Source organism: Amia ocellicauda, chromosome 17 (assembly GCF_036373705.1).
Source record: "Amia ocellicauda isolate fAmiCal2 chromosome 17, fAmiCal2.hap1, whole genome shotgun sequence".
NCBI lineage: Eukaryota > Metazoa > Chordata > Actinopteri > Amiiformes > Amiidae > Amia > Amia ocellicauda.
The window spans coordinates 13830687-13902775 of NC_089866.1; the positions used below are offsets into that span (position 1 = coordinate 13830687).

The following is a 72089-nucleotide window of genomic DNA, read 5'->3' on the forward strand; positions in this document are numbered from 1 at the left end:
ATTTAATTATTTTGTGTTGTCTCTCTCTCTCTATGTACACAATATAACGGATTCAAAAATATATTTTATTGATGGTACTGACAATTTTACATTCTTTATACTACTAGATCTAGAAGATTGTTTCTCCAGACCATTAATCTTGTGAGTTTCAGAAGCAGAGTAAGTATTATTGCTTTCAAATTAATACCATAATCTGTAACCTGTGAAGTGCATGGGTTTCTCTTTGTTTATTCACCTTGAAGAGTTCAGTGATTGGAGGTCATTCCTCAGCGATTTACAGCTCAGTTCCTCTTCAATTATATCCCCTATCCCTGTCCTCCAAGTGCTTCTTGCATCACATCTGTCAGTCCACTCCTCGGCCCTGTCTTTTGTTCTGCAGCTGCACAGTGGAGCGAGTGAAGAGAGCTACAGCTGAAACGCAGCACACAAAGCAACTCATCAACAGCCTGAGCCACACAAAATACAATCCTCAGTTTTCCCTATCTGCAGATCACAACAAAACTCATTGTTAGAAATAAAAAATAAAAACAGTCAATGCTTACGCATATTTTCCTTTATTTGTTCAACAACAATACCAAGGCCACACCAGTTTGAATTTATCCAGCTATCTGCCTTTACAGGTGACTCCTGTGAATTTGCATCAGGCAGACACTGCTCTTTCTGTGCCGAGTCGGCAGTGGACGGCCTGAACCCTTCCCGTACAGCATGAGTTCGCATCTGCTCCCCCTCCTTGTCTGGAGGGTTGTGCATTAGCATGCCAGACAGTGCATCCCCAGCTCAGAGACTGACGTCAGAAAGGAGAGAAACACATGAATGGGACACATTGGCTACAGCAGACCTGGCAGACATGCTTTTACATGATGGATCTTCCCTTCTCTCACACACCCATGAAAACACAGTAAAATATTGAGTCATGTTACAGCAGCTGGAGACATTTGGGGTCGTCCAGAACCCCGCTGCTCATTTGATTTCTTCCATCTGCAGGTCTGCAGTGTGAGAAAACTATCCCAGACAGACCGTGACATTTCAAGCACTGGCAAATTTTAGGGCTGTTGAACCTTTAATACCCTTCATTTAATTACCATAGTATCCCACCATTATCCATTTTGCTGCAGCATTCTTCTTGTGTATTCTTTATGAAAAAGTCCAAGAAAAATCATACATATAGATGCAGCAGGAAGGTATATGCCATTCTCTCTTCTGGAGAAATTGAGATTTTGTTTGCTCATTCCTTGTCTTGCAGTGATCGATATTTACGGTCTCTCACCCTTTGTTAAACTGCCTTTTCTCAAGACTTGGACACAAGATCACAGATGGTGGGGGATGATTAATGATTTCTTGCACGAAGATGCATCTGTCGGCAGCAGCACACATACACTACCCCCACCTCCATTGTGATCCCTTCCTCAGTCTTTCACTTTCCTAGTGCTCCTTGCAGGCCACCATACCTCAAAAATCAAGATTTAACGATCAAAAGAACATATTAAAAACATGGTAAATCACAATTAAGCAAATCTGTCTTCTAATCTGCATTTTCAAGAGAGTGAAAAGGAAACTAAAGTTTCTGTAAGACAATAAATATAAAGCTGCACAAATGTTATTTGTTACAAATTTATTTTAAACACAATTCTATTGAACAATGTATTAAAAGGCATTACTTATGGTTCCCATGTCTCAAATTACAGTTCTGTTCCACTCAAGGTTGTGTGCATATTCTACAGACTAGAGATGAGTGCATTTCATTGCTTCTCCAAAAAACTAAAAACTGAAAACCTGAAGAATCTTCAAAAACAACACTTTATTTACAAAACCCACGTGACATTTTGTAATTTAACAGTGGAACAGTAATGAGCCAACACACCCTGAAAAATTGTACTTAAAATCACATGCGTCTCTCAATTTAAAGTGTGCAAATGGTGTAGTTTTAAGGCAAATCCTAAAGAACGCTGCTCAGAGTCCTGTGTATGTGACATACCGGGACACTAATTTAGCACAGCAAGGAAGTATATATTAAATACACTAAAAGTAAACAATGCTGACTTTCAACCTCATCCCTGAAGAAACTCTGATGAGAAAGGTATCGCAAAGTCTTACTGGCAGAACTCTGGATTCTGATTGGGTACTGTATTATTAAAATGAAAAAACGACTGTAGAACACAAACCCTAAAACTAAGAACAGTGTGACTAGTTGCTAGAGAATTTGAATTGTTAACAGTTAATATTGAGTAAGTGATTTATCATTTGTTGGTAAAAAAGGGGACTGGAGATGGACTTCCAAAGCTTCCTAAGCTGGTAGCTACTTCCTGGCAACCCAACTTTCCCTGTGTTTGAGACTGAGATGCTACTTAAACTGCCTTTACTGGGAATGTGGTGTGGTAACTCATCTTTGTGAATATATTATTTTGTCATCTTATTTTAGAACTCCAGTGAGCACCATTCATTCTGAAAATGTTGTGGTTTTGGTACCATTTTTTGTTTCCTTCCTTTCATCCCTAATATCTGTGCTTTGGGCTGGTCAGCATTCACTGAAGGTGTATTTTGTGCTCTGTAAGATTGTAAAGAAAAGAAATGTAGACAATTTACTGGACTCAGCTGGGCTTTACAGGACAGACATCAGGGTGAACATTTTTGTTGTTCAAGCTCTGTGGGGAAAATAGTACAAAATAACACCACAGGGGTAAAGCACTTCTCCTTTGTTTTAAAGCAGACTTTTCTTGTAACAGTTTTGTACTTAATAAAACCTAAAACTTCAAAGGTCTGAATTCCAGCATTTAAATGGAGGTATTTAGATCCACTACTCAGAATCAAATCTAAAATTGTATTTGCCATCTCTTCATGCCCTGCCTAAGTGTGTAAAAATTTAAAATGTTGAGAATCAGTTGAAGATGGTTTTATTGCACTGTAACACAATGTTAGTTTCCACGTATGCTTTACAACTTATGTTAGCAGCATTATATGATTTTGACGTGCAAGCTCTTGATAAATGAAATAGGTTAAAAAAAGGTTTGTTGCGGTTTACGCATGTGTTTGGGGACAGAAATATTCTACCTTCATCAACACTGTAAGCAAAATAATAAAAGGCATGAAGGAAAACTAAACCCCCTGTCAAATATATATACTTTAGGTTTAAGATAATTAAAGTGTCATTCTAAAACTTCAACTGAAAAAACTGACTGGACCATGATTGCACCTCCTGGAAGCACACTTGATGTTTCCTAAAAAAAAAAAAAAAAGTAATATTTTTTTCTTCTTTCTCGTAAAAATGTTCATTAAATTCAAGCAGTGAGCGCTTTAAGGGAGGCTTTTTACTTAGGAAGTTTCCTGAAATGGTTGTTTTACATGTGAATTGTTAATAGCCAGGCCTGAGTTATTGAAAGCGTGTAGATTTTGTCTCTCTGCTTCTGGCAGGTTCACCATTTAAGCCATTTTGGTGCCAAAGTCAAGATGTCAAAATCATAAGCCAAAGGGGACAGAAAGAAACCAACAGAACATCTGATGAGATACACAACACAGTCCTCCCTTGATTTAAGTTCCAGTAATGTGGCCGCCCACATTCTTTGCAAGAATCATCTGTAACCTTAGAGGTTTTGAAGAACTAGCCTACACTTCCATTTTTTCATCCAGAGAAATGATCCATTGCAACCATACATTTTCACAATTTACCAAACCCAGCCCCCCCTTCATAAAAGAAAAAAACAGTACATTTGTCCTGAATTTTCTATGAGTGCCTTTCAAACTCTTCCTCCACTGGCATCCATACGGTGGCCACCCTGACAGAAGAGGCAGGACCCTGCTCTTGTTCCCTTGGCTTGACAAAGGCTGATTTCCAGCAACCTTTGGTGTGGAACAAGAGCCCAGATCTTTACAAAGGCCTGAAGAAGGGATGGTGGGGTCCATAGTGCATAGGCAAATTGAAATCCAAGTTTAAGTTTGGGAGCTCAAAGTTCACTGGAAGGTTTGGCAGTGGAGGGACGTAAGGAGCAGGAATGGGCTGGACGTGAATGGGCATGTTCATGGGCTGGTGGGGGAGGTGGGGTAACATCCGTCGGGGCAGCAATGGCGGTGCATGGAAAGGGGGGTGGGGGGGTGGCTCCAGGTGAACTTGGACTCCTGGTTCTACAGTGCGGGGCACCTTGGCTGGAGTCACCTCCACGGGAGGGCCCACTCGCTTTACTGTATTCTCTGTGGGAACATCAACAACAAGGGTGAGTCTGGCAGGGCTGTTACTCCGGTCAACATACATTGATGCAGTTATACATTTCTTCAAGCATACGGTAAAAGCCTGGGTTATCACTTTAGTTCAGAGGCACAATTTCAATATCTTTGATTTGCATGGGAAAGGGTGTTGATACCATCAATCAATTTAAACTTCCTGAGAGATGGCTCATCTTCCTGGTTGGCAGCATCCTGTGTATTCTGAATATACAACTCACAAACTCACAAATGTAAATTTTGTGATTTAGGTTTGATCGTTTGAGACTTACCCGTGTTCTTCTTCCTTAATTCCTCTTCTGCCTCCTTCTGAATATCCTGAATTATTCGTTCATCATCTTGCTGCACATAAAATCCACACAGTAGTCAAATAAATTTCAGTGTTGATTAAAATATTCTTCAAAATAACAATTATAATTACATTCCATTACATATGACACGAAGTTCAAAAGCATCATTAACAGATGGGGGAGGTCCATCCCCCCCCAAAAAAAAATCCAAGTGGATCCATGTGGATATTATTTATTTTTTATAATCTGTACCAAATTTGCTTAACTACTTGAGATTTGAGAGCTACATCTCTGTTCAATTGCTAATTGCTGCCTAACCGAACCAGCAGTTTGATCATCCTGTTGCAGATTACAGAACATATGTTAAACCAAGGGATGATGGGACACTAGCCAGTAAAACAAGCAAATAATAAACAAGGCAGTATGGCACAGCAGCATTAAATCATTTGCTCTCCAAACCTAGGACTTCAGTAAAGGTCTAGGTGCAAATCTGGCTCGGGCAGTGGAATGGGTTTGGTAGTCTCAGTATCCCTATTCCTATCAAAGTGAGTCACAGGCAACAGCAGGAGTTCCACAGGGAAAAAAGGCATTACGTTACTCAGTAAAGAAATGAGTTATGAGTCAGAATATAAGAAACATAGGAACATCAGCATGTGGCGTCCTCTTGGATTCCACTGTCTAAGGTACATTTAAAATAGTCTGTTTAAAATGTTCAGTGCAGATTTTAAATTAAAAAAATCAGAACCACACATTCAACATCAAGCACGTTGAAGACATGTAAAGACTTGCTCATTCCTCAAGGCAAAATTAATTGAGAATGATGAAAGAAATCCTACCACACTATTAATTTCTTAATTGGGAACTCTTTACAAAGGAGATCTGCAGTTGGAAGCCATTCATAGAACAATACTGGCTTTTGCAAACACTGCTGGCAAGTGGCCACATGAATAGTAATCCATCAAAATTTAATTACAGTTCTACAGGGCTGAGAAAGTTTTAGTAAGAACTTGAAATAATGTCCCAGCTGACATCATGAGTGGATTAAACAGGAGTGATACATCTGCTCAAGAATAACCAGGATGTGATGTTTATTAAAATCAATAGCAGCTGAGTTTTTCCTTAGTTATCCCTTAAATATCATTTTCCTGAATCTTGTAGCTACTGACATTTTCAGTAGATCAGTATATATGGGTGCTGGTTCAGATCAATTGCATCAGCAGTGCGATAATCTTTTACATCTTAAGCTCAACAGAATCCAGACTCTGTATGATGCACTGTAGCTGTAAGTGATCATCGCCTGTAGTGGACCACACTACTGCCAACAATATTCCTTGTGGGGATTGGATAATTCCGTGAGCACTAGCCTACATTGTGAAAGAAGCTATAAGGAAAGGTTTTAAAAAAATCTGAAGAGAATGAAAAATGTGGAATGCCACCTATACCCCATTTTTAAATTAACAGGATGTATGGACAAATGGATGTATGGACATATTTAGAACTTTCAGCCTTTATATTGTGAGGCATTTCTTCCACATATTTAAAAAACTATTGTTTTTGTAGATATTACATTATTATTCTAAATGTTCTCCTTTTTGCTTCCCCCCCATAACCAATTGCAATTACACTGAACAAGGCAAAGACAACTGCCATCATGACAAAGTTATCCCACAATAGCCTCTCCCACACTAGTGCATTGGCAGATTGGGTTTCACACACTAATGTTTTGCATTTGTTCCACAAGAAATTAAGTAGGAATTTCCCAGATGTATAACAGCAAGATACAACGACCGGATAGAGAACAGGACCCAGACCCGTGTTTGAGGAATGGGCTTTGGTAACAATCCCTTGTGAAACAGTAAATCAATTGGACCGTAAATAAGCCAATGCTAAAGTAATTCAACGGCAATATACAAAAGGTAAACTGATTTATATTCCTGTTGGCTTAAATTAACTTTAAAGCAATGCTGTTCTGCACAGAATCTAACAAAATCACCTCTGTAACTTGAACCCACTATCTTTCAATTCAGCTCAGTCCAAATGAAAGAGCTTTCTTAGACTGTACTAAATTATATCAAGGAGGTCTACCCACTGCTGCCTCCCTCAGGAATGAGAAATAAGTAAGTACCCAGCTTCTGGTGAAATATGAGGTTATATAAACATCTAGGCTAGTGCTTTTGGAGAGAAGCAGTCCTGGTGAACATGTCTAATTTATATATTTTTGAATTGTGAAGTCCTGCTCAGTGTGTTCACATTTCTGGACCTGAGCACCAGATCAGGGGTGATTGTTGTTCCACTTTTATCAGCTCAGACAATAAGTCATATTTGTATCTCCACTCACCGTGGGGTCTGTCCAGAGAGAGCACTTCTTGCAGTGGTGGCACTGCGCTCCTGGGGAGCGGGCATGCTGGCAGAAGTGGTTGTAGCCATTGATGGGCTCTCGGCAGAGGTAGCACATGTAGGCGCCGCAGCGACAGGACATTCGATTACAGCCTTCGGACTTCACCAAGCCAGTCGCACACTTGTGACATTTCCTCACACGGGCCGCTGTCATTTTCTCTTCACTAGCAGAACAAAACACAGACATGCAGCATTTACAGGATTGTCACAATTGTCATATTAAAAAACGTAATTGGGACACCAACCTTTTGTCATGTAAACACAAATGTAAATGTATTCTGAGAGTGGGTTTGTAAACTGACCTCAATATGTACTATGACTAGATGTACGCAAATTCCCTCGCCCTGTGTGCTATGAAAAAATCTGTGCATATGCAGTGCAAATGTCACAGGATTGCGTTAGTTTATGGAAAATGCAACATCATGTAAACGCATTAATAGACTTGGCATTGTTCTCTCTCATATGGTGGTACTTAAAGCTTTTGGAAAAACCCTTGAACAAAGCATCTGGAGTTCAAATTCAAGCATTTCATTTTCTGTTGATTCTCAAATTAACTTTTGGTTTAGTGCTTGAAGTTGCTTAACTTAAGCAGAATATAATGAATTGCATCTGCCTTTGAATGTTGTATCTACTGCCGGTTTGCCGATATTTGATAAATCTAGAGACTTTGCTTCTACTGCTCCTAGTTAAATTAGGACGTTTGAAGCTTTTCCTTTCTGGTTTGAAAAGGATGTACTGAAGGCACAGAGGACACAGTGGAAACAGGAAACGTGGTCTCCAGGCCAGCTGTATCCTGCCAAAGCACTGTCAAAGCTGCAGGAAGACAGAAAATGGGGCTATTTCCTATTCCGTTGTGTGTGAAAAATATCCAGTTAAAGTTTTGGCTGGTTTTGAGCCAATTCAGAGAACAATTCATCCATTTTAAAGGGAAAACAAATTTACAAAAAGCTATACCATTTTCTTGCTTCATATCTATATAATTTCTAAATTTCTTAAGAGAATTACCATATTTCATATTGAGTTGAGCAACTCAAAATGAACATATTTTAATAAACTGGATATCACTGTGCATCAATTTTATTTTTATTTTTTATTTATTTTTATTCTTAACACATCTGTGAAATACAATAAGAGCTCCACATCTGTATGGTTGAGAGCAGGTGTGAAAATGGCTCAGGAACAAACTCCCAAGGCAACAAAGGGTATACGCACTTTAGGTTTACGATCAAACAGTCAATTACATGAGAACTAAATAATGCATGTGCCTATAATACAAATGGCTTCCCCAGCCAAAGGAAGCACTCAAAATCAACAAAAAAGGACAACACACTTACAAAGCCACCCTGAGGCGAATCTCATCCCTCTCAACCACCTGCTCACACGACATGTCTGCATGATCCTTCCACAGTACCTGGCACTTCCGACAGGTTTCCTTCAGCAAGAAAGACCAAAAATGAAAAGTTCAAAATTAAACTCTTACATACATTTAATCTTCATTTGTCAATCTTGATTTATATGTGCATGCTCCATGATCCATCTGCCAGCAGTGGAAAGACACTTATGATACCCACAGGCAAACTGCTAATGGATCTCATCTGCTTTACTTAAGTGTACACAGAGTTCAGTTACAAGACTCCCAAATCAAGCTATTTAAATAAAATAAAGGGTGGCACCAAAATAAAGCTTTTTTGCAAAATACACAACCTGAAAAACAATGCAACTGCCCCAAACCACTGATTGTGAAGGTCTTAACTTCAAATTTAAATAAACTTGTGAAGTCTTAACTGAGTAGTAGTGGTTTTGCATAATACAACAACATTCATATGACCAAGGTTAAATGCTTAATTCAAAAACACTACGACCTTGGGAAAAGATTTTAGTGGGCTAATAGCCATGTCAAAACTGAAATTATTATGAACGGAGAATGAAACTATACCCAAGTGATTAAAATTAGGAAAAGGGCAACATACACAAGAAACGCCAACGTGTTTTGCATCATGTGCTCAGTTACCCGAAGATATACATTAAAAGATCCGGCTACTTCTTCATTATACATCAACAGCTGCCCCGTTGCCAGGAGACGCCGTTCCTTTTGTATTGTGTTTCAGTCCTATCAGCCTGAGATTTTCGGTTTCCCTTTATAAGACTGTTGTGGACATTTGTGCTCATTACATTCTTGGCTACCAGGTAAAATTGTGTGGTCTGAATCACCCGCTATCATTTCATGAAGCCGTGCGCACAACAAGAAAACATCACCCATCTCACATGCGCAGCCCTGCTTTGTCTACCAAATGACAATCCCCCAGAGAGAACATGGGTGCTCACAGTGTTCACTCAAAGCCAGGTTAAATCTGTAAATGTGTGTTGCCTAGTAACAACCTTGCACAATGGCGAGTAGAGAAGAATTTGAAATAATTCTTCTGAATATTCATAGCATTGACATACAACAGGCAAGAAGTAAGTATTGTAGATCTTTTGTCAAACACGAGCTGAAATACATTCTGACATTAGCTGGGATTCTACATCCACTTAAAGGTTCTCTGGTTGCAATGAAATGTATAACTTAAATGTATCCAAGTGTTTAATACATATACAACTTTGCAATTTGTACCTGTTACATAGTAGTTTTCAGTCATAGGAAAGAGATCTATAGTTCAAATTGATTAAAGATACAATAACATATGCGATTAACACAAATAAATCCCAGGATGACTACAGTTTGAAAGAGCATGTGTTAAGTTACTGTTAGAAAAAGTAGAGTCTAGGAAATAGGCTACCAGCAAGGCAAAGGCCTGTCCTGAACAGCCCTGGGGTGCTGGAGGAACAGTGAATACTGGATGCACGTGCTTTGATCAAAGCTTGTATACATGAGAATGCCAACTATATAGATTTGGACACAAACATTCGTACTTACATATACAACGCATAAAATATGCAATCGAAAATATATAGGGTGTGTAGTGTAAACTGGTATGTAAAGCGTGGCATGCATTCGTGAAAGCTGGAGCATGTTAACAAAAAAGGGATAAACAAAATCGGAAAACAGTGAAAGAGCAGCCCCTAGTGGAGAGAAAATAAAGTACAAGTAGCTACACAAATTATGACACTAAACCATGTTAGACTATGAAAGTAGCAGATTATAAAAATAATTCTTAAATTTATTGTAGAACACAAAAAACATACCTTTTGCCATGAGAATAAGGGTCCTATAAAAGACGCACAATATGTTTGGGAATTACTGCAACACGGTAACAGATTGACAGTTGTTGCATCTAATGGTGAATCATATCCTGTTGGCCATGTGACACGACTTCGCAAGCAGCATGCCTGAGGCACAGTGTGACATTCACAGCATAGCAAATAATTGTATTTTATGAAATGATTGCATTTTCAATAAATATAAGTGTCTGTCTTTGTTGGTTCCGGTAGGTGACCTTGGGAACACATGACCGACCGTGTGTGAACATTAAGTATTCCTCAGCTTATTTAGACTGGGCACTGCTCCCTAGTATAAATCTCAAGGATCCTCTTGTCTGCATCAATAAATAAGAGCTGAAGGAGCTTCTTAGCTGCTGGGGACACACTCTTTAGAGGCCAAAGAGTAAGGTGTGTATTCATCACTGAAGTACAGCACTCTGTGGATTGGTGCATGGCAGTCATTTCACACAAGCACCTCACTACGCAGCAGGTAATGAAGAAATGAACATCTAAAGCAATTTCATGAGGGGGTTGATAATCAGTTACACTGATAAACCTCTAACAGTAAACTTTCACCACACTGGGACATCCACGTCTGCAGCATGACTTTATCAGCGGGTCTCTCATCTAACTAGGCAGAAATGCTCATCATTCACCTCTCCACTGGCATTCATAGTTTAAAAAACATTTCCATGTCTTGATGGATTGCTGCTTCTAGGTCTTTCACACACTGGAGTTATCCAGTTACATTAAATCACTCACTGCCCATCCTATTTTACCTGGCATTTCATTCTCACGCTTTACCTGATGAGCACGCAGTGAGTCAGTTTCCTGAAGAGCTTATTTAAACAATGGATAAAAAACACTAGTGGATTAATTACACTAAAAGAGGTGTAAACTTTGTAAACTACAACTCAGTAGATTGGTTTTACTTTATTTTTAAATCTTCAGTGCTCTAACATGGCTTCTACAATATTTTGTTTATAAGTAACATTCATTTAAAAGTCTTTAGGCTGACCTATTACAATATTACCATCATCCAGTTCTGGTCCTACTGTGTTTTGTTCATCCTGAGCTCATGATCACTAATGCCCATCCAAACTATATTATTATAAATAACTATTAAAACGGGCATTACAGTTCCTTTATGCTCAATTGCATGCCTTTAAAGATCATGTGCATCTGCTCCACAGCATTCAAAGATCATGGTTATTTGGATAAGCACACAAATAACCAAGAAAAAACACAACACAAAACATTATAAATTGTATTGTACCTTACAGAATTCCTCCGATTCAAGTGAGCGATGTCAATGACCAGGTAATGGAGCCCATGAGGAAACTTCCTCATATGGGAGTTTCCAATGCAACCAAATAACCACCTGAATCTGTGCTTTATTACTAGGTAATCTTTAGAGTTATCATCGACAGGTTTCAGAGTGCAGACTTTTACAAGTTGAGGACAGACTGAACTCAATTCGCTTTGCTCAATGTCTTGGAAACAACAGACAAAGAGAGGTACTTCTGAATTCAGATAAGAGTCTGATGAAGACTCTGGTTGGAATAAAAAACAGATGAGAAAATGGCTGCCCAGGATTAGGAGGGGAAACACCCTGACCTGCACTCTCTTCCACACTGCAGATGTGAAAGAACCCTTAAACAGATGCCAACACTGAATGCCAGAGCTGCACTGTAAAAGAACAATCTATGTTTTGACAGTCATGGGGGATCCTGACTGCTTCATGAAAGTAGGTCAGATCAAATTTTGACAACTATGCTTTCTAACCATACAGAAGAGCAATATTTCTTGTTGAAATCACAGAGAGGGTGTTTAAATGGATATAAAAATAACCCTTATGAACAGCAAGTGTAAAGTGACAGTTTTGTGTCAGTGCTCGTTTCATTGGAGGCAGTGGGAGTGTTTCAGAAAGTGGTTTTACATAAAAGCATTAGGAAGCCCAGCCCACACCATGGGAACCTGAGCTAATGCAGGGAGAAAGAGCACCACTTCAGATCACTAAAGATTTTGTTGTTATCTAGTCACACAGTTACACAATTTACAATACGGAATTGAATTAATCTGCATTGCCACTTATCTATTGATTAGCAGTTGCAGTGTCACACACTTAACTGGAATTTTATTTTTTTCTAGAATGAATCGGTGTTAAACAAACTGACAATATATCATTGATATATTGGTCGTTAGTTGAAACTTCTTTATTAAACTGAATTGAAATAACTGACAAACACTGTCAAATGAATGAAGAGAAAACCTTCACTTATATATGAAAAACACATTTGCCTTCCAGAATTACACATAGGATGGAAAGGTTTTTTTTTTTTTTTTTTTTATTAATAAAATGTATAACTAAGCAAAGGTAAAACCTAAGGGTTTTAAAATATTTTTTTTAAGTAATACATAAGCTTCAAAACTGCTCACAAGAAACAAAACAGGAAATGCAGTTGTCTCACATTGAGAGCGAGAGACGGGCCATGCCACATAGGGCTGACTGATGCCGAACTCACTATGCATCACCTTTTAACTTATATACGCAGCTAAAAATAAAACTGACACATCTGTGATGCAACCCTGCCGAGACCACGTGCACAACCCTGACTTTAGGAACAGCTCTTTAACCCAGACCAATGAAAACCTAGCAGGGTTGGGTTTTACTTCCTGGGCCCGAGGCTATGAGCTAACAAAGCCCTAAGAACAGTGCTGATGAAGAAACCAAAAATTGGAATGGCAGCAATTCGACCTTTCAAAACCAACTTTGATAACCAAGTAGTATGCAATTTTACCTTGAATTTAACAATGTGTACCTTGCTTGCATGGAAGTGTACCATACTCATGAGCTTTCCTGTCCTTTTTTATGATACAGCCTTCATGGATACTTTTAACACAAAACACAAAAAAGTATTCTTATTTTATAAAAAGTGAATTCAGAATCTATCAATTGGGACAAATATTCTCCATAAACAAAAACCCTCCTCACATACTTTATTTTGTGTGAATGCAAGAAAACAAAGGGGGGTCTGGAAAGGAGAATAAAAGGTGTTCCCTATTTAAATGTATAAAACTGAAACTAATAAAAGTGTAAGAGCCTGTGGAAAACTACTGAGGCAAATGCTTTTACTATTAAGAAACTTCTGGGCTGTAACACATGAAAAAGGCTTTTACTATGTCAACGCCCACAGTGTTACCCCCTCCCATCCCCCACCCCCACATTCAGTAAAAAAGAAAAGAAAAAAAAGAATGGAAAACATTTGTCTTCTGCTGGAATGGAAATTTCACTTGGAAGGTAATGTTTTTAAAAAGTGGTTAAAGCCACTGACCTGGTTTACTGACTAGTGAAGTAAAAACTATACAGAAAAGGGGGAGCGGTACTGAACAGCATTATTGTACTGAACAAACTCTCACAGCTTCCAGGTATATCCCAATGTGTACAGTGTGGTGAATGTAAGGATTTACATTTCGCATCATGTGGTTGAACAAAACCACAATGTATTTTGGTGTGTTACAGATTAAACTATAATAAAAGAAATATGAAAATATATATGTATTGTTGAAAGGGAAAATCATGATTTGGAGAAAAAAAAAAAAAAAAAAGCAGAAACTACATTTAGTTTCAACATGTGCCTATTTCATTTGTTCATAAATGAAAAGGACAAAATAAGACAAGTAGTTACTCCAACCAGAAGAGTATTAGTGATCCCAGATTTATTTCCTGTTTTAAGATACTCTGCACAATTCAGAGGGAGTCTGCCATTTATAACAAGGACAGTTGGGCTCTGCCGATTGGTCAAGCACATGAGTCATGTGACAGAAGCAAGACACATGAAATGAAGAGGTTGTAAGTGGTTTCAGCTCAGATATAAATAAATTCAGAGGCAAGCAGGGGAATGAGATGTAGATATTGGTTGTGCTTAAAAATAACAAATGCTACTAACACTAATAATATTCTTACAGACTATAAGACGTTCTTTAGCAAACTACTGACCACAGACTTGTTTTGGCAAGGCTTATGATAATGCACAATTCTTGCACTGCATTTAGCCTAGGTTATTTACACAAAATGTTACACTTGCGAGAAAAGAAACTTACCTTTCTTGATTAATGCGGAATTATAGAAAATGTAAGTTTAGATTTTAAACATCATCACCTAGCTCAAAGAACAAGCACAAAGATGTTTTATTTATTCTCAACCAGTAGCCCACTAAAGGTCTCATGGTTCTAGTTAAAAAGCTATATTTAACTTATACTGCAGAACAGGCCATTTGCCACACTTCAAAATTGTAATGTTTCATGTAGTAAAATCTAAATTATAGTGATTTTTGGTTTAACAGTTAAACAGTATTTCAGGTTGCATTAACATGTTAGTACTGTGGTTGTAGTTAGGACTCAATCCTAGGTGGGGGATGCTGCTGTACCCTTGAGCAAGGTACTGTACTGAGATTGCTATGTGATATACTGAAATGTTCTAATTAAAATAATTTCTTTTCAGAAAAGCTGCTTCCTCAGAGAGCTTAGAAGCACAAAGACAATGGAAAATTCACCCCCAGAATTCCCCCAACCCAACCCAATCCACACACAACTGTTTTAATTCACCATTGACAATTCCTCAATGTCTTCGTTATTTATCCTTCAGTAAGAGATCAATAGCTTTACTATAAGATCCAATCTATGGTGCAGGTGTGTGCCCCAGGAACACAGGCCGAACCCTCTTGACATTCCAGTGTAAATTATTGGAGCCCCATGACAAGGGGCTCAGGACATGATTTCACTATGAGAAGTACATCCAACCCTGTCAAAAGTAATCGGGATAGACATTTAGGAACTACTTTCTAAAATTAGACTAAGCCTGAAAACAATGTCAGCTTAATAACCCAAGGCCTTGACTAAGGTGCTCCGTAATGCCAATATCAAACATTCGACAGTATCACCCAAACCTTTTCTAGTTGAAAAATAGGATTCTACACTATTGGCCTTTATTGCGATACTGACCTACCCAGGCTGCATGTCTGGCTTTAGGTGTTTGCTGTTGCAGTATAGAGTACAAATCAAACATGTGTAAAATTCCAAATAAGGAGACAGCAGGACTTATTCCAAAGCAGGACAGCAGTAAGAGCATTTAGGTAGTTAAGCAACCTTTGGTTATGGACATTATTTCAAAAAGGAACATTAAAATAAAATAAATCCCACAGCTATGGACAGCTGGCGTCTTTAATGCAGCTCACCAGCACTAGTCTCAAGCACTTGCAGGAAAGCTGAGCTAAAGCTATTCCAGTGCCCTGCATGGAAGTACTCAAACCATTTAAATGAAGACACTGCATAGGCCCACTTCTTCAGCTAGCTGGACCTGCACAAGGGATATGCAACACTCTCAAGCATAGCCAACCTGCTCTCTCACTGAGTCGCTCATCCTCCTGTGTGTACAGCTCCAATGAGGCAACTTGATATGCTGAGGAGAGGGTTATAGTCTGGTGTTCCCAATATGGCAGTACCAATACCAACATTATCTGACAGTTTCTCAAGAGTTGCCTTAAGCCTCGTACTGGGTGGCGATAAAAAGGACAGTATTTTACAAAGCTTTTAAAGGACTCTTGAACTCTAATGATGTATGCAATTATGTTCTGAACCTTCTGAAAGTTGTGCTTATGGGCTGTGACTTTAGGGCCAAGCAAAAAAATACTGCACAGAAAAATAAACGATCTCACTTCATAGTTATTCTAAACAAAAGCTTGTGGTGTTGAAGTCAAGCATGCTCAATGAAATAGCAAACAAAGTGAGATTTACGATTCTGTTTTCTTTGGTGCTAGTTTAACTGTATTTGGTTTTAGTCCTTTAGCCATTAGTCACATGCACATAGTGGTGGAACAGACTGCAGACTGTTTTTTTCTTTTAAGAGTCCTATTGCTTTGAATATAAAATAAAGCCACAAACTGCCCCGATGAGCTGCTCTTACACACAACAGATAATTGCAAATGCGATGAAATATTGACTGAAATATTACTGCACATTTTTCCAGGAATTCCCAAGAGGCTTCGATCATATTTTGACCTTAAAAATGTGCAGGATATTTTTGCTTATTGTAATTACAAAAGATGACCAATTAATATGACCAATATAAATATGCTGTGTTTTGTCATGTGCGTCTTGTTACTTATCCTAACACCATATGGCAGCAAAAACACAAATTTAGCTTCAGCCAATTAATTAGTTTCCTTGTTAAGGCTTTATGAGAATATACATATGCTACTAGATGTGTTCTAAAAAGAAACAGGATGACAAAAGCAACCCATAGTTCTTTAGAAATCTAAATCTTAAGGTTTTGTTAAAACAGGCCAACCCTCCACCCTGATCACTTTACCAGTGGGGAAAAAATATTCCAGCTTTTGAATTTGCAAAGCATTATTATACTTTTGTTTTTGGTCAACCCCCCTTCCCCCCACTGGAAGGGGTTGTCAGTCAGGTTGAGAAGTAATATAAACTACATGCAATTTCTGTGAACTTTTAATAACTAGAGCACAGAAGCAAAAAAGGAAAAGGGAAAAAAAAATTAGCCATGTCTCCCGCTACCAGCTCCTAGTGTTCAATAAAGAGAGATTCTGCAATGTATTTTGCTTCAGAGTGAAAGTGCTCAGCAGGATACATGCCTAATGATAAGAGATTATGTCAGCCTGCCAGTATTTGGAACAGTGAAAGCAAAAACAAGAGACAGTCTTGAGGGAAAACAAGTAGAGCAACTCTGAATTTCAGTTCAGTTAAAAACCAATGTTAAAACCAGTTAAAACCACATGATCACAATGCAGCCCTCCTTCAGCCAGTATATTTATACACAGGCTAACATGCCATCTTACAATATGATCATCAGTCTCCTGAACAAGAACATTTCAAATACAACTCAAGACTTCCACAGAAAATGACGATATTTGTGTTTGCATTACATTTCTGTAGAATGAAACCGCTAATGGGACTGGTTCTGCTTGGCACTATCGGTTTAGAGACAAGTCTGCCATTCCTAAACATTTTAAAAGAAATCAAGAATCTGCTGGACTCCAGTGACTTTGGGCGTTTTCAAACAAAAATAAATAAATAAAAATACCATTCTCAGTAACACTTATTTAAAGATGGTGGAAAAACCAGGCAGTTTACTTTTATACATGATCAGCTGATTTTACCTGCCGATTTGAAAGACTGCTGAAGAGAACTATAGACATAAGTTCTTGCATGTTCATTGCTCAGTCTCTCTAAATAATCATCCCTTTTACCGATTTCCAAAAATAATTGTGCTACTTAATTTATTGTATAGTACTCAATATTTTACCTTTTAGATTGTACAAACCAAATGGCTTGTGAAGCTGACGGTTAGGTAGATATGCCTCTGCAAAGACATACCATAAAAGTTTTAAATTTAAGCTGGTCTTAAAACTATTCAAGCTTTATTGTGATGAATGTAATTGAATTACAGTAACTCGATTAAAGTAATTAAATGTCAGTTACATTTTAAATTTAACCTAAATTTGCAAACTAGAATTGAACAGGCAAAAAGGTAATATACACTAAAGATTACCATTCCACATTCAATCAAAAAACATTAACAATTTTGTAATAAGACTCCAAAGTCTAATTTTACACAGCAGTATTCATGGTTTAGATTAACATTTATTTTAGTCATTATTAAACCTAATCAAATTACATTTGTACCTCTTATTGTTACAAGTTTGGAAAAGCTGTCTTGAATCAGTCTTGTAGTTCTGTATATGTAATGTATTTTAAATCAGATTCACTATAAATCAACTGCATACAGAGTATTCTTGAGGACAACATAATACGTTACATAAAAGAATTTTTAAATAAAGTGAATATTAAACATAAAATTGTACCTCACAAAATTTTAGCAACAACATTTAACCTGAGGTAAAGACACTGGAGTGAAAACAGCATGGTAGATATTAAGAATAATAAAATTACTATTAATCTAGAACGATCTTATAAATATGCCCCCTTTCTACATGTTTGGGGACAGAGTCCATGACTCTGCATATGACATGTGAATAAGGGGAATGTTAAATCCCAGTTGGGTTATATTAAGGATACTTTTCTTGGTATACTCAAACTGGCATTACTTCAGTATGTATGTCTTGCATGTGAATGATAAGAATGTCACTCATCATGCAAGAAATGGTCAAAGAACATGCTCTGAAGCATAACCAGACCATTAATGTTCTCCAGAACAATGATTCTACAAAATTACTTTTCCCTGTACCAGCCAGATGTTCACTGTGCTGTTGCTGAAAGATGTAATCTAGTTTAGTGTGATCAGCAGTCCCACTGGTTTGCCTGAGGTGAAAAACAAAAAAACAAAACAAGAAATGTACATATGCATACATATACAATGCCTTGCAAAAGTATTCAGATCCTCTCAGATTTCACATTTTGTTGCTTTAAAAAGATGGTAGTCAATCATATGTAATATACAAAACCAAATTCAGGTGGCAAGGATATTTCTGACAGACCAAAAGAGCTGTAATTTCATCTGTTCTTGATCAATGAACTGTAAACACACAATGATTTCCATCTCTTTTGGTCAACCATACTTTGTAGTCTCTAATTTGTTGCACTTGTAGGTGCATGTAGGGTTCTGTAAATCTGCATTCTTTGTTACAGTAACATCCACTGAACAGATCAATAGAATGTGCACTTGTTTTTAATTATTTACAATCCAAATAAAATAAGTAATATTTGCAGCTATGAAGGAACTTATTGCATTCAGATCACTCATTACTCTGTTAACTTCCTGTTATATCCACCTTTAGCTTTAAATCTTTATTATAAAATAAACAAAACAAAAATACTTTAATAGTATTGCTTGCTCTAGGTACTTTACTGAGTGGCTTCCCTAATTGAGGAAAGAGTGTCAGACATTTAAATACTGCTCTGCAGATTTCAGAGCCTTGTGAGAATTAAAGTGGTTTATAAACCTTGCATTTTAATACATCATGCACAGATTTGTAGAATTGTAATGCATGATAAAGCACAACTGTACAATGAATAGATTCACCACAAAAAACAAAGCAATGTCTCAGTGAATACCCAAACATTTTTAGTTTTGTTCAGTCTACATTGTGGGTGTGGTGCTGGCCTACTTTCAGATATGAGCAATTGAATACGATGCAGTGCGAATGGCTAGGCAAAAAAAGTAGGTCGCATTATGAAATCACTCCACACTGCTCAGATTTTATTCTGCGCATTCCTGATATAAGCAAGGGAATAGGCAGCAGTCTCTAATTGAAAATTGTATTCTGTTGATTCTTTGAAGTAACAGCCAAAGAAAACACTAATATCCCCCCACAACAATCTCCCCTTTACATTTATTCTTAATTTCCCCCTTTGCGTAGTGAGGGTAAAGTGATCTGTAATCAATGGCAGCTGTAGTCAGGGCCCAGAGAGCAGGCTGAATGGTGCATCACTACTGCCACCTTATGGCTTCTGAAACCTGTACACTGAGCACAAAGGCTTGCAAATAACCAATTACATTCAGATATAAGATGTATTCAGCATAAGATTTGCCTAAAAAGCATTATTGCTGTATTTATAAACTGAATTTTACCCAAACACATTCAAGCATAGAATCTGAGATATTAAACTTTCAGGAGATCTAAAAAAAAATATGATGGATGCAGAGAATATGCAATAGCTCGCAAGTAAAACAAATACTACTTATTGAATACTACTTACATTCGATATATTAATATATTGCATAGAAATGTGTAATTTTATACCGCATTAAGTCAAAAAAGGGCAGTGGCCAGCAGATGGGGACGAAAAAAAACATGTTTTGTGCATCATCCTAGTACATGTTTAAGTTGTCTAATTGCATGTGGCTCAGGTAGAGAACCTTCCATCCTGCAAATCCTGCTCCTGTTATCCCCCACCCCCACCCCCACCCCTCCACTGTAAAAAGCAAATGCATTACTTCTGCGACGGGTTGAATGATGAGAGCAGGATGTCTCCCGCTGCGTCATGGGAAATGAAAGATTCAAGGCACGTGCTCAGCAGGCCAGATCCTCCCACACAGAGGGGGAGGCGTTGGCATCTGCAGAAAACAAGCTGGGGTGGGGTGGGGGCTACTGGGCTGTGTAGCATGGGAGGGGCCCAAGACACAGCTGCACAGACCAGCACAAAGACTCATGTGACACTCTGCAATGCTACCCTCCAACCCTAGAAAGAAACCGCTTTGTTGTTGCATGTGACAAAAATCATACCCCCCTTGGAAAAGGGAAACCTAAGCAGTGAAAATCTACAATTTGTGTCACCAATGAAAACACATGCAAAACTGACTTGGTAAGTCTCTTAATTCCTCGTAGCAAATTAAGCTATAAATGAAAGTGTTGCTTTAGGTTTATTGTTCTATCACATTAGAAAGGGGAAAGGAGGCCATCCTGCTCTCTCCTTATGGTCTTCTGCTCAGATAATAATTATACAAAGTCCTTTCATTAACCATTCCTTGCAGTTAAAACAAATCCAGTTGGAATCATTTCCTTGCTTCCTGCCCATTTCAAGCTGTGTTGCAGCCCTGCCTGTAAATACCCCCAGACATTTGGCAAATGATCTGCAACAACTGTTTCTTATCAGTAACAAACATTGAAAGAGAAGAACGGAAAGTGTGTTTTTCTAAAACCACGTAGTATCCCAGTTCTTTACTACTCCCTATGCCTTTCATTTATATGTCTAGGCAACACTCTGAATTTCCCCTTTTCAAAGCATCACCACAGAATGCTTATGTCCATAATACTCCTGGGAGAGCAAATACCACTCTTGACAGCTGCTAGAGGGAATAAAGGGCCTTTTAATAAGATCTGGGACCAGTGTTTTAAAATGAATGCTCCCCTACCCAAAAGCAAATATTTTTTTGGGAAATGGGAGAATAGAAAACACACATGTATCATTAGGAGAATAAAATACAATTGATCTGGACAAGAAATTTGTCACTATCAGTTAATACTGTGCACTGACATAAGAGAAACTTAAAACAACCAAAACACTTATCTTCAAATAACTGGTAGAGGAAGGAATATAATGAGGAGCAATATGTAAATAATTAAAGAAAGTTGTAATAAAACCAAGGAAGGTAGTCACCCCGGACAAAGGTGTCTGCTAATAAATAAATAAATAAATATTATTATTATCATCATCATCAGGACAATAAATTGAGTTAAATAAATAAGTTCTACATACACTATCACAACCTTTGAAAGAGATCTAGCTCCACCATAAACAAATCTAAAATCTGATGGTTACTATATACTACAGTGAGGGAAAAAAGTATTTGATCCCCTGCTGATTTTGTACATTTGCCCACTGACAAAGAAATGATCAGTCTATAATTTTAATGGTAGGTGTATTTTAACAGTGAGAGACAGAATAACAACAAAAAAAATCCAGAAAAAGGCATTTCAAAAAAGTTATAAATTGATTTGCATGTTAATGAGGGAAATAAGTATTTGACCCCTTCGACTTAGTACTTGGTGGCAAAACCCTTGTTGGCAATCACAGAGGTCAGACGTTTCTTGTAGTTGGCCACCAGGTTTGCACACATCTCAGGAGGGATTTTGTCCCACTCCTCTTTGCAGATCCTCTCCAAGTCATTAAGGTTTCGAGGCTGACGTTTGGCAACTCGAACCTTCAGCTCCCTCCACAGATTTTCTATGGGATTAAGGTCTGGAGACTGGCTAGGCCACCCCAGGACCTTAATGTGCTTCTTCTTGAGCCACTACTTTGTTGCCTTGGCTGTGTGTTTTGGGTCATTGTCATGCTGGAATACGCTGAGGGAAGGAGGTTCTCACCCAAGATTTGACGGTACATGGCCCCGTCCATCGTCCCTTTTATGCGGTGCAGTTGTCCTGTCCCCTTAGCAGAAAAACACCCCCAAAGCATAATGTTTCCACCTCCATGTTTGACGGTGGGGATGGTGTTCTTGGGGTCATTCCTCCTCCTCCAAACACGGCGAGTTGAGTTGATGCCAAAGAGCTCCATTTTGGTCTCATCTGACCACAACACTTTCACCCAGTTCTCCTCTGAATCATTCAGATGTTCGTTTGCAAACTTCAGACGGGCCTGTACATGTGCTTTCTTGAGCAGGGGGGCCTTGCGGGCGCTGCAGGATTTCAGTCCTTCACGGCGTAGTGTGTTACCAATTGTTTTCTTGGTGACTATGGTCCCAGCTGCCTTGAGATCATTAACAAGATCCTCCCGTGTAGTTCTGGGCTGATTCCTCACTGTTCTCATGATCATTGAAACTCCACGAGGTGAGATCTTGCATGGAGCCCCAGACCGAGGGAGACTGACAGTTATTTTGTGTTTCTTCCATTTGCGAATAATTGCACCAACTGTTGTCACCTTCTCACCAAGCTGCTTGGCGATGGTCTTGTAGCCCATTCCAGCCTTGTGTAGGTCTACAATCTTGTCCCTGACATCCTTGGACAGCTCTTTGGTCTTGGCCATGGTGGAGAGTTTGGAATCTGATTGATTGATTGCTTCTGTGGACAGGTGTCTTTTATACAGGTAACGAGCTGAGATTAGGAGCTCTCCCTTTAAGAGAGTGCTCCTAATCTCAGCTCGTTACCTGTATAAAAGACACCTTGGGAGCCAGAAATCTTGCTGATTGATAGGGGATCAAATATGTATTTCAGTCATTAATATGCAAATCAATTTATAACTTTTTTGAAATGCGTTTTTCTGGATTTTTTTGTTGTTATTCTGTCTCTCACTGTTAAAATACACCTACCATTAAAATTATAGACTGATCATTTCTTTGTCAGTGGGCAAACGTACAAAATCAGCAGGGGATCAAATACTTTTTTCCCCTCACTGTATATGGTTGGTTGACCAATCATTTCAAAGTGAATTAGACCATTTTGAATGGGGTGAATAATAAGAAGGCTGTTATTTCAAGACTTGTTAAGTAAACCTCTCATTAGGGCTATTGTATTTTCAGAAAGTGATTCAACTTTACTTTTTTTTTTTTTTTTTTAATTCAGTCATGTTACATGTACTGTTATAAAAAACAAAAAATTAAAGTGGTTAGTCGATCATTCCAAATGCTGAAAAATAATGAATCAAGGGGGGAAAAAATACTGTCAGTTCCATCATGATTTTCAAAACATCTTCCATAGAATCTATGAACAGCACTTCAAGTAATTTACATTTGAATCCATAATATTGCCAGCCTTCATATATTTCTTCCTTCTGAATAACAAAACAGCAGCAGGAATGTATATGACTAATAGCAGAGTTTAATACAAATTGATACATTAAATCAAAACTTTAAAATCAGTTTGTTTTTCAAACCAATGTCAGACCCTGAAGCAAGGTGGCTTTGGAGATTATTTCACTTCATTTGAAGTGAAATAAACGTATAATCTTTATGTCAGTATTTCACTCTGTGCGCACCTGTTCAGTACATCAATATTCACCTTGTTGTGCCACTTGTACCACTAGAAAATGCACATCTGTTAAGGCACTTTCAGTGTAAACTTTTTCCATAACATAAACATAACACAACAAGCTAGGCTTCACTGTTGACAATACTTTACAACAGACGAGCAATCCACAGTATCTGCAGGTTTCAAAATGTCAAGAAAGGATATCCTGCATCCTCATCCTGGATGACATTATATGAACAGCTAAAAAATAACAAAATCAGACAGAGTAAACATGTATTTCTATAGGGAGGTGCCACATTGTTAGTAAAGGACAGTATAAGTTACACTTTCGGTTTCATCTGCGTTTTATACTTTCTGAATTTTCCAAGGGATAGCTGGGGAGGGGAGAGAGTATTATTATTATTATTATTATTATTATTATTATTTTTAATTTTATTATTATTTTTATTATCATCACACAAATAGGTGCTTACAAAAAAGCTTTTGCAAATCAACATCATGTAAGCCTTTAGAAGAATCGAGAATACCAGTTATTGTGACAATGCTATGTTACACACAAGATCCCCCTGAAGTAAATCACTATTTATGTGACTTCAATGGGTGTTTCACTGAAATAAATGAAAACTGGAGTCTTAACAACAGTCTTGGTCTAAAGTAATTTTTAACATAACCCTGCGTCAGACTAGATTATAAACAGCACCATTTGTTTGGAAAATAAGTGAAATCTACAACATGATAATTGAAGCAAAACTATTAATATTTCAGCAAATTCCACTTTTTTCACCAGTGTGTTACATTATAAAATAAAAGATACTGCTGGTCAAAATGATATCCTCACCTGGATAGATCTTATTGAAATTCAACAGAGAAAGGAATCAGAATATACTGATCTGGACAAAAACATGTGAAATTTCTCACCAACAGCTAATAAGGAAGAACTATAATGAAGTATTGATTTAGATTAAAATGTATTAACTTCTCTCCTCAAAACACACAGCACATTTCAACAGGGTTACTGTGGAGATCAGCACGTAATTCATTCTTTTTCTTCCAGTATAAATTTAGATGTACATGTCTGTAGGGTCGTTACATTTGGGGGGGGGGGGGGGGGGGGAACCTTCAGCTTTACAAGGAATGTTTTCTTACAGGAGGACCGACTGACAGCTGCCAAAACTCACCAAGACTGTTCCAAATTTGAAGTCCAGTACAATAAGTGAAACTAAGACTGGTAAATCTTGGTTATATAATAATATTGATTATTAATGTCCTGGTGTGAAGTCCCTGTTTGCTCATGACAAAAAAATAAATAGAGAAGGGCAATATCTGGAGGAATACAGTTGGACAAGCAATGAACTTAGTTCACTCAAGAGCAGATTAGCCGTAGGGGCCCGAGGCTAACGTTAGGATTCTATTGTACAGATTTGTATTAATACATGTACACGATTTACCCTTAAGGTGTCAAGGCTAATTGAGAAACAAAAACATAAAAAGAACCTTAACACAGTTAATCTTTGCAAACAAAATTTTACTTTAGGACCTATAAAAAGAGTTAAAATACCAATCACAAAAGTTAAAATTAAATAGACTAAAAAATAAAAATCAACTGAGGCAGAATTGGAAAGGCTATTGGAATGAAAATGACCATGAACTGCATTTCACTAAAACAAAAGCAACAGGTTGGAAATAGTTGGCGTGTCATTATTTCCCCCCCAATGCATCTGAGCTATAATTAATAAGCTCTTTCAACATCTTTGCAGCCTTTCTGGTAATCAAATAATTGATGTACTCAAACATTTGTATTTATATCCCAGCTTCTCATTCAGGAGAAATAAATAGAGCATAAATGTATCTGACAAAAACATGGAACACCTCACTAATTAAGTGACGGTTTGAATATATGCTGCCCCCTAGTAAACATTGCTTTCTCAAATGAACATTGAAAATGTAAAGTCATTGCAAGTCTGAGGCCTTCAACTAAAATGCAAACGCTTAAAAACTACCTGTACATTATTTGTTATTTATTAATTAGCAGATTCCCTTACCAAGGGGAGTTGTCCCAAACTACACACATTTCAAGAAACGGTAAAACCAGGAAATACAATATAAACTTCAGTTTAAAGTTAAAGTTAAAGTTAAACCGAGAGAAAAAAAAGGGATGGTAATGGTGGTATGTTTCAGGGGCAGTTAAGAGGTAGCTCAAGGAGAGCAGAAGTTACGACAGTTATTATTAATAACATGTGCATGGACATGTAGCACACTTTCCATTGCAGAGACCGGACACAATGCTTTCCTGTCCTTCAAGCAGCAAGGATGGCGATTTTATTCCCTACTGTTACTATGACAACACATTGTCTGAGATGTAGTAATGCCCACAGTGCTTCACAGTGGGAGGGGTGACATTTTGTTCTGACCATCAATCTCAACTGCTGGGTGCCATTTTGCAGAGAGGACACATGTTTCACATACAATTCATACTCCCAAATGCAGAAGCTGAACTGCAGTTCAGCATTAGAGTCAGGCTTCCATCAATGTCAAGTTAAGAAGATGACTGATGTGAATTCAACTCCACAGGGAGAAACATTTTCATGACACTTTTAAAGAGCAATCTGTATCCCACTGAATGCCTAAATCGACAGAGAATAGGTAACCATGAGCTTAATTAAAAACACCCATGCAAGTCACTCCCTTAAAGTCTCAGACACAGTGAGAAGATGAAGCAGACGTAAATAAATTTGCAATAATCTCATACGGCTTCTCCACACATACCATCTAAATCAGATGGGTCCCTGCAGTCCTACAGCTCCATCTAGTGGAGACCATAGATTATTTCATGCCACACATTATTATGATTGTATTTCTTAGCAGATGCCCTTATCCAGGGTGACTTACAAATAGTATTAATTTTACAATTCCCCATTTATACAGGCATTTCTTTTTTTTTTTTTTTTTACTGGGGCAATGTAGGTGAACAAGGGTACCACAGCAGTGTCCCCGATCTGGGATTGAACTCCCAACCCTCCAGAGCCCTAACCGCTATTCCACACTGCTGTCCGCAATGATATAGTAATTATAGATTTGCCAGTAAGAAAATAGGTTCCTCTTATTTTCTTTTATGTAATAAACATATAGATGTGAGATTCACAAAGACTTACTGAACTGCCTGGTGCTTACCTTTCTGCAGCGTGGGTTGGGACAACTGAATAGAGAGACTTCTTTATCAAGCAGAGCTGGGAAATTACAGAAGGGACACCTGCAGTGAAGACATACAGCAAATATCAAAGTTATTTGGAAATATTTTGATATTAAACGCATCAAAAGCAATCACCTAACTGACCACTTTCTAGATCTGCATGTATGAATGCCAAATTATTCATATACTTTAGAACAAATACCTTGAATGACCAAAAACTTGGTTTATTCTACTCACACAGACACACACCACCTCCTAAGCTTAACACCTTCTAAATTTTGTTGCACCCAGCAATGAGACTCCCAAAACGTCCATTGAGGGAGGTTTCTGCTTGTGAAAGAGAAACACTGACCAAGGTTGGTTTCGATTAAATTGGTGGGTGGACATAGTTCAATTATTAGTTAGGCCTCATTTGTAAATTATCAGTTGGCACATTTCAGTACAGGGTAATGTCCTTCTGCATAGAAAAAAATATATATCAAAATATCTGTGGCCAACTATTAATCTGTGTGAGAGTCTACACATATTTACTTATATTTTTACATTACAAGTACTTGTATATTTTTAAATGTCAAATGGAGTCAGGCGAGGGAACAGACCTCACGAGCTCGTCGGCGCAGGTAGCAGCTACAGCCTCTTCAGCCTGGCGTTCGTAGTATTTACACAGGATGTTCTCCGGGAGCACCTTCTCCAGTTCACTGGTGGGGAACGCACATGTACACGTACCATCCATGCAACTCAGCTCTGACTGTAAAGAGAACAATACATTATTTTTCTTAATTGAGATTTTGGCATGCGGGTATGTGTTAATCTCAAACACAAAATGTAATAATTTGCCTTGATAAGAAAAGCGAAAACCCTGAAATCTTTCCCTGTTGCTGGATTTTTTTTTTTTTTATCAGTTTCTACATTAAAAACACTGTATGCATATCTATCCATAGAGAGGGAAAGCTACAAATCCATCTCTATTGCATTTTGAAAACAGACCAAGCACAAGCTTGGAAGGAAATAACATTTGTATTCATTATTGTATATCATCAAATTAACATGGCTTCTAGTGAAGGGACAGGCTTGGAGATTTCAGACAGGTTATTCAAAAAAATATAATCTCTCTGATGCACTTACGCGTCCTGAACCAAATACAGCCTCCTGTGCGTATTTCACCAAGCACTCCTTGCAAAATAGGTGTCCATCGGCACACTGAGTCAGGTCTTCAAATGCAAACTCACCATAGCAGCATCGGCATTCAATCAACTGGCCATCCTTAAATTAAACGGGCAATTGGGTGACCATTTTCGGAGCTCATAAAACAAAACAGATGCTGAAAGTGAATTAGTTCATATCATCCTATATATTTTAAGTCAGTTTTCCTGCAGCAAGATAAATGAAACCTCTGGATGCTGGTACTCTCCCAAAAGCCGTATCTTTCCCCATAGAAAGTGTGTCAGAAAAATACGTAAAATTATACTTTTAGATATGAAAGAACATACATTCAATGATTATTTCTACACTCAAGAGGAACTAGACCTTGCATAAAAACTCAAGTCAACCCCCAAATATTTAAAGCAAAAATATATATTGTTTAACAGGTGGGGGAGTTTGAATTTATTTGGAATAAAATGGTTGGGAAAATAAACATTTTTAATCTTTCAGTTGTAATTGTTTTTTTGTTTGTTTTTTTAAATATGCAGTGAAAGTAAAATGAAATTTTATAAAGGAGACACATTCAAATTCTATCTATAGAATAGGAATTTTATTTCAACAAGTTCCTGCTTTAGCTCTAGTCACAAAAAAAAAAAAAGCTATTTATATAAAATGTTGTACCTTTTGATATTGCTCCTCGTTCATTTGTAGAGCTAACAAGAAATCTTCATGCTAAAGAGCAAACAAAAAAACATTAAGCTAAAATGAATAAATTAGAAGTTAAGATCTATCAATTAAAATATACACACAACCATATAATGTAAACCTCTTATACAACTTAGCTCAATAGACAAATAGCCTTCTATTAAAAAGAAACAAAAAGACTCAATGTATTGTTTCCATTTTGCAAACTAAATATTAAATTTTTGATCATTGGTAATGTAAATCGTATATACCATACCTCTGCCATTTCTTTAGCTTTCTGTTCATAGAACTTGATCTCATTCTGCAACAAAGGATGAAGGGAATCTCTATCATATGTCCTCCAGTGTCGTCTCTTGTTTTCCAGAAAGAACATACGCCGCTCAAATTTAGCAGAACCTGAGAAAATCATGCATGAGTCACTGAACACGAAAATGATATTAGATCGATTTACATAGTCTGTACAGTTTATATGGTCTTCAGTTTAACTCTGCATAAAAATTTGCTCTCTCATGGAGTTTGACATCATTTGAGTCGTAAATAAAGGAACAGACTGAATGCCATGTAGATCTAAACCCAATAAATGAGTTAACATACACTTAAAGCACTATCTTAATGCTACATACTAGACAAGTTAAACTTGTCTATAAAATAAATTAAAGACTAACTGAAATATATAAATATGAAGAAGCTAAGTTATATTTCCCTAGTGCAGCTGCATTGACAAACAGAATTAGGGCTGAGATGATGCCAATTATTTTATAGTGTATAGTTTTGCCAAAAAGACATGCACTTAAAAAAATAGTTTATTTCCTCATTTATAAGAACAGTAGAACTGTATAAGTAAGTCAGATTTTCCCAATTGTTTTTGGCTTTTCATTGTAATTGGGTAGCTATTGAATTTTTCTTGTATTATATTTTTATATGATATCTAAATCCAGACAATTTAATTTTAATAGAAAGCCTATAAGCAGGAGTAATGTGTGTGAAATAAGAATTGAAATGCATTCAACTGCAGTGCATCACTTCAGAAAGACACTTAAAGGAAAACTAATCAGAACAGATGGACTCCTGACAGCCCTATTGCTCCAGTTTTGACAGACCAGTAAAATATTAGACATTAAGTAAGGAATAAAAATCACATGTAACTATATAAAATGGTCAGGGAAATGGCAATATAGAATCTAATTCATCATGATGATTTTACAGGACGATATGAATATATATCAAAGTAAATTCCATGCTGTTGTAGATTTTTGTCTGTGTGTTACCAGGTAAGAGATGAAACATCACATCCTGAAATGCCAAAATGACATTCTGTTGGGATTTGGACAGCATGATTTGGAGAGGGATATATTTGCAAACTGTAATAGTTGTTCTTTAAAGTAAACTACTAAAGCAATTCCATTGATTAAACAAAACAGCAACCCTAGTAAGTGTAATCTTGGATTTGGAAAATAAAAAAGCCAATGAAGCAAAGATGAAAAAACAAGCCCTAAGGTCTACAAAGTTAAATAACCAACTGAGAGAAGAACATATCTGATCAAACAAGGCAAACAAACAAAAAGTGACAAAAGTGCAATCACCATGTTCAAACTTGAAATCTATATAGGAAAACTGGTTCATTTCTTTTCGTTTTTTCTTCTTTCCAGACACTGGAGATGATCGTTCCCGCCATTTCTTAATGGCATCAGATAAGGCCTGCAATGTAAAACAAATCCTTTCATGTCATTTCTCCTTGTATTGCTTCCATACATAAAAAAAACAAAACAATATTAAACATTGTAAAGCTCATATCCAAGTTTAAGTCTTCATGCTGTAAGGAGTGAATATTGATCACAGTCCCATCGCTGAGCTGCTACAAATCACCGAATCACAGAGCTTGTTATATAAAACATTCAACTCTATATGCATTATTTCAACTGCACAATGTCAATGCCATACATAACATTTTATGGATGAGCATTTTTTGCTCAGCAGCATCTCGTAGCTCTTTAAGAGTCTCATTAAAGTCATTACCTTGCGTGTGATTGCATAGTGTCCTTTAAGGGAATGCAGAGCCCATTTGATATCCATACTGCTTAACATTTTAAAATCGGCCATGAGCAGATCTGCAGCTTGAATGGTCGTCCGTTGCTCTACAGGTCCCAGTTTGGAGAAATCAAAATAATTTTCTTTATTCTAAAAGAGTAAAATACAGAGAACAGGATTATAATAATTTTCCTATGTGACAGGAACCACTATATAACTACCTACCACAAGAAAACCATGGGAATAAGTTAGTTGTACCACATATAGTGCAAACCATAGAAAGAAGGCTGTAACCACACTAATTGCTTGTGGAGATTTACACAAAAGATTATTTTTCATTGTCCACAGTTGAGGAATTTGTATTTGCAATAATGTATAAAACATCCATGTTTTGTGGTGGTTGAGATTTTATTATAACACTTTTAATGTGTATGTGTTTTTTTTTTTCAGAAATCTTTGTTTTTTCTTTGGCAGGACTTGTTCTTTTCAAATATTGTAAAACAAATCCAGAATATTTTCAGGGAACATAAACATCCAGCACTCTAAGCAGGGACTTTGATCTAATGCATCTGTCGGCAACCACTCAATCCATTTAAATACACTTCTAATTCATAAGAGATTTCTATTTACCTGTGCTTCAGTATCACTAGTTTCAAGGAGAATACTCGATGGGTTCAAAACAGAAGTCCTTTCTTTCTTTGGATACTCAGGGTTTTCTAACAAAAAGTTGCAAATCCTGTGGAGATGAAAACAAAACGTTTAAATGGTGATTGAGAAGACCTTGATGCACTATATTTAGGTGGGATCAAAGAAGTTAGCCATCAATCATGCCTATAATTCCCAGAATGTAAATAAAACATTTCTCAAATATAAATCAGATTGTTAGATATTGAAATATTTTTAAACCAGCTATGGCAATGCAATACTTACAAATTTAAGTCTTGCAAATTGTGCCTCTTAATTATTGTTTCAATGTACTCCTCTTCTACATCAGGAAAAAATTCTGCCTATAGATAAAGATAAAAGATTAATGCTGATGGGCTTAGAATGTCTGTAGAGTTAGCATGTAGAGTGCAGTTGTCATTGTAGTTCCTCAAATTTAACATTTGCATATAGTCTGTGTAATTAACATCCATGTAAGGTACCAATCACACAGACTATGGAGACCATCACAGAAAACATCACAATCCACTCATCTCAATGAGCTCCAAGCTTCATCAGTCTACTCAATTTGAGATGTGTGACATTGAGCATGGCTCTTTTCAAGGCAGGGGGTGCAAAATGTACAAAAAAATTAAGGAAAAAATACATTAACACAATCCTAAGAATATATGTTTTTGCAAGTTTGACAGAAAAGGGTGTTGAAAAGCTCTGCTCAGGGAGGTTCTTTAGTTTTGAGATGAGAAATACTATTTGGGCCACTTCTTGATAGAGTATTTTTTGCAGAATCTGTAAATATTTGTAATATTTTTAGGTGATACAGAGTGGTGTGATACTACAATACAATCATGTTTTGTGTGCATTTAAATATCTGTCAACAAGATGATTTGCTTTGTAGGGATGTGTAGAGTGAGTGGTACCCAAGTACTACAGTTATAGTAAAGCAACAATTAATTTGCCTCAATAGAACTAGTGGCTTAATGAAATCAAAGCCTTGACATTCTTGTAAATCACAAACTACACACCTCCACATCATAGCGGTTACATTTACGAGTAGAAGAAAGTAGCATCTTGCAAAACCTGAAGCCACCACCTGATTTTCTATTATAGGCTGGGTCAGTTTTATAATAATTATAATTAAGGGAAAATTTTCACCTTTGAAAGCTAGGCAGCAAAAATTTACAAATCTAACCTTGGAACCTGCTAATTTGCATAATTTACCAGTGACATCACATGGATTTTAATATCTAATTCACAGATAATTATATTTAGTTTTAATTTTGATATATTTAGAGAAGTTCTATTTATTTAAAAAAAAAGTTTATATACACAGATTTGATGCTCCATCTTGTAAACATAAAAAGGCACTGGTAGTCAGAGAGTACCAAGTCAGAATAAAAAGTGTTCACATTTCTATACAATTCACCAGAGAATGCTTATAGCCAAACTATCTTGAAGCTGTCGCAGTCATGTATTAAAAATAGGGATTTAAATAGACTATTCAGTAGACCTAAGTCAATACAGTGGTGTTCCTTAGGATGGGTACAGGTGTTCCGCTGGGGAAGCAGGTTCTTAAGATTTCACCCCCACACATGTAAACTCCATCACTTGATGCAAAATAAAGTAAAATATTGTGGTATGAAATATTGGGAGCAGCAAGTAAGACTGCATAAACAGTTCTATTGCGGGCAGTATGGAGAGGAAACCTCTAACCAGGTTGCTAAAAAGCTCTGGGCAATTTTATTTTTACCATACAATTACCTGAATAACCAAACCTTGAGACTGTGCCTACTTGGCTGTGAACTGTGTAGAGTAAATAAGTTAGCCAGGCTGTTAAGTAAAATGAACTAGAAACACAAGAACATCTGTAATCCATCTAATAAAATTAGGTTATGATCTTAATGTTGGAAATCCTTCCAAATCCTCTGGTGAACCCACCCAAAAGCAAAAGCATTTCTAGAAGTCTATTCACTAACCTCTCTGGCTGCCGAAATCAACAACTTATGGACTAAAACTCTCCAAAAAGGGATGCAAACTAAGTTATGTTAACTTCAAGTACTGGTGTGGTAATCAACAAATGTGCTGCCATCAGCCAACAACAATGGCCAATATGCAGATGTTATGGTTATCAGTACAGATTTCCTTCAATTTCAATTTTTTTTGCCTACTAGGTACAAATTAACATGTTGTCATGTCTTTAATTGTCGTCATTTTAAAGCTACCTATAAAAATCAATAGGAGTCCTTGCAATAATAGTTTTCTTCTAATTTAAGTTATTCCATTTGCATTAGTCTCTTGCAAAAACAATTATATTGTTCTTCTAAGTCAGTTCAAAAGGGAAGATATTGTTAAGGGGTTAAAAAACAACAACTGTGAATCAGATACAGGACATGAAGAGACCATAATGTAACTTTTGGTAGGAATACAATCCAAATTCACTGCAAATGTCATCAAATGTCATGAAACAAAGTGAACAATATCTAAACTGAGCAGACTATTCAAGTTTTTGTGAGCTGACAAATCGTAATGTAAGTTACCACCTCTCAAGAGTTTTGGTTTTGATGACCTTTGGATGTTCATTTACCACATGAGTCACAGGTTTCTACTATTCTCTACTTGAGGAAAGTTATAATTTAAAGTGTTTTTTTCCCCCCACTTCCCTTTTACATAACAAGTTACCATAAAAAAAGACCCCGACCGCATCTTTGGGAATTTTATTTTGTCAGCCTATAGTCTTCCAGACCTGGCATGTCTGCAGATAAGTGCAAAATGGTCACCATGGATAATGCTAATAAATAAATAATAATAATAATAATAATAATAATAATTATTATTATTATTATTATTATTATTGAGTCCTAGAGAATACAGAATTGAACAGCAAAAATATTTATCTAAAGAGGCTTAAAACAGAACATGTGGAATTGTAGACAAATCATAATAGATGACTACAGTTTTTATCTTTTTATGAAAGATTTTTTTTTTGTATTATGATTATGACATTGATAATGTATTTGCACTGACCTGATCAGGGTCTACATTGAACCAAAACTTCCACCCAGCTATGCATAGCTATATAAATTTAGTTTATTACTCAATGGAAAGCCATCAAGTTTTAGTTTTTGGAATGAGTAACTGAAAGGTAGGTGTAAATTCAGATTCAATCCAGGCCTATACAATGAATCTTTATTTAAATAAATATTAACAAATGTATCTTATTCAATTTATAATTTGGATGAATATAACTGTTTGGTAATACAAAGTGATTATCACGACATTTTAGAGACCGATAACTTCAGAAAAGTCTCTTTTTCATTCTTTTAAATGGAGCTCTGTGGGTAGATTTTTTTTTTCCTCTTAGTGAGGTTATTGGCTCACAATTCATTATTTATGTACACAGACCTCATATAAATAGATCAAGATTTTCATTTACAATTTTGAGCATATATGGAAACCAAAAAGTCTGTCATTTATAGTAATCGTTATGACATAAAAATAACTGTGTAGCCCCCTTGGAGCTTGAATTTCAAAATTTGCTAGCAGTTTAACCACAGAGATGACAGGCTGGAATGACAACAAAAAAGCATATTTCAAATGGCACAAGGCATAAATGTAATTCTCATGACCCAGAAAGTTTAGTTAGTAACAGTGGCGGTTTCAAACAGGAGAGGCTGCCTAAGTCATTTTGAGATTGAATTTATGCCAGAAGACCAATGTATGTGCATGCATAAGAAGGAAATTCACTTTAACTCAAACACATCTACTTTATTGGAACTACATGTGTATGTGAAATAGGATGAAGTTCTTGTCATACTCTGCTTGACACTCAGTTTAGCTTTTTTTTTTTTTTGCAGATTCTGACATCCTTCTCTAAAATAAAACCCTCTTCCCGATGACGCTAAAATGGTTTTATATTTCACAAGTAAAACATAATCCAGATCCCATTTGACAGCACATCAAGCACAACATGTGAACTTACCACTCCATGCACCAATGAGTTAATTAGATCTCTGTTAAACCCAACAGCTCCCAATTCCCGATTTGGGACAGATGGCCCAGGTCTCTCATTATCAACTTGTGCTTGTGGCTCATCTTTAATCACGGTTAGCGGGGCGTGTAGGGCTTGGGGGGCCTGGTTCCTGTGGTTGGGAATAACTTGAACTGGAACAAGTTTGAGCAGGTCTTGCTGTTGCTGTTCAGGTGGAGCTGGGAAGGGAGCTTGGGGTGGCACAGTTGTGTGGGCAACCATGCCAACCTGCCTGACTTGGTCCATGTGGATCTGAACGCGTTCAGGACGCTGCTCCTGGTAAGATGCTGTTGGGGCATTTAAGAGTCCATCCACATTCGGACTGGTTCCCACTACAATCCCGTGCCTGGCCTCAAGGGGAACCAATGGCTCGGGTGCTGTGGCAATTAAAACTTCCCCTTTATAAACAGCAGCAGGCCCAGCACGTCCTGGAAGTCCTTGCTCAACTACATGTTCATTTCTTGTCAACAGTTGAGGTCTCGGCACAGGATATGCAGTAGAAGTGGAAGGTGCAGCATTCTGGTTTTCTTTTAAGACATTAAGGGCTTCTTTCCCTGACACTAAGTCCACATTGTTGTTATGTGAGAATCGACGACGTGCAATTAGTATCCTCCGCTCCGCAGGGTGCAGAGATGATTCTCTGGGAGCCTCCCCTTGTCTCTCTAGTGTTCTGAGCAGGGGGACCCCCCCCCATGGAGCAGCAGGGCGTATAACGTTCGGACGCAGAGGCTGTTGGGATCTTTGTGGCTGAGAAACAATGAAAATCATTACTTTTGTTAATTGCGGCGTTCAAGAAATAATGTGAGTAGTTATACAACTTCATACAAAAGCGAAAGATGGGTTGATCAGACGCTGCTGTCTAGAGATTTTCATTTTTTTCTGGTCAGATTATGGACTACAGCTTGTGCTGATCCCATGGTCAGTATGGGATCTTAAGGTGGGCTGGGGGAGGGTGTAGGTTTCCTGTCATGCTGATGCAGTGTGCAGACTCTCTAGCATACTGGATCTGGTGATTCTCTTAAGTGTTATCACCTCTAATGGCAGTCTCCAGATGACCACAACACTATTGTTCTCATTTAAAGTAATGCTGGATTTACAGCATAAGGACCTCAGGACATGATGGGTTAAAAAAAGTTAGTTAAAAGATTCTCAGTATCAGCATTGTGAATTCGGAATCCTACAACCCACCCTAAGACCCCATACTGACCATGGGATCAGCACAAGCTATAGCCCATAACGTGACCGGAGCCTGTGGACATCGAAGTTTCATACAATAATGCGAACAACTGTACCACAATTAAGACCTTAATAATGTTAGACTATAGATTCATGCTATAACTTCATTCTTTATTGTGCAGACATTTGACTGACATCTGAACTGAAAAAGGAACCTCCAGAGAGCACAAGGCCAGTATGCGATCAACACATCCATCATATTTTTATGACAGCTGATGTACTATGGGTGTAGCCTAATATTTCATACATTATATACCCAAATTAATATGTGATGTTAGGGCTGGGCAATATGACGATATATATCGTGTGACGATAAAAAAACGTCTATTGTTTCATATTTTGCTCTATCATTTATTTCATTGTGTCGCAAATCCCACTCTTTACAGCAATATTTTTTATAATTTTTCGTCATCTTCCCGGTTCTTCCAGACGTGCCGAATGCAGGCAAGAAATGTGCATCAGAAACACAAACAGACATGGAGGAGAGTGAACTCGACACAGAATAACCAACATAACCAAAAGATACTTTAAAGCACAAGCGCACACGTTGCGCCCCGCTCTAGTCACCGGGCTAAACTCGATCTGCAAGCACCCCCGACAATACGCGACCCCACCCCCACTAATTTAGATGTATATAATTTGTAGAATTTGTATAACTGAAGAATAATAAAGTTTGTTTGCATTTTAATAAGTTGCAAAGCAATGCAAAAACATGCAGAAAGTTTCATTTTATTTTTATTAAGATGGTGAAGTGGTACAACAGTTTTTATTATTATTATAACTATTTTGTACTAACAGGTGCTGTGCCGGTAAGCAGAATCGAAATGCGACAGTCGGAGAAGAAATGTACCTGTCTAACAGATGCTAAATGCGCCACTATAAATCTGGCTGTGGTACATCTACCTGAATCTATACCATTAAACAGTGCATGTGTTGCACGATTACTATTACTTGTATTATTGTTGTTATGTGACAGTACATCATACTGTGTATATATATCCCATAACAACATAACACATGTAAGAGTAAACACACACCACTTGGTAAATATATACAGAATGCAACACATAGCCCATGACAGCCTGAATGTGGTATTTGTTAGTTTGCATATTTAATGATTAACAAAATACTTGTAGTTTTAATGTCTTTCGTCTTATTTTGTAGCTTGATTGGATAAAAACAAGAAAGAGATATATCGTGTATCGCCCAAACTTCTAAAAAGAGATTATTTTTAAGTCATATCGCCCAGCCCTATGTGATGTCAATAAAAACTCCTGTTATCGCTGATAAAACAACTCAAAAGGAGATATTCAAAATGATTTGCTTCTAGATTTTTACAGAAAGAATAAAAATATATTGAATTTCAACATGTGACATAACACAAAAATGACTGAAAAGCATGCATACTATTTTACAGTGTATTCATTAGATGCATTTACCTCCAAAATCACAACATCCTCTTCGTCTTCCTCGTCGTTCAACTCCGATTTAATCTGGATTGGATTATTTGGTATAAGGTTAGGCGGCTCATCATCAGAGTCATCCGATATGGTAATGAGCAGATCGCTGCGGGCTTTTCCACCTGCAAGACAACAGATCAAGTCAGCACAATGCACCTCCTTTGAAACTAACAGTGTGGATACAAAATACATTTGGTGATCACATGAATTTAAAAAAACTGATAGAAATTATGTTTGTAAAAAAACTAATGGATTACTTCTAGAAGAGAAATAACCTTCAAAATTAGTTTTGAGTTAGCATGGCATCTGCATTGCTACTTTCTGATCAGGTTTCTATTAATGAAAACTGTATACTTACTACATTTTACTTAAATGAAGGGATATCTTTCTGATTAATTTTGTAACATTTTTTTAAATAAAATATAACTAACATGAATGAGATAATATTAAGAGACTAAGTTGAATATCTTCTCAACATGTCTGATATATACATTCATAACCATCATTAAATAAAATGCAATACAATAAAGTGGAAAGCAAGGCATTTTTTGGGGTCCATCTTTGGCCTGTTCTTGCAATGTATCCAGCCTACTGCTGTTTGTTCTTGGATGTAATTATTGTTGTTTTCCTGTAGCTTCTTGTTATTCAAAGCATGCATCTTTGTGTGGTTTCCAGTTTCTGTATAATTTTATGTTTGGTGACCAGATGTCTAAGCCATAAGTGAGTACTGATAAGATGCATTGATTAAATACTTCTCTCTTCAGGCAAATTGGGAGATTTCATTTCAAAAGAACTCCATCCCATGACTCCTGATTTCTTCCATAAAATTCCATCTGCATTGATTTGCAGTGCCAAGTAAACATATCTTTTGACTTCAAGTAACTTTTAATCTAGTTATTTTTTCTTAGTTTTAAACTCAAGTTACTCAAGTTCATTTAAACAAAGCATATTAAATAGATGTACAGCATATAACAATAATCTAACTCCACCAAGACAAGTCAAGATCTGCAAAGGAGTACATCAAGGACACACAATCTCTTCATGGAAACTCTTGAAGTATTCAAGACTGGGAAGAAAAAGGAATCGATTTGGAGCTTATCTGAACAACTTACAATTTGTTGATGACAGTCATATTTGCATAAACACCTGAAGACCAGCAGCTTCAAATTCAAAAACTCTCAGACGCAACCAAGAAAAGTGGACTTAAAATTAACTCAAAACCAAAGTCTGTTTAACAGCTTTGTTAAAAGTAGATCAATGGATACTTGAAGTCAAAAAAGTTAGGTCTACCTTGGACAACAAACCAGTGCAGATGGAAGAATATTATTAAAGAAATCAAATCAAAAGAGTGAAAAAGTGCATTTGAAAGAAACAGCACACTGTTGAAAGGAATAGAAAAGTATTTGATCAATGCATCTTACCAGTGCTCCCTTATGGCTGTGAAACCTGGTCACTAAACACAAAAATTTTACAGAAACTGCAGAGGACACAAAGAAGCATGGAAAGATGTATGCATGCATTTGGAAGAACAAATCAAAGATGGACAAATCTATTGAATGCATACCAAGAGATGAAAAAACACCCAGAAGATGACCACATAAAAGATGCAAGGATGAAATACACTTTGCAGGCATGATATGGAAAATAGTAGCTATAGATCGAAGCAAATAGAAACATCTTGGCGAGGCCTTCACGGAGCAGTGGATCGATATAGGCTGCTGCTAATGCTGCTATATAATACACACAATTACCTATAGAAAGTCTAAACCCCTTTGAACTTTTTTTCAATTTTCTTGCATCAGTGCCTCAGAGTTTCATGCCTTTAAATGAGGATTTTTCCACTTATCTATACACCATGCTCCAAACTGATAAGGGGGAAAAAGGTTTTATTGTAAACAAAATATTATATTAAAAACACAGAACAGAAATATAATAATTATCCACCCCCCTGAGTTAATAACCTGTGGAAGCACCTTAAGCAAGCAATTACAGCTGTGAGTCTGTTGGGATTGGTCTCAACTGTACCAACTTTGTACACCTACAACCACCTAGTGGTCTTTTTGCATACTTAAAACATGATTCAAGGTGGGCTCTCTTTCTTGGAGTGCTGGGACATTGTTGTCACATGCACTTTGACCAGCCTTGGCCATGAAAGCCTGTATCTCTTGCAAAGTTACTACTGCTGTCAAAGGTCTTGGTGCCATACACCTTCCACAACTTGATAATCCATCTTGACTGTGCTTCATATTCAAGGTCTTTGATATTTTTCTGTACCCAATCCTTGATCTGTGGGTTTCAACAAATGTGTCATGGAGTTCTTTTGAAAGTCCTTGGTGCTCATGGTTATTTGCTACTGCACTACCCAGCAGAGGGAACCTACAGGAACAGCCGAATTGATCCTCAATTTATGTGAATCACTACAATTTAACACAGGTGGAGGACACTTAACTGTGTGTGTGATTTTGAAATGGATTATTTACAGCTTAACTAAATTTAGGATTGCTATTACAAGGAGGGGACACTTATCCAACCAAGCTTTTTCAGTTTTTAAAAAAATGTCTAGTGTATTCTTTTCACTTGGAAGTGGTGGGGTAGGATGTGTACATTTAAAAAAATAAACATTTTGACAGACAGACACTTCCTCAGAAGGTAATGAACAAGTAAGTAACTTGAAATTACATAACACAGCGAGGCATACACTAACTACAAGTTAAAAGCTGTAGTTTTAAATTAAAATATTTAAGTGTAAAGATAGTTAAAGAAACATTCCCCTACTACTCTTGATGCACCCATTAAAACCCAGTGAGGTCAATATATTTAGAGGGATTTTCAGAACTCTTCCAAGTGTAGAAAGACACCTACCTTCTCCACGATGTCTGTGGAAACTGGCCAAGTGAATTACTTCCTCATCACCCCCACCTTCTGCCATTGTCAGTTCCTTCACACCCTTCAATCTCCCCCAGTCTTGCAGAGAAACCTGTAGTCAGCAGCTCAGCATGCTCCTGCCCCCACTACACCTGCAGCAGAGGATTTCACACTTTAGATAAAAAGTAAAGATATTTTTATAGCATATATTGACACAAGCTAGTATTGAACTATTTGTTTTCAACATCTATTTGTAGCTTTAATTGTTTAAATCATGTGTGTGAGCTTTGATCAATAAAAATAAAAACTTTGATAATTTAAATCTACCTTATTGTGTCTACCTACATAAAGCAGGAAACCGGGAAATTGGCAGAAGGCATATCAAAAGACAGTATAACGATTTTATCAAATCAGTAGGGCTTCTACTCCACTTTCAAGTTTTTGGATTAAAATGGAGAAACATTTCAAAGCATTAAAAAGTGCATTAATACAATCAGTACAAAACACAATAAGCATACATCCTACTACCATGAGCTAACAAGTTCACATATCATAATTAAATCCCACAAATATGCCAAAGGGAGGGGTAGACATAGCAGAAGTTGCAGTAAAATTAAGTGCCAACAATATATAAGAAAGCAGGAGCATAAAGAAACAGTTATGCACTGTCCAAATCTCATAATTGTTTAAATGGGCAAGGGTTGATGGGTGGTTTGTCACCGCTTCTAACAATATTTCTTTCAATCAAGCTTTCTTAATTAACTACTGCAACAATGCTCTCACTGGAATATAAAAACATTACCGATTAAATGCAAAAAATGTTAAACTAAGGTATTAAATTGTACAGACAACACCATTTTTATTGTAATTAGTATACACTAACAAATATAGAGAGGGATAGACCGAATTCCTGAATGCTTTAAAGTCAAAAGTATTTTACAGTTAATTTACGATAATTAATTGTGCAGGTGGTCTAAATAACCAATCAAAATAAAGTGGCAGGATTAAAACCTATTAATAAAACAATTCTGACTGTTACAACCATGAGTTATGTTGTCTTGATCTCATTATAGAAGTGCATGGCGAGGTTTGTTTGCTTTTTAATTAGTAATGAATGAATAAATAAGTAATCAAAGTTCCTTTATCGTCAATGAAAAACATTTTGGTGAGATGCATCTCTCGCACGCAACCATTTAAAACAGATATTGCATTCAATCCAGTAGACAGTTTGGTGATCTAAAAATCAGTGTTCTAAACACATTCAGAAGCAGAACAGCTATGGATCAAACCACTTTTTTTTAGTAGACATGAAAGGGCAAACAAAGAAATCAAATGTGGGAGTTAAAACAACTATTCCAGACACATTGGTTCCCCAGTTATTATCATGAGAGTCAAATGGTTAAATTAAATACCTTGGGGAATTAAAGCATCATGTTAAAAAAAAAGTAGGATATTGTAAATGCAGATCATGGATTTTCTGTTTTGCATGATTTTTCATGAAGTAAGAACAACTAGCACAAATAAAACCCATGGCTCTGCTGCACATTGATGTGTACACATACAATTGCCCCCGGTTATCCTCCTGTGTTAAATTAGAGATACGAAAACAGGAAAGACTGAAGTGGTTAAGCTGAACTCTCACATCTCATGTATATTTCATAGCAGACTGCTTTAATGCAAGACTTCAGGTGTAAATAATTGAATTAAACACCTAGGGATATTTCAGAATGCCTGCCTGGAAATCAGAAAAGTCAAGACAGTGTGCTCTGCATCCATGATGCCACTGTACAAACTCAGAAAGACTCATTTTAGAGCAAAGTGGAACATATCCTCAAACTGTTTTGGAGCAGTGAAGGTCACAGAGCCTCCAGACCACATTTGTAGGCACTGCAGAGCTTTCTTGCAGTTTTCACTAGAGAATCCCTTTCAGTTGTAAGAGGAGGTCTTACATATTGTATTCTCCATGGAGTTAGTATAATCCCACCTGCCAACAATAAAAACAAAAAATAGCCTAATACTCAATAATGTTTCTTGAAGTACTGCGATTATCTGAATTTGCTTACATACAACAAACTGCAACATTCAGATATTAGTAGAACTGTATGACTACAAATCATGAGTGATTCATCAATCCTTCACAAAACCTATTTCTTGTTTAGGGAAATACCATTGAGAAAAACAACAGAACATTTCTAAAAGTACCAACAATTGCAATAATCAATCATTAAAAGGTGGTTACATGTTTATTTTTGTTACTCAGGATTAACTTTTTCATGCCTGAAACCCATGTATTAATTTGTCTGATGCATTTGTTCAATGCTACTTGCGCTAAAGTTGGAACTGCATTTGTTTTTGTTTTTTTGCATTGTGTTACACATAATAGTGCAGCATTACTAAATATAAAAATGAATGTCAAGGTTTTCAAATGAGACATGGCACTACTGCATGCTTGAAGAGCGATCACAACGTTAACAGAGAGATTTATTTGCAGACGAATAAATGGCTTCATCTGAAATGATAAGTAACTGGACAACTACTTAAGCATAATCATAAGATGCTGTGTACAATTCAAAAGAACAATTTTAAACATTTCATCCTGGTTGCAAACTTGACATACGATAGACAAGTATCATTAGTTTCTATTTTAATTAAAATAAATAAGGGTCGCTATTTGTATTATATAGGCCTAGAGTTTTTCTAAAAGAGTTGGAATTAGGAAAATATACTGCAGAAGCCATTTAAACTAGAATTATAGGTTTCTTTACATTGCTATTGAACACTTTCCATATGTGACCATCTCTCAACAACCTTACACAACATATGCAAAGGGATATTTGTTATTTGTCAGCTATAATAAGGTGTGATCATTATATGCATTCAAATGTTGATGTGTTTCTGCAGATAAAAACTCAACATCATTCATAAAGCACAGTGTAAAAGTGACTCTTGGCTAGATTTGGCATATTTGAAAATTGACAGAAAACACGAACGGATTACAAACGAGAAAATCACTGTAGCACTAAACATTATGTAAAGGCCTTAACGTGCAGTTAGTTAAAGCGTCAAACATCAATAACAGGCTGAAGTAGACCCATACTTAAGTTAGCCTTAAACAGTCCGTGATTTTAATATTTTGATCAAGTAATCGGATCTACTTATTATTAGTATCACTGTTGACGAAAATCACTCGTTTATTTTGATATCACGTCACTCTTTCATGGTTGCACAGATGTTTCGTTTTGCAGGGTGGGTACAAATTACACAGCCAAGTTTCTAGTACCATTCGCAAAAGTTTTTAAAAACGTCAGGTGACTAAATCGACACAAATGCTGGTTTTTTTCCGAGATCATTTTCTCCTAAAAAGCGAACTTTTGAGAATCACATAAAAACAACAACAGTGGCGTCAGGATCCATCTCGCCAAGACAACATTGCGGGAGGGGAAATTAATCATTATCGATTCAGCGTCACCTGTGTTTTGAATTTTGAAGATAAAATACAACTATTTTTTTTTTCAAATAACACCAACGACAGACTGGTTACCAAGGGATTGTCTACTTAAATTCGTCCTCAATTATGCGCCATGAACGTGAACTTATACTAGCGCTGCCATAAACTGTTCTCACTCACCATTGCTCCGTTTTCATTTCCACTTAGTATTGTTTTCTTTCTCCTTTTACCGCACAACTCCTCATCAATACTCTTCTGTCACTCTCGCAACTTTAACCACACATGTGTAAACATGTCGTCGCAAGCAAGTTATTACAGATTCAAACCTTTCGCTTTACACAACCGATTTTTTTAGCAGGTCGCCTGGACATATTTAAACACCATTAAGAATATATATAGCCACATACCTCTCTTTTCCTGTACAGCATTAGCAGAAACAGAAACAAACCAGGCAGTCAGTTCTTTATCGACAGGAAACTGAAGCGCACGTTACGTTTTACGTCAGACGCAAGCCCACGCACTTTAGATCCGTGGGAGTTGTAGTCCTAAACCAAACGTCTACACGTCTTGCCTACATTAAATATGCACTATATTTCATCACATTACCTCCACTAGATGTCCCGGTTGTTCTAATATCCAATAACTCTAAATAATACGTTTACTGAAGCTGATACACCTTCCTAACTTCCTAACTATAATTTAATTGACTACTGACATAAATTAGTATGTGTGTTTATATATATTTTCATTTCAATGGAAACCATAAGGAGGTGTCTGAGTAATTACATGCCACGTCCCTCACCAGGACAAGTGTGTAAGGACAAAAAATGATGTACAGCAACCATGAACATCAAAGGGTGCTCAGTGTAAGGGACAAAGTCTACATGAATAGCAATCAGTAAACAGCATACTGTAACTAAGCCTAAAATTAAATAAAATGAACTATCAAAAATATACTATTAAAATCACCTTTAATACAACAAGGCAAAATAAAAATTACTCTAGAAGAGCATGTAAAAACATTCATACCGTTTAGCATTTCAATAGTCACACGGCACAATTTGTACTTTCCTATTTCCTCATGTCTTTATGCTTTTCCATTTCTACAGGTGCCTGCGTCTGTGATCTTCACAGGCATTGGGGAGCTGCAAGCTACAGGTAAGTCTGTGAGTAAATGTGAGTAAAGCAACAAGACTAACAGTAATTTAGTAGTGTAACAGAAGAAGGCAGTACAAATTGTAATGAAGTGAAACCATGTATGTGTTAATAACAAGGCAGTTCCTCCAAATATTATTATTATTTATTTATTTATTCATGTATTTATTAGCAGACGCCCTTATCTAGGATGACTTACAAAATATAAGCGCAATACAAAGTGCAAAAATACAGTGCAGTTCAAGGCATAAGACATATTACAAATTCCAATTTACATAATACAGTGCAATTCAAAGCATAATATATTTTACTAATTCAAATTTACACAAGTGTATACAATATATGAGGTCTTACATGCTGTATTGTAAAAGGCTCTGGAGGAAGGAGAGTGCAGAGGAGGCAGAGTTAGTCTTTTGGCACCGGAAGAGCGCAGTGGTCTGGAGGGGATGTATGGAGAGATGAGGGTCTAAAGGTATCTTGGTGCAGTGTGGTTGAGACAGCGGTAGGTGAGGGTCAGTGTCTTGAACTGAATGCGTGCCAGAATCGGGAGCCAGTGGAGGGAGCGGAGCGGAGAGGTTGAGCTTGAGGTGGTGCAAGTGCATCCAGGCGGAGATAGCAGACAAACAGGAAGAGATGCAAGAGGGGATGAGAGGGTCAGAGGAGGGAAAAGACAGGAAGATCTGTGCATCATCTGCATAGAAGTGGTAAGAGAAACCATGGGATGTGATGAGGGGGCCCAGGGAGCGAGTGTAGAGAAAGAGCAGGAGGGGGCCCAGCACGGAGCCTTGGGGAACGCCTGTGAGGAGAGGTTGGGGTGTGGATGAGGAACCTCGCCATGTCACTTGGTAGGTCCGGTCGCTGAGGTAGGAGGAGAACCAGGTGAGAGCAGTTCCAGAGATTCCAAGATCAGTGAGGCAGGAGAGGAGGATAGAGTGATCAACAGTGTCAAATGCTGCAGAGAGATGAAGGGAAGTAGATCAGGAGCAGTCGCTTGGAGGAGGCGAGTAGGGAGAGGGTCCAGGCCACATGTTGTAGGTTTGTGACCTAGGAGGAGAGAGGAAAGTTCAGTGTCTGAGAGAGGTGAGAATGAAGAAAAGGAAGCTTGGTCAGTGGGAGATTTGGGCATGATGGGAGAGTCTTTGATCTTGGACGAGAAGAAGGAGGCAAAATCATCTGCAGAGAGAGAGGAAGGTGGAGGGGGGGGCAAAGAGGGAGGAGAAGGTGGAGTAAAGTTTGCGGGGGTTGTTGACAGTGGATTCAAAGAGTGATTGGAAGTAAGACTTCTTGGCTGAGGTGAGTGAGGAGGAGAATGTGGACAGTAGTGAGTAGAATTCAAGGGCAGCTGGGAGTTTGGACCTTTTCCAGCTATGTTCAGTGGCACGCAGACTGGATCGGGTTTAGCGGAGAACAGAAGATGCCAGATAAGCTTCACCCAGAGCTAGTGTCAACAAGTAAATACAGACACTGTCCCCCGCATATTCAGAAAACAAAATGAGCAGTTATTATGCTATCTCACTTTTTTCAATTCTGCTTGTAGTCTATATATACACGTCTACTGGTAGTCTGTATACTATTCCCCACAAAGGCCTCAGCAGGCCCCTGAAGTCATCACCCTGGACAGACAGGTAGGTAATTATTATTCTTTTATTTTTTCCACAGGGATAATAAAAGCAAGACTACAATACATTCAAGGCACAAGGTATTAAAATTAGGTAATCACGGTAATCTCCCATTCATATATAAATCAAGATCTGCACATCCCTTTCTCATCACCCTCGTCAGCACGTCTCCACACAGGTATCCATGCAAGGATACCTCCCAGGAACACCCCAACCAGGACATTCCCTCATCACCAGTCTTCACCAGGTATCTGTAGGGAAGTGGGCTTTTTGGGAGGGCAGTCTCAGTGGAGTGCAATACTTACTCTCATATTAACTCTTATATCTGACATCCCTTTATTACTGATTGGTGCTTCCTTCATCCCAGAACAGTCAGTCCTTCAGCTCAGCAGCACAGTATTTTTTGTGAACGTCAGCCTGCCTAGTCCCTCTTTGCTCTGTTAGCCAGCCTTCAGTCCCTAACTCTCTGCTTCTGTGCCAACCTGAAAATTAAACCCCTTGTTATTCCACCACACTGCGTTTTAAGCCCTGAGCATTAATAGGAAAGGATTCAGGTGAGAGAAAGGCTAAGGATGCTGTTGCCAGGCAACCACTCGCTCCAGCTGCAGGTGTGCTTAATGGAGGGAACAAAGACTCAAAAACATGAACATTTTCAATCAATAAGAACAAAAAGCTAATACCAGAACAACAAATGCCATAAAATATCCAACAATACACTACTCAATAAAAAATCTAAATACATGGAAACATAAATAAATAAACCACCTACTATCCAATAATTATCCCTTGTCATCCCCGTGACTTGGGTTTAACAGTAATGATTAAATAATAAAGTGTAACAGAACAAAATCAGCAAAGGCGTAACAGAGAAATAATGTAGTAATAACATGACAGTGTAGCCAAACATGCCAGATTTTACGTTTATTTTTAGCAAACAACAACACAACTGAGATTTAAAATGATATGGTGCACTGAACGGCATGCACAGATGAGTTTAATCCAGCAAAGTGCAATATATATTTCCCAGTACCAGACAACTTAAGAAGGGGCAAAAGACAGCTACTGCAGCCACAGTATAACAAGGTACACACAGTACTGTACATACTATTTTATCTTACAGAAAAAATATATGGCTCTTGTGTCTCAGAAATAACCATCTCCTAAGAGCTGAGAACCAAAGAGGAAGTTACTTTGGTGGCATAAGGGCTCATCAGCAGCTTTGATGTATGTCTCAAGGAAACTTCCCACATGCGAGATGCAGTTTCCATACAGATGATTACTGCTTTTCAAATTCAAAGAGAACAGGGATTCACAAATGGAGACTCATCATCACAGCACTCATCCTTTCTATTAAAGCATGAAACTCAGTCCCTCTAGTTTAAGTTCCCTTCTCTTGTCCCTCTGCAGCATTCTGGATCACACAACCAACTGAATCACACAACTGAAGGACTTCTGCCTAAATATTTTTAAATCAAATTCTTACAGGTTAAAATATGAGAAACAGGCAGAGAGGAAATCAGCAAACATTAATTTACATTAAATTAAATAAACATTAAATTAAATACATTAATCAAACACATCTCAGTTTATCTACAACTACATTTAATTAAAAGCTAAACAATCGCACAAACCAGAAAAAGCAGACTATTGGCCTTCACATTTTTAATTTCAATAAACTCAATTAATTTTCCAATTTAGATTAATTAATGTTCAGGTGGGAGGCAAAACAAAAAATGGGCATTACCCTGGTGCAAATAACTCAAGCAAATAAATTAAAATACATGCATATACTTAACAAATGTCTTTCATGTGAATTCAGTCAACTGCTCCTCAAAAGACAACACTATATATGCAATGCACTGCAAATAATGCAATGCAGGTGCATCTTTGATACTTCAATACTTTAAAGTATGGAATGTGAACAAACAAATTCACAATCTATACATAGCAGACTAAATGGCTTAACAGACGTTACCAACTGATACAAAGAAATGAACAAGAGAGCATCACCATGAATAAGAAAAGAGAGACCCACGTGGTCAGAACAGATTAAAACACAAAGAGGATAGCAAATGACTGATTACATTGGCCTCCATGTTTGAAAAAATGAACTGCAATAACAAATGTCAAGAAACATCTTTCCACAATGTATTATCAAAGAAAGTGCTTATCGGTGCTGCTGCTGTTTGATTTATTTTTTGTTTACATTTTATTTTATAAGTAGCTGAAGGTGTTCATTCATATCTTTAATAATAATACAAAAATTGCAATACAGATTTATATAGCTTTTCTAGCTCTATGTTTACAATTTATTGTTACTATGCATATGAAAATAGCTCTAATGGGACTGCGTTACCACCAGAGTGCCTAGCAGGCTGGAATGACAAGCGGCTGGTGATGCCAGTTGCGAAGCAGGTGCAGCATTAACTTGTTGAACCAGGCCTGAAGATGCCTAGGGGAAGGACCTGCGACATGGCCGCTAACAAGCCCAGCAGTCTTGCTCTGCACAATTTATGTAGGCCTCCTTTGGCCTCTTTCATCAATGAACTGTTCCCTGGATGTCCTTTGGGCTGGAAACTGTTAAGCATGACAAACCCAGCAGTGTTGCAGTTCTTGACACACTCAAGCGGCGTGCCCAGTACCACCTACCATACCCCGTTAAAAGGCAGTTAAATATTTACCCTGTGAATGGCACACATACACAATCCATGTCTCATTTGTGTCAAGGCTTAAAATCCTTCTTTAACCTGTCTCCTGCCCTTCATCTACACTGACTGAAGTGGATTTAACAGCTTACATCAATAAGGGATCTTAGCCTTCACCTGGGATCACCTTGTCAGGCTATTTTATTGAAGAAGCAGGTGTCCCTAATGTTTTGAATGCTCACTGTATATATATATATATATATATATATATATATATATATATATATACACTCACCTAAAGGATTATTAGGAACACCATACTAATACTGTGTTTGACCCCCTTTCACCTTCAGAACTGCCTTAATTCTACGTGGCATTGATTCAACAAGGTGCTGAAAGCATTCTTTAGAAATGTTGGCCCATATTGATAGGATAGCATCTTGCAGTTGATGGAGATTTGTGGGATGCACATCCAGGGCACGAAGCTCCCATTCCACCACATCCCAAAGATGCTCTATTGGGTTGAGATCTAGTGACTGTGGGGGCCAGTTTAGTACAGTGAACTCATTGTCATGTTCAAGAAACCAATTTGAAATGATTCGACCTTTGTGACATGGTGCATTATCCTGCTGGAAGTAGCCATCAGAGGATGGGTACATGGTGGTCATAAAGGGATGGAAATGGTCAGAAACAATGCTCAGGTAGGCCGTGGCATTTAAACGATGCCCAATTGGCACTAAGGGGCCTAAAGTGTGCCAAGAAAACATCCCCCACACCATTACACCACCACCACCAGCCTGCACAGTGGTAACAAGGCATGATGGATCCATGTTCTCATTCTGTTTACGCCAAATTCTGACTCTACCATCTGAATGTCTCAACAGAAATCGAGACTCATCGGACCAGGCAACATTTTTCCAGTCTTCAACTGTCCAATTTTGGTGAGCTTGTGCAAATTGTAACCTCTTTTTCCTATTTGTAGTGGAGATGAGTGGTACCCGGTGGGGTCTTCTGCTGTTGTAGCCCATCCGCCTCAAGGTTGTATGTGTTGTGGCTTCACAAATGCTTTGCTGCATACCTCGGTTGTAACGAGTGGTTATTTCAGTCAAAGTTGCTCTTCTATCAGCTTGAATCAGTCGGCCCATTCTCCTCTGACCTCTAGCATCAACAAGGCATTTTCGCCCACAGGACTGCCGCATACTGGATGTTTTTCCCTTTTCACACCATTCTTTGTAAACCCTAGAAATGGTTGTGCGTGAAAATCCCAGTAACTGAGCAGATTGTGAAATACTCAGACCGGCCCGTCTGGCACCAACAACCATGCCACGCTCAAAATTGCTTAAATCACCTTTCTTTCCCATTCAGACATTCAGTTTGGAGTTCAGGAGATTGTCTTGACCAGGACCACACCCCTAAATGCAATGAAGCAACTGCCATGTGATTGGTTGGTTAGATAATTACATTAATGAGAAATTGAACAGGTGTTCCTAATAATCCTTTAGGTGAGTGTATATATATATATATATATATATATAGCAGCAGGGGTTGGTGTGCCACACAAAATGTGTAAGTTAAGTAGGTGTACCTTGAGCTTGAAAGGGTTGGGAATCACTATTCTAGGGTAAAACTATTCAAATAATTAGGCTGCTGTATTATTTTTTTGTCAATAGAGGGCAGAAGTGGTGCAAGAATTACTCAGTGCTGATAAATTGCAGTGAAAATAAATTAAAAAATAAGCTTAATGTAATCTGAGAACTCTTAAATCTGAATTAATATAGTACACGAATATTATATGTTATTTGGTGTTGTATATATGTATGTATGTATATAAAACAATACATTAATTTCTTAGATCGAGGAGGACACTTTTCCATTTAAAATGGTCAGGTATTTAAAAAACAGGATCAAGATTAGCAGTGATTGGCATAAATTCACTTTTTTGCCAATGAATGATATAGCCCAAGATCTCACCAAATGTTTTAATAAGATCCATCAGGGGTGGGTAGATTGTTTGAGAAATACAGGATGATGTCATCGACATATAAGGATTGTAGTGACCCCGAATTCCTATGTTTAATGCAGTAATACCGTCATGGTTTCTGGCTCACAGGAGGTGTCTCTATTGCAATAGTGAATAGTAATGGCGAGAGGAAACTGAAGTGAAAAAGGTGCTGATAAAATATATTTCCATTCAATTTGATCAAATGCTTTTTCTGTGTAAATGGATATTTTGGAACCCCTGTCAAATTCTGTCTACATTATATTCAGCAGTCATCTCATATTGAAAAATAAGATAATAGATTGGTTTAATCTCTCTTCACCAACAGTGAAATATAATGATTAAGTTGTCATTGGATTTTTTTGTGTCATTTCCTATGTAAAATTAAATCCCAAACCTCTCTGGTCCAACAGCTTGTCATAAATATTCCTCTTTTCAGTGTGATTTTATATATAGCAGTTTAAATTTATGGTCCCCTTAGTTCATTCACTACCAGTCTATGTGGCTTGTCCCTCGCATCCAAATGCTTTTGTTTAATTTTAACAATAATTGATTTACCTTACTTATCTAATTTTCCTCGACACACAATGCACAAGGGGGCGACAGTTTCTCATTTTGTTCTCCTCTGTGGCTTGGTTCTCTGAGTGATTCATTCTCCACTACAGAGTGGAGAGCAGAGAAAGTGAGGCAATGTGCATGTATACATTGCTTTCTTTCTTTATGTATATACGTATTTTCCTTTTTTAAAGACTGTGCTGGTCTAAAGTGATAAAATCTGTCTTTGCTGAGGCTGTCTCTCTCAGGGGCTGAGTGAGGATGCAGGGAGTGGAGAGCTGCTCCAGTGTTCAGTAAGTTACAGATAAACACTGAATGCTTGGAAACCAGAGACTGTAGTTCAGTTGGTTGATTATGTTGTGTGTTTCAGGCCACAGATGAAATTGAATGTAGTCAGTTTACATTACCTGTTTTCTACCCCTTATGTAGAAAAATAAACTACAGTTCAGTTTTCTCATCTAGTATCACTGACGTTTGATCTGCACTGTCTGATGAAGTGTTTGAGTATATGTGGGTTTGCAATACTGGGAGCTCACCACCAAACCTTTTTGCTTTTCTCAACAGGAGAAAGATAACATGCTGAAACTGAACCCAGGCATAGCCCTACACTGCCTGCTAAGTCTTTTTTTATCTCTCTAGAATGAAAGGCCTTCTTAACACATAGTCAACTCAACATGAATTAGTATGTTAAATTAAGATTAATAGTTACACCAGTAATAAATCAATAATCATTAATGAAGACAAACTCGATTCTGAAGTTTACCAAACATTAGTTGGAGAATTTATGGTAGTCAAATAAGTACACATGTATGTAGGTTTTGTTTGTGCTGGGGGATAATGTAGTCAGAAATTCCTTTATAAATGCTCTTCCAAAGATATTATCCTTGCTCTAGTCCTTGCACACTGAACACAGACCACATTAATTGGGTACATCAAAGTCATGTGTGGAATAACCTTGGATAGTCAATCTTAGGCTGAAGTATTTATTTAAGCTATTTAATTTTTGTAATCATTTAATGATGAAAGCAAAACAGTTGCTGAATGGAAAGCTGCACTCTTACCCCAGGAAACAGATTATTGAGATGCCAGCATCATTCTGGTATCTGATCTTTTTTCTTTTCTTTTTTCCAATGATTTCAATGTATTTGATCCTGCTCAAATGGTAGACCAAAGGAAATAGGGAAAGACATATTCAACCTTGTGACATTCCTGCATGGCAATGAGGTCAAATATATAAGATAATGTTCATAACCATATTACATTTTGGTGTCCATGACAATTTCAGAAAGTGATTATTTCAGAATATTGTCAAAAATGTTAGATGAATAGCTGAATAACATGATAATAATTACAATAATAATAAAAATCATCATCATCATCAACATAAGAAGAATATAAATACACTAAATAGTGCTTTTCTTTTGCTGTGAACAATCTGCACATGATTCAGTTGGAAACAATCCGAATACAACTGAAGTATTAAACTCTTTTTTTGTCTTTGTGCCCACATACCAGACAGCCCACTGAGTGTAATTACTCCACAAGCATAATTTGAAACCCATGGGGAACCATTCCATGAGCCCATCATTCTGACAGATAAAATAGAGCTTTTAATTAACTTAATTTATTCAATGTTTTGGTTAGTTATGCACAGTTTACAAAGTGTCATATGGACAACAGATGCTCAAATCCATTGTTCCCCATTCCAGGCCTTGGGGGACATTTCACCTGAACTCTTGCTAATTCAGGCTACTCAAACTCCTTAATTGAACTATTGCCTTGCTAAGACCTTAATTAAAACAATGCTATCCCTTAATAACATAATTTTGTCCTAGAAAATCACATTAACTATGTTCAAATCTCATTATGGGAGTGTATGGGACAATATAATTACCATCTGTGTCTGTTCATCATTAATTTATAACTTGTAAGAGTTGTTTTGACAGTTTTAGGAGAGCAAAGGTTTTTTCAAACAACTTGATGACAGACAATAGAATTCTGTTTGCCCATTGTCTTGGTAAGAACGTGCCTAAAGTGTAAAAGTTCTGATACCAAGGACTGAGGGCAGAACAAAAAGCTAAAAACCAAAAGAGCTAATGTCAGAGGATGTGTTAAATGCAATATTGTACTCTCCCCTGAGATGTGCTGTTTTCTCTTCCTTGAGGTTGTCTGCTTTGTCTGTTCCTGGTCTGTGCTGGATGTACTGTAATCGCTATTCACATGGAGGTGCGAGGACACTGTGGACTGCCTGTGAAATTACTGTGATTTTTTTTTTCTTATTTTTTCGTCTTATTTGATGTATTAAGTTAATTCCTTCTCTAGTGTTTAATTTAAAAACAAAATCCTCAATTAGTCTTCCACATTTTATGCTTTAATGCATCCAGTGAAATAAAAGCAATTATATATATATATATATATATATATATATATATATATATATATATATGTATTTATTGTCTTCTATTGTTTCGGGCTTACATTTCTATTTGTATTCCATTGGCTGAGACTTTGTGGCCTGTGCAGCCTATTGAATGAAATGCTGTACAGTGGAGAGAAGAAAATTAAAGAAATGAAAACCTGTACTTGCCTGTGTCCTTAGTAAATGTCCTGCCTTTATTATCCTGTATGAGGAACTATCAAGGATGAAAGATACTGTAAAGATCCTCATGCATTAATTGAGATATCATAGATGCACTGTTGGGTTTTGGGTTGGTAACGTTTAGAGCACTAAACTCAAATGAATGAGTATATACTGGGAGTATAATCAGTATAATACCTGAGCCTGCCTCTGTGAGCAATGGCCCCGGGGAGGAACTGGTGACAGGGCAATCTGCAGGTGTTGCTCCGCTGATAGAGGCTCTCTCCATTTGATTTTCACAGAAGCGAGTGTTGATACAGCTGTTGACAGTGTTGAAATTTCTATTGTTCTTTTAACGTGTCAGAGAATATGAGGAAGCTTAGTCTCTTATTATTTGCACATTATGTACTTATGTACTGTATTTTTGTATGTATCACTATTGATTGAGTTTTTCTCCCTTTGTAGTCACCATATTATTGCTTTGGTTTTCTTTAATAATTGTGCGCATGTGTTTTTTAAATTTTATTATTATTATTGATTTTATGGGTTTCTTTTCCCTAAATTGGAAGGAGATACACTTACGCTAGATTGGAGTCTCCTCCATTGTCCTATACACACCGGCATCCCTTCCTCTGTCATTTAAAAAGGGAGCGGCTGTAGCAAAGAGTCAGCAGGCAGCATTCATAGCTGGAAACCGCAGCCCCGGGAGAGCACTCAGGATCATGGGAGAAAATATATAGACTGAGATGGCATTGGAGCCAGGATTTCCAGATCTGCTTTGGAGGGTAGGAGGGAGCTTCACGCAGGGGATGGAATGAGAACCCCAAAGAGCCATCATATCTGAAAACTAAGCACCAGTTGATCTAAGGTAGTGTGAGAAACTGTGGGTCTTTATTACATGTTTAGTTTATTTCACTCCCTTTGTTATATGCGGGCTGCTGTGATGTCCTCTTCCTGTGTATGAAGATATTATCATTTTTGTATCTAAAAGGAAGACAAAACAGGCATGATCGGATACTGTGATCTCCCACATTTAAATGGAGTATCATTGTACTTACCTATAACTCCTAAATGGTGAGGTTTCTCCATTGGAGGAGCTAGAGGGGGCCATTGTTGAATGGCAAAAAAAAAACAGTGTTCATAGCCTTAACTTTTTAAATGTCAGTTCAGAACATCTGCATGCTATCACAGTCCTAGATCGTGTTCCTGAAGTCATCAAACTGGATCCATAAAGCACCTCCTGGAGGAGCCTGTATTCCCACCAGGAGATATTCATTTACCAAGTGTGGATGTCCCAGGTTCATGAGCTGAACCTGTGTGGAGAGCTGTTAGCGTGGTTATTGTGAGGTTCCCCATCCTCTCAAAATACTGGGGCGGTGTAGTTAGGTTTAAGGGGACGTCTCTTCAACTAAATGGATCTTGTACCTTGTCAGTTGTTTTTAAGTACTTGAGGAGAGGAAGTTGCATTCAAACTTCTCGTGTAATGTTTTAAGATCGGGAAAATATTAAAATATGGTTTTGTCTACAAGATTTCTCAATTTCCACTTGAACACTATAATTGCCAAAGAGCTGTTCTCTCAGGTGCTTGAGGTGCTGTATATCCTTATGGGTGAGAGAATGGATGTTTTGTATTGAAATGGCACTTGCTACAATCGCAGCATTTGTGAGCTTTTTCAAGCAAATCATTTTTTGCAGCCGGAATAGTAAGACCAATCATTGTACTTCTTGTCCATAATAGACCACTTGGACTCACATTTGGGGGGAAATAGAGGGCAGCATGGTTTTTAGGAAGAGAGAGGAGTTTTTCTGGATTCTTTCAGCAGAATTTAATTTAAAAGACAAAATCTATAGCAATGAAGTGAATAACATAATCTCCAGCCCCTTTTTTGGATTACTTCAGAAGCAAGTGTTCTTAAAGAGCCATTGTTGTAAGTATGCATGATTCCTCATTTTTTAACATTTTTATTACCTTCAGGACCTTAAGGCTTTTATCAATGTTCACCTGCAGTAATGGAAATTTGTTAGTGATTGTATCTGATCAGTGAATGGAAACCTGTCCCTGGTAAGACAATTATTTGTGTGTGCATGATGAGAGAATGAGAATGACATGCTGCTCCTATCCTGTCCTCTATCTGGCTATGATGGATATTCTGTGCAGTTCAACAATACCGAGTGACAATATTGAATGGTGGGGTACTTTTTTATCTTCCTCAGATAGGATTTAAACCATCAAAGAGACTGCTGAAAAGACATGCTGTTACCTAGGAAAGTAAGAAGTGTGATTTGCTATCAGGCTTTCACTCTGACTTTGTCATTATCTACCATGCCAACACCTGGGCTGAGGATTTTCAGGGATAAAATTAGTAGCCCTGGCTTCTCTGTGTACACTCCAGACCGAAATAACAGACATGTAATTTAAGAAATATTATATTGATAAATTTAGAACCAAAGCAGTTTTATACCTTCTAGTCCTGGATTTATTTACACCTTTTATTATGTGTATATTTCATTTCTTATATTGCAGTGAACTGTGACTTGGTTTTAGGTACTGTTATTCATCCCGGTTCATTATAGGTGATTTTAGTAGACTTATTTGAGATTTCTTTCTGTACAATGTGTAGAAGTGAAATTATTTTGACTTACTTGAGCCTGTGGTCCTAGGATCTTGAACAAACCTGCTCATTAAATCATCAGTCGGATCATTGTCACACACACAGTCACTTATCGTGGCTTTCTAATTTCAAGTCAACACAGAGAGTCCAGCACTTCAGGTAAGCGTCCGTTTCCCTAGATCAGGGCTTCTCCTTTAGGGCTGCTTCTTGAGACACCAGTCCTCTTCCCTCTAGCACTGTGGTCTCCAACCCTGGTACTTAGTATTTAGTATTTAGTATTTAGTTCAAAACAATTAAGCAGGTTATTTGATCAATTTAGTCATTTAGAAATGATTGGAGCAATCATCTAAATCCCTTCATCCCCTTTAGTCAAGAAATCCCTTGCTTGAGTTGCTTAATTGATTATTAACTCCCATGTGTTCCCAGTATTAAGAAATTGGTGATTTATGGTGACCTATAAGATTAAGTGGATTGGGGCTCTCCAGGACCAGGGTTGGAGACCACTGGTCTAGTAGGTATTCGGGAGAGCTCTTCAGTCTGGTGGGATGAGCACGTACAAAACCTTGGTGACATAGAGCAGGTAGTGCAAGACAAAATACAGGCAGCAAAGCAAACTTTTCCCCATTCAAGCAGTTCTTCATCAAGGGCACACACATCCTTTTTTCACCACCCTACCATGCTTCTCTGCCCCAAGGTATCTGCACCCAACCTGCCCCAGGGATATGGAGCCGCCACCAGGTTCTGCAGGTAAATGGTATATTAAATTAATTACTTCCACAAGCAAGACTGTTTTCACACTCTCTTCTCTTCCTGGTATCGCAAGTGCAAGGACTACTAAGTCCAGTGTCACACATATATCATGTACGAAAACGAAATCACTCTCGCTTACTTCACTGTTTCAGTATCTCTGTCTTCACTCTCCAGAAAGCTAGCTAGCAGCACAGCATTATGACATACAGAGCTTTTGGAGAATTCATGACATCAATACTTGGCTTTGTGGTGGCTCTCTTTGCAGCTCTCTATCCAGCACAAAATACCCTCCTGGCTTCATTGCTGAAAGTTCATTAGAGTCCCACTCTGTGGCCATACTCCAGTCTGTGTCCAGTACGTGGCACTGGCTGTGCTGCTACAATGAATAGCATTGTTTTGGAAGAACGTTTTGAGTATCCTACAACTTTATTCTTCCAGTAATAGAAGTTTTAGACTGTTCTTTAGTCCTTTTCTCTATACACTGTATTACCTTTAATAATAAAAGCTTCTGCAGCTCATACATATTCAGCAAGTGAGTTTGGGTTTAGATCCATGAAATTGTGTATAAAAAAAAATCTTATTATTTTTATATGAATATTTGTCTAGGACTTAGTTGAGGGGCATTTTCTCAAGCTAGCTCAAAAAACTAAATAAGAAGAGATTCAACCCTATAAAGGGAAGTTGCAGGATGTCCTGATATAAGTGACCTGGTCGCATGAAAGTAAGTAGCAGAACTGATTGCTCCTGACTTAAATGACAATTAAGATGTAAAAATGCTTTACATTACCATGCTCTTTATTACCATGCTCTTTACACGTTAAGAGTCAAAATCCTGCATTTTGTTTGGTAATATCCATATTACATAATACAGAAATCTGAACTGCCTAAAGTCATGATGTCTTGGTGAAAGCATAATTCTAGATTTCCCATTCCTCAAGCTATAATGTCCCTACAGAAACCCTTGTTGACACTGATGCAGAAGTGGTTCAATGAAGAAAAATGATTGGGTGACTGATGGCATGTATTTATTTCTGAATTCTATTAAATAACAAATGTATGTTTAAATTACATTTATTTGTGCAAGTGACATGTATTCATTGGTAGTCGTTTCCGGGTTTGTGACTGGAACAATATAGATTTTTTTTTATTTTCTCCAGATTGGTAGGGTTGTTATATTTATAAAGAACAATCTGTATATGTTCCAGTTGCATTAAACCCTACATAATAGCTGGACAGTGGGCATGCAGTGTAAAAAATGGTTAGTGCTTTAGTAGTGTGTGTTTAAGAGGACATGTACATTGTCATGGTGGGTTGAGCTCAGTAATTGCCAATTCCATATTGGGTGATGAAGTGGAAATGTTGGGGAATTCAATTTAAGGAATAGTACATGAGTATTGTTTGACTAAATGGCCTCTCCTTGTTCTGAAATTTCATATATTTTTCAACTTTAATTTGCACAAGAAATTTCCTCATACTACAAATATTCATACATTTAAAGCTGAATACATACTCCAAAATAAAATAGTATTAAGTAATGATTTGCAGCATTATTTAAAAATGTGATTAAAACATTGCATTTTTTATGTACACCCTTTTTCTTTTTGTAGTGAATTCTCAGATATGACTATATCATTTGTGACCGGAGCCAGGTTGTGTTTCAGAAACAGGAAACGATATATTGGTTTACATGATGAATTGCATTGTGAATTGTAATATTTATTTTGAAACATAATAATAAAGAGAAGGACAACAAAAGACACAATATCCATCTCAGATTCATGAAGTGGAACTTTGTGTCTCGTTGCATGGAGAAAAGGGTGGATGGGGAGGCATTGGCAAAACAGTATCCTTGGCGTACTTGCACTTATTCCACTGCTGCCCATACCCTGTTCTACATTAAAACATTCCTGTGGTACCTCACGTAGGTAATCATGACCTATAGTAACCATATATCTGCATCTGAAACAGCTGTGTCACCTGCACAATTGACCTTGTTAAATCAAAATGCAGAAAAAGTGTTTTTCTGCAGACGGTACTGTTGCTGGAATTCTGCATGCTGTTTTCAAGCTGGCCACGGCATGGAATAGACCTGGTGTTTGAAGTTACCACCTAATCAGTAACAAATGTATAATAAAATTAATAGTCATAGTGCTTGTTTTCCATTAGCTACTTAACAGCAAGAAAAAACACTTTAAAGAAAGAATGTCCTATTTGGAGAAAACTGATTTCACAGTGACTTTGATTCTTTAAATTATTCATATGATTCATATTCTTGTTGGCAACATATGTACTTAATTATGAACTGAGAGAATGAATTACACTTTTCCTTTAAAGGACAGCATTTAATTACAATGGATAGCAATGAATAACCTTTTTGAGAAATTGACTAGTCACAGGTGGTCAATAAGTAGACAGGTGTGGACCAGTAATGTGGACCAGCAATGAGAGTCTCATGAACAAAACAGAATGCCCCCCACACACACAATGAGTTTTGATGAGTTTCATTACTGTTTTGTTTTTCAGCAGTTTGGACTACACCAATAGATTAATGAAGTAGAAGGTAAATAGAGTTTATTTTGGCCTAAACTCGCTTGACTAAAGGAACAATATCCTGGCAACGAGGATGAGTCCATCGGGACTGCATCTGAGCTCAGAGCATTATGATTGGAGCCCAGTTGTTGTATTTCTAATTCTGATGAGAGCTAGCATTTTATAAAAATAGCTAGGAGCGTAGGTGGTGCAGATTATTGGGGAAAGAACCAGTTAGGATGTCTTATGAGCATATGACGTGAGGAGAATGAAACATCTGTAGTTATGGCCGTACTGCATTGGCAATTGTCTAATAAATTAGCTCTGTATGACAGATTGTACAGGCAGGAATTATGGATGAACCTAGTGTGGTTTGTAGTCTGGTTCTGTGTAGCATGGTTCCAGGTAACTGATGATGAAATATTTTTATACTTATGACAATAAATACAAGTGAAATAGCATTTTGTCAATTCACACACAAAAAGCTCTACCTTCAGCACATTTTCCATAATGACATCTTTGGTGTTCATATGGAAAACACAATTAAAAATGCCCAACTCTAATCCCCAATGGACCTCAGTCATGCTGCATCTGTGCACACCCACACTATTCAATCATCTGCCAGACCTTTAGCATGAATAAAAGACATCACCGGTGAACTCTTCATTGTTGGAAGAACTCAGACCCACATGGAGTGGAAAGAGGGGGTGGAAGAGGAAGCGCAAGAGCAAATATACAGTTCACTTATAGTATGGTATCACACAATATGCAATAAGTATGCAAGCCCATACATCACAGCCCATCTACTTGTTTTTCTGGACACATTTCACATTCATTTCATCCCACCCAAAGAGGGGCCAGAGTAGACCATGCAGGTTGTGATTTGGGACAGTGTGATTTCAACTGTGCTGCACTGATCCATAATTTGTTCCACAACATTTTTCAGTCATTTTACTTCCACCATATTGTCCTTTTCTCAATACAATTGAAGAGTTTTTTCAGCTTGGGTTTAATGTTCACAATCCCTACCAGCGAGTGATCCTAATACAAGCAATGGAGGAGTCTTGTAGGGATATTTGAACTACATTTTGTAGATTCTATTTTAAAGTTTCATGATTGGAAACTCAGACAGCAACAACAATCATTTGCAGGGCTGTGACTACTTTAGCAAGGCTCTGTACCTAATTAAGAAATGAAATGGGTGGAGACACTGATGCCAATAAGTCTGATATACACAAACAACCAAAAAAATAAGTGTGTCAGTTGGTTGGTCTCCTGTTTTCTTGTACATATGAGGTGGCAAACCTTAACTTCTGTATATTTATTTTCCTCATCTTACTGTTCTTGTTATTGTTGACACTTGTTATTAATTGGACTGCTGTGTCCTCCATTAATCTTACCGTTCTGCTGCTACTAATGACAGTTTGAATTCTGCTGTTGAAAAAGGATACCACAGGTTGAGGTTTGACCATTTCAGAAAATGTATTACTGCCTCCTAATTAAAGCTGAAGGGTGTTGGGAATTAAAAACAGAAATTAAGTGAGCATACCAATAAGCATGCTGTCATTGAACTGGCATTTATTTATAAATAAATGCATCAAGCCACTTCATCTGATTCTTAAAATGTAAATCAAATTGTTAACAAGTTTAGTTTTATTTATGAAGCATGTCGTTGAAGTATCTACCTACCTATGTATCTATATATCTATATATATATATATATATATATATATATATATATATATATATAGATATTTCAGAAATGTCAGAAATCCATTTATATATTTTATGTTTGATTATAGTTTACATAGTATTTTGTGATGTTAAAGTACCAATTAAATGCATTAGTAATGTAAGCAAAGCATAAACGTTTGACTTTCTAGGGTTAAAAAGACATGTCTATACATATTAAATACAGGTCTGGAAAACTTAAGAGACTACTGCAAAATTATCAGTTTCTTTGGTTTTACTATTTATAGGTATGTGAACATTTTTGTTTTATTCTATAAACTACTGACAACATTTCTCCCAAATTCCAAAAAAAAAATATGAATGGAATGGAAATGGAATGGCTGCCATACAGTGGGGGAAAAAAGTATTTGATCCCCTGCTGATTGTGTACGTTTGCCCACTGACAAAGAAATGATCAGTCTATAATTTTAATGGTAGGTGTATTTTAACAGTGAGAGACAAAATAACAACAAACAAATCCAGATAAACGCATTTCAAAAAAGTTATAAATTGATTTGCATGTTAATGAGGGAAATAAGTATTTGACCCCTTCGACTTAGTACTTGTTGGCAATCACAGAGGTCAGACGTTTCTTGTAGTTGGCCACCAGGTTTGCACACATCTCAGGAGGGATTTTGTCCCACTCCTCTTTGCTGAGTTGAGTTGATGCCAAAGAGCTCGATTTTGGTCTCATCTGATCACAACACTTTCACCCAGTTCTCCTCTGAATCATTCAGATGTTGGCCAACTTCAGACGGGCCTGTACATGTGCTTTCTTGAGCAGGGGGACCTTGCGGGCGCTGCAGGATTTCAGTCCTTCACGACGTAGTGTGTTTCCAATTGTTTTCTTGGTGACTATGGTCCCAGCTGCCTTGAGATCATTAACAAGATCTTCCTGTGTAGTTCTGGGCTGATTCCTCACCGTTCTCATGATCATTGAAACTCCACGAGGTGAGATCTTGCATGGAGCCCCAGACCGAGGGAGACTGACAGTTATTTTGTGTTTCTTCCATTTGCGAATAATCGCACCAACTGTTGTCACCTTCTCACCAAGCTGCTTGGCGATGGTCTTGTAGCCCATTCCAGCCTTGTGTAGGTCTACAATCTTGTCCCTGACATCCTTGGACAGCTCTTTGGTCGTGGCCATGGTGGAGAGTTTGGAATCTGATTGATAGATTGCTTCTGTGAACAGGTGTCTTTAATACAGGTAACGAGCTGAGATTAGGAGCACTCCCTTTAAGAGAGTGCTCCTAATCTCAGCTCGTTACCTGTATAAAAGACACCTGGGAGCCAGAAATCTTGCTGATTGATAGGGGATCAAATACTTATTTCCCTCATTAACATGCAAATCAATTTATAACTTTTTTGAAATATGTTGTTATTCTGTCTCTCACTGTTAAAATACACCTACCATTAAAATTATAGACTGATCATTTCTTTGTCAGTGGGCAAACGTACAAAATCAGCAGGAGATCAAATACTTTTTTCCCTCATTGTATATGTAGAGATGCTGATTTAAGAAAAATCTGCAGTGGTCTCTTAATTTTTTCCAGAGCTGTCACCCTATTTTTCCTATTATTTCTTGTATTTGCTTTTACAGTAAACACAGTATAGAGTGACTGCACATTCAGTTATGTTCTATCTTCTTTCATGTGTTTCTTGTGAATTTCATAATGAAGCTGACTGATTCTTGCAAATATGTTTAAGTGCAACCTTGCATTGTTCAGAATGATAGTGGGCCTCAGCTGAACAACCCCCAATTCCTTGGTCTCTATGGAAACAAATGACATTTTTTCTTTTACACACACAAGGCGAGAGGACTAAAAGGAACACACAACAATGTGTAATTCAGTGGTGGGGAGTATTGGAATACAAGCATCGCTGCTCCTTTCACAAAAATAAAATACATCTGAAAACATACTTTCTGAAATATGTTAAGTATATTTGATAATATATGTATAATATATGTTAACATATTTAAAATATATACATTAGCTACTTTAATAGAGGTTGTATTTTGAAATATATTGTATTATATTAGAATTGATATAACGATAATGGCACAGGTGAAGAATGGCACTTTGGAAGAGCTATCCGACTACGCCACCTCGGTCATTTATCTGAGGACAGGGAAAACACCACTGAGCCACAGATTCTTTACAAAGGATCTTGGGATACCTAGAATGCATAAATTCAAAAGAGATTTATTAGTCTACTAAATACGCAAATAACACAGAGAAGCAGTCACAGGGCATGAAGTCTGTGCTGTGATGAGAATAGGGGTTTACTCTAAATATAAAAAAATCTGAGCTAAAAATCACCTTTAACTCCTTTAACTCCTAGAAGATAAGAGCAAAAAGGGCCCTGAATTACAGCCACCTAAATCTATTTTAAAATACCCTCTATTTGTTTCTGTTAATCAAAAATAATACAAAGAAAAGTCTCTTGTGAGTCCTCAATAGTCTTGTTAAAAGTCAAGGGCCAATCCTCATTTGTACACGAGAAGGGAGAGAACAGACCTTCGCGTATCCATGGCTGCAGCACAGCCTCCAGATGATATATTTTCTTTCCACAGTGAAGTTCATCAGAGTCCACGCCACAGCTTGTCACCACCAGGAGAATATGCCCTCTGGACCTGCAGGTAAGGATAGTTTCTTGTCGTTTTACACCTATCTATAATTAACACTCTCTCTCACTTCCAGGTGCCTCAGTCAGAAGCAACATTCCACATGTAAATCAAGTTTAGCAGAAAATGAATATCCATGCAGTAAATTCTTATAATCAATATGATGTGTCTGTCTCTTTTCTCATCACTATTCAGTACAGAATTGGAGGAGGGCAGTGGAGAGAAGCATATGCATACAATTAAACTCGTTCACAATATTAAGCTCAATCAACTGCCGATTTATAAGCACACCTGGTTCTCAGTGCTCTCGATATCCCAGCAAGGAATCCTTTTTCTCGATGTCTCAATCCTCTGATCCAAATCCTGTATGCGGCATATACAGTTGCTCCCCTGTCCCGTGTCTGCAGCACGAATGAAGGCTTGTGTGTCTCTCGTGATCTGTTACCCGTGCCTGTTTACTTGCCTGCAGGGGAAGAAAGTACAAATGAAAGAAATCCACCTCGTAGAAATGTGAGGGGTTCAAATTAAGCCATTAATTAACCAAACCAACAAAGTAAAACACACAAGTGAAAACAAAGAAAATAATTATTCCAAAAACAACCAAAAAAAGAGTAACATTTGTTGCAAACAATAATAACAAAACAAGTGCATAAGATGAGAAATTGTCCCCTCCCATGTTGTCCCCAGCAACCTACTGACAGAATTAATAATATTTCACTCTCCTATTCTTGGTATCATTGGGGCTGTGTTTGGTAATTCGTGCTCAAGGGGAAGCTCAGGAAGCAACCCATCGTTTGAGGCTCCCCCATCGGTATGGCCCCCGTGGCCAGGCCTGCTGGGAGCCATGCCTGCCAACTAAACATAAAGAAGAAATGTTCAATGTGTAATATTATTGTATGCATGCACCAGCTTAGGAAGCTTCTTGGGGCAGCTTTTCTGCTAACTTTCTCTCAAAGAGAGAAGGGTCTGGTTCATTCTTTCGCATGCTGCATTTCCTTTCCATATTGTGACTATATTTTAATTATACAGCTTAATATATAATATTTATATTGTAACTCAGTGTTAAGCTGCCTGATTATCTCATCATGTTTTCATTGAAATGTATTCTCATTGCTGTTTGTGTGTATGTGCTGTTTTAAAAGTAAACTATGAGTTGAGCTGTTTGCCTGACACTGCATATTTTCTTTGACAGATTTTTTGGTTTGGTCTGCCCGGTGTGTTTGCGATACATATAAATCTCCATGCCTGTACAGTTCACCAAGTTTGTGTCCATATTAGGACATCCCTACTCCCTCCGCCAAAACTCTCTATTCCCTCAGTCAAAACCCACTCCTCCCTCATTCATATTCTGTCATTAAGACCATTGCTATAGAAATTACATAATCATACACTCTGCCCTCACTGGACTCTGGATTTTCATTGGTTGGAACACTTGTCAGTCACAATTGATGTACATTTAGAAAGCCTGACTAAAAGTAACCAGCTTTCTACGTTGGTGCATGTACTTTAATGTAACACGGTACATTTATAATAACATTGATATTTATTCATTTATAATACATCAAATGAAAATGAATGTCTTTTTATTTTCAATTAAATGCACAATTTATAGGCAGCTTTTCTAAGTATAATATAATGTGATTTTAGAGCATGAATACACTTTTCCACTATATTTTTAAAATCTTATCTTATGGGGTTTTGCAAAAAATCAATTCACTTGCTGTGGATCAAATGGAACCACTCCAAAAAGCAAACCAAACTGTGGAAGTGACTCAGCCTTGTTGCTACATTGAAGCCCTTCAAACTACTACTTGACACTGCAGTACTTGCAAAATGTTTACATAAGAGCAGGAATATTAATTAATATTCATATCCATTATTTTCAGATCATAATTTAGGCAAAACATTATGGAGAGGTAGGGATGACATTTACGGGAAATGTAAAGGTGAAACACAGAGTGTCCTGGCTCATAACAGCCCTTTTCACAATTTTCTTATCCCGCTCTATCTTTCTGTAAGCCTCTGGACTCTCACTGCTCACCTGGACAGATTACCCATGAGAAGGACTGCTGCTTCACTGACCAGGAGAGCCTAGAATACAATGTCAATAATCAACTGTACAAACCTTACAGAATAAGGAATAGGGTTTTGAATTAAGTCTTCACCAACACATCATGATATTGTTTGGCTAAGGGTATTTATTTTAGTATTTTGTGATATTAATATTACCAGATTGCAGAGAATTTGACATCAGCAAAAGGCATGATCTGGACAGTTAAAGTTCAAAGATCACAGTAATGTAAAACCTTAATATATCCGCCAAACTGCCTAATCAGACCTACGTAGGTTAGTGCATAAGCTACCTTTTTACAACATAATAGGACTAAGTGAAATGTACGTACGTACCAGTCCCCATGTCACGTGGCTTTAAAATACATTTGACAAGATGGACGTGTAGTTGTTTTTTTATGTTTATTTAAAGAACTGCACTATTCACGGTCACGATCTTTCAGGTTCCACTGCATGTATATGAAACTAATGTGTCTACCCTTTGGTAAGAAGCTTTCAATTAATGAAAATCATGGAAAAAGACATCTGAATGTAATGAAAAGTTCCTTCCCTTACAGTTTGGCCTTTTTCATCACAGTAATTACCCCTTTTTCCATCACCAGGTAACCATCATTACTCTCAGCTTGAAAAATATGTGAATGGAAACAAATCCTTATAAAACTTTGTATACAAATACTTGTGGCAGCTGAAGAAAATGTTTAAAAAGTGAGAACTGTGTTGTTAGCAGACTGTTGCTCCCTATCACATGTAACTTTCCTGTAGCTGGTACTGCATGGAGACAGTATGGAAATGATTTATTTAGCAGGCTATTCTATATGCTTACTTTTGCATAGCTACATATCAAAATCAGTAGAAAAGCATGAACAGAATGAAACAGACATACAAGTGTGAGTGTCCCAAGATCCATATCCAAGCCTGCCAGTGGGGTGATTGTGAGGTTCCCCACCCTCGTTAAATCAATTGGGGTGGCGTAGTTGGTCATTTCAAGCGTGGTATCATATATCACCTCTGACACTCGTTTTAGGTGACTAGGTGTATATAGGGCTATGAGATCATTAAGGTACTGACATGTATAACAATTTCTTAACTGAACCAATAGTAGATCATTATATGTGTTCACATGTTCATGATAAACAAAATGTTACATGTTAACATAGAAATACACATAAAAACAAAAGCACACTGGCAACTTTATGTATCATTTTTCTTCCACTATCAAGTTATGTATGTAGATTACTTTGAACTATACATGTTTTTCAGTCATCATCTAGAATCTAATGCAAGGTCTTCCATTATCAAATAAAGATTAAATAAATTACTATGTACATTATGAAAGGTTAACAGATGTGTGTGTAAATCACCAAACAATGTACTTCTTGTTAAATTCATTCTAAAACATTTCATTTGATACTTGGTAGAATCAAAAATGAAAGTTTTATACAGGGACAACAGTTTCTACCTTTCTTTATATGTGTCAATTTATAGACTAATCATAAATATGTTTTCTTAAATGTGTTTATATATCTGAAAAATATATTTCATATTTGAGGGAAAGAGGAAGAGGAGAGAAGCAATTTCATTGAGCAAGTCTAATGCTGGCCTGATTTTGGGAGAAACAAAGGTAGGAAGGGATTCCTTTTTAAAATCATCTATGGGTTAGGAATAATAGATTCAGTAACTAAAAATAAAAAAGATAAAATAATATATATATAATTTTAAGTTACATTATTAGATTAATGTCTTGAAAGATTTAAAAAAATCACTGAACCACTTTGAAAATTAAGGGTAAATGTAGTGAAGAATAAATATTTAATCTAGGCTCCTAAAACAAGACTAAATAACTAACTATCATCACTAAACTAAATAAAAGCACTGGCCTATATTAATTGGTGAAGAGTTAATTTACAGACTGACAGGATGGATAGAGTTTATTTGTCTGATGTTTGTCAGTTTAAACATGATTGAGATTAAATGAGGAAATAAGTACTATTTAGATAAACCACAACAATATACTCTGGCCATTTTATTTGGAATCTAGCATGAAGTAAAAATCCAGTAGAAGTTTGCAGTAAGTTAATTCACTTAATGCATTGCTGCTGAATAGTCCTTTATGAAAGTTTACCACAGTGTACCAGTGTCATGGGATGCCAAATATTTCAATTTTTGTTGTTGAATATCTTCCCTCCAATACTTGACACTTTTTGCACTGCTGGTGATGAAGTGTTATTATTTGTTCTTTGAAAGCTGTCATCGTTTTTTAACAGAACATGGTGTAGAGCTGATTAGTTGCTGTGTCATTTGTACTCACTGAAAAATATCCCAATGACAGACTTTGATGTGTCACTCGGCAGGGCTTCAATTGTTTCAAGGGCTGTCATGATCAGCAATAGGTTACAGATGATTGTGCCCAATAAAAATGTTTGCTAAATGTCTGCATTTTTTGCATATTGCCATGTTGAGTGACACTCATAAGACTCAGAAGTCTTGGAAGGAGACATCTTCTTTTAATCACTTTCATTATGTGTTATAAGTGAACATGTAGATGAATCATGGTTTTGTTTGAATAAATGATAAGCAAATAAAGTGCAACACAAATCATGATGAGATTTTCAATGGTTTTAAAGTGTCCTACATTTTTTAGTACATCACAAAGTTGAAAACATAGTTAATAACCTCTTTGATGCTCATGGTAATTTAGTGTGGATAAGTTTACTTGTTCCCTTTTGTTCTTTAAATTAAAAAGTGTAGCATAGTCTGATGTTTTAGTTTTGAAGATGTAACAGTTCCCCACCCAGTAGATGCTACAACCAGTCAATAGCCATGTTTAATAATACAAACTGTGCAAGAACAAGGCTACAGGAAAACCAATACAGGCTTCACATTTCACAACCTCACTAATGTGTGCTAATCTGCAACAGCATTTGCAGAAGACCGGGGGAATTTCAGACCCTTGTAACCCAAAGGTATAGCAACGGCCTTGAAAGTAATTTACTCAGCTGTGCCGGCCAGTTCCCATGACAACTGGACTAATGATTTAGAACAGTAGTGGTATAGCGTCAAAAATCACAGCCTTGTCTTCAAGTACTTCAAGTGCTTCTAACGCATTTGTGTACAAGTCAAAACACCCAGGAATAAAATTGCTTTCAGAGATGGGTTGACGTATCTTGGGTTCTCAGACATGTCATTGATTTGTTTATGATTCAGGGCTCATTGAACACACAGAAACCTTTTAAATATATTCCAGACATCTATTCATACCTCGGAAGAGCCCCAAATCATGACAACCCCATGTATATGTATATTTGTATGTTCAGCTGTTGGAATAAGTACACTTTGAAGTATTGTGCTTCCTTTGCTTTTTCTCTGGTTCGTCTATCTTATAAAATTCTGGTATCAAAGCTTATCATTTTGTATTATATATTTTTTTAGCTTTAGTGACATCTGGGTCACAAAAGAAAAAGATAACATCAATGCAGTTCTGGTACATTGGTAGCATGGAGAAGCTGGATGCTCATGGCACAGTTAAAGGTCCAACACAAGGACTATACGCAACTTACTATTTGCTTGAATAACAATGAATGACAATGAATAAAACAATTGTGAACAAGGAGAAACTAACTTGGCCTTTTCTCACAAACAGGCATCTGCACAAGCTAGCATTTCTTCCACAAGAGACAGAGAGCGTATTGACTGCACCTGACAAAGAGGTGATCATCATGTTTTGAAAAATTGTAGATGGTATATACATTAACAATTAAGACTATTGTTATATTTTCCTGATGCATAACCAATGCAATCAGCTGGTAAAGAGGTCAAATAATGAGAAAAGAACAGAAAGATAAGGGCTGGATTAAATCAAAACTTTGACCCACCCGCTAATTGCCAACTACAAACCTGTTCATCATAGTGGTTACATTTCTGATTAGAAGAAAGTGGCATCTTACTGAAAATGAAGCCGCAACTGAGTACAGTTATGTAGTTTTCTATTTTTCTATTTTTCAAAGTTTTGATTTAATCCGGCCCTAAGTGTTGAAATTGTAAAAGGTAGTGTGCTTGTAAATGGGTGCAAAAAGCATAATGCTAGAGCCACTGAACAATGAACTCAGCAGTAGTAGGGTATACACTCACTATTCTGAGTGTTATTAATAAAAACTATATTGTATTTTAATATTATAATGTCAAATGTGTACCATGTGCTTGTGGTGGTGATAGAAAGTATGTTATTTATTAATTTAGGCAATCTTTGAATCAGAATATTAACAGAGCTTTATTAGGAACATGCTGATAATGCCACAGATGTTAATTTCTGCTCTAAAGTGTTGGGGATTCAGACGATTTCACAGGTAATTAAAGGAGACTCACACGTTATTACATTGTCACCTGATAAATAATTGGCAAATGCCTTCCAGCCTGCATATCTCCTCCAAATTTTAGGAAACAGTAATAACTAGTGTTGTGGGAAGGAGTAACTTGATTATGCTGATTGGCCATCTGTGATCCCCTTGTGCAGGAAATGAGTGTTACTTCACATTGATCGCAAGAATCTTCAACCTGATTTTGAAGTTGTGCTTAAAGTTGAGAATGTAACCTGCTCTCTTTTATACAAAGTACTTGCTCATTAAGTCCAGGTGGTCTTAATTGGCTTAATGGCCCCACCCCAACAAGGCAATTAACCTAGCAGACAGAGGTCACTGTTTGCCTGATTCCAGGTTTTCCAGGCCCTCCTCCCGGGAGCCTCCTGAACACTCACAGGCCCTTTCTGTGTTCCCTGAGGGCTGCCAGTGACACAATCTGTGAGCTGGCTCACTATGTATATATATAGTGTGTGGGACAATACCAGTTTTATATCTATATTAATATGTAAATGGGAATGTTCACACAAGCCTCTAAACTTCAAATGTAATACTGTTTGA

General features: G+C 37.2%; 1 protein-coding gene across 2 annotated transcripts; it reads right to left on the bottom strand.

Moving 5' to 3' along the window:
• Positions 1-1597: 1597 nt before the first annotated feature.
• Positions 1598-44802, bottom strand: rnf216 (ring finger protein 216). Of its 2 annotated transcripts, none has more exons than XM_066689145.1 (17): positions 44715-44802; positions 40857-41011; positions 37974-38116; positions 35251-36045; positions 31542-31618; positions 31242-31347; positions 30600-30761; positions 30167-30281; positions 28840-28979; positions 28560-28610; positions 27861-27998; positions 27335-27483; positions 26717-26795; positions 8234-8331; positions 6841-7063; positions 4485-4554; positions 1598-4182 (listed from the first exon to the last, which is right to left on the bottom strand). In XM_066689145.1, exons 2-17 carry the CDS (start codon positions 40921-40923, stop codon positions 3863-3865), a joined length of 2733 nt encoding a protein of 910 aa, XP_066545242.1. In that variant the 5' UTR covers positions 40924-41011; positions 44715-44802; the 3' UTR covers positions 1598-3862. The 2 variants fall into 2 exon arrangements, with proteins under 2 accessions (XP_066545242.1, XP_066545243.1); XM_066689146.1 differs by lacking the exon at positions 44715-44802 and adding an exon at positions 44488-44629.
• Positions 44803-72089: the final 27287 nt, after the last annotated feature.

What these genes read in the sequence shown, in the direction of transcription:
- rnf216 (XM_066689145.1), bottom strand. Translation starts at nt 40,923, where the DNA reads ATGGCAGAAGGTGGGGGTGATGAGGAAGTAATTCACTTGGCCAGTTTC. An exon ending in AATTTGCAAGACTTAAATTT is followed by an intron (nt 31,348 to 31,541) that starts GTAAGTATTGCA and finishes TCATCTCCACAG; the next exon opens with GATTTGCAACTTTTTGTTAG. An exon ending in ATTCGCCTCAGGGTGGCTTT is followed by an intron (nt 7,064 to 8,233) that starts GTAAGTGTGTTG and finishes TTGTTCTGCTAG; the next exon opens with TGAAGAGAAAATGACAGCGG.